The 71,894-nt window shown below is 45.7% G+C and overlaps 1 protein-coding gene and 1 long non-coding RNA gene across 3 annotated transcripts; one reads left to right on the top strand and one right to left on the bottom strand.

The window, feature by feature from the left end:
- Nucleotides 1-29,208: 29,208 nt before the first annotated feature.
- LOC106021863 lies at nucleotides 29,209-49,601 on the bottom strand. 2 transcript variants are annotated; one of them, XR_005873037.1, is made up of 6 exons: nucleotides 49,379-49,601; nucleotides 48,194-48,314; nucleotides 44,641-44,702; nucleotides 32,821-32,957; nucleotides 30,989-31,120; nucleotides 29,209-29,643 (listed from the first exon to the last, which is right to left on the bottom strand). It is a non-coding gene; the product is annotated as an uncharacterized LOC106021863 (long non-coding RNA). The 2 variants fall into 2 exon arrangements; XR_001197009.3 differs by lacking the exon at nucleotides 48,194-48,314.
- Nucleotides 49,602-51,401: 1,800 nt separating this feature from the next.
- Irx5 (iroquois homeobox 5) lies at nucleotides 51,402-55,088 on the top strand. Its single transcript, XM_005079151.4, has 3 exons — nucleotides 51,402-52,111; nucleotides 53,190-53,595; nucleotides 53,738-55,088. Exons 1-3 carry the CDS (start codon nucleotides 51,866-51,868, stop codon nucleotides 54,532-54,534), a joined length of 1,449 nt encoding a protein of 482 aa, XP_005079208.1. The 5' UTR covers nucleotides 51,402-51,865; the 3' UTR covers nucleotides 54,535-55,088.
- Nucleotides 55,089-71,894: the final 16,806 nt, after the last annotated feature.

Genomic DNA, 71,894 nt, shown 5'->3' on the forward strand with positions numbered 1-71,894 from the left:
GATTTTGTGTCTATAAATTCAACATCCTATCACGAGTGGATACATTTATTGAGAAACACATCTTAACAAAATTAGAAGAGAAAACAGAAAAAGTCAGAGGGCCTTTATCTAATCTCAGAATTGAATTCGTGATTTACAATCTTTCAACAAAGAAAAATCCAAGTTCAAATAGATATATTGGTTAGTCTTACCAAAGAGCTCTCTCTGTCTCTCTCATCTATCTGTGTGTGTGTGTGTGTGTGTGTGTGTGTGTGTGTGTGTGTTTTATGGACATGTATGAGGCTAACAGTATCCATGTGTGCATGGAGGCCAGAGGAGAAGATCTGGTAATCTGCTCTATCACTTCACACCGTATTATTTTAAGAAAGGATCTCTCAAGACATAGTGACCCTCCTGTCTAGGTGTTCATGATTATGCCCAGGTTTTTACAAGGGTTCTGAGGATTTGAACTCAGATCCCCGTGTTTAAGAAGCAAGCACTCTTACTCCCGGTAGTTCTACCACACGTTTAAGGAAAAACAAACTCAAGTCTTCTGAAAATAGAAGGTAGCACTTTGCAAGCTGAGAGTAGAACATCCCTGCTAGCAGAGCCTGACTGGGGATGGGGGGGGGGGGGGACTGGTGCAGCCACAGCACTGGCTGCTGAGACAAGAGGGTTGATTGCAGTTCCCGACTGGCTGAAGCAACACACACAAAGACAGTCTGAGAAAGGAGAGAGAGAGACAGAGACAGAGACAGAGACAGAGAGAGAGAGACAGAGATAGGCCAACATCCTCCATGAATGAAGATGCAAAGCCCTGAACACAATGATAGAAATTCAAGTTAGTAGTACGTGCCAAGGAAAAACATCACCAATAGGACTTAAGCTGGGATTGATTATTTGTGCATTAGAAATGAAATAGTGGCTGGGCAGTGGTGGTGCATGCCCTTAATGCTTTTAATCTCATTATGGCAGAGGCAGAGGCAGAGGCAGAGAGGCAGAGAGGCAGAGAGGCAGAGAGGCAGAGGCAGAGGCAGAGGCAGATCTCTGTGAGTTCAAGACTAGCCTGGTCTATAGAGTGAGTTTCAGGACAGCCAGGGCTACACAGAGAAACCCTGTCTCAAAAAAAAAAAAAAGAAAGAAAAAGAAAAGAAATGAAATAATGTGTGTAGTGAATCAAGTAACAAAATAAGTAAAAAACAACAACAACAAAAAAACCCACTTCTCGTTTGATTAACATTTCAGAAAAAAAACCTACCATGTTTGATGAAATCTTCCAAAAACCAAGAAAAAAAGAATTGTGTTCATCTAATAAAGGGCATATACAAAACCCCATACTTAGGGTCAAAATGGAATGCTTTCTTCTGAGACCAGAAATGAGATTTCCACTTCTTTCCTTTCTGGTAAACATTTTCCTGGAAGCCCTCGCTGATGAGGCAAGGGCATGGCAGTTAGGAGGATGTCATTCTGTAGAGGGCATGATGGTATTTACAAGACTGCCTAAGGTCAACAAACAAAAAGAATTCCCCTTTTCCCCCATCAAAACAACTTTAAAATGAAAATGTAAAGCAACTCTATGATAGTGAAAAAACATGAATTATGTAAGTTTTATAAAAATGTTATAATGTAGTAGTACTTTTTTGTTAGGATGACCAGTCTGAAAATAATGACACAAAGACTTGTTAATATGAAAGTTTGGCCTTTATCATGGGCTTGTCTCAACTAGCTCTTATAACTTAAATTAACCAACTTATGTTAATATATGTTCTGCCATATGACATTACCTCATCTCTGTACTGCCCATCCTGCTTTCTCCAAGTCTGCCTAGTTAGTCTGCTCTTCCTCTTCCCAGAGTTCTCTCAGGCTGCCTGGAGGTCCCATCTATTCCTCCTGCCTAGTGATTGGCTGTTCTGCTTTTCATTACGCCAATCATAGCAATACATCATCACACAGTATACAATACATCACACAACAGTACAAGAAATGAACAAGAGGCGGCGGTGGTGGTGTACACCTTTAATCCCAATACTTAGGAGGCAGAGGCAGGTGGATCTCTGAGTTCAAAACCAGCCTGGTACGCCGGGCGTTGGTGGCACACGCCTTTAATCCCAGCACTCGGGAGGCAGAGGCAGGAGGATCTCTGTGAGTTCGAGACCAGCCTGGACTACCAAGCGAGTTCCAGGACAGCCTCCAAAGCCACAGAGAAACCCTGTCTCGAAAAAACAAACAAACAAACAAACAAAAAACAAAACCAGCCTGGTCTACAGAATGAATTCTAAGACAGCCAGGGCTACACAGAGAAACCCTGTCTCAAACAAAACAAAATAACAACAAAAAACAAACAAACAAACAAAAGGAATTGAACAGGAAAGCCAGAATATATCACAGGAAGTTACTAAACAAGAAGTTAAAAACCATGCTAATAGATGGTGTTGCTAAGGTACCAATCAATCCTCTTTTAACTGATCTATGTGTAGTGACACCCAAAGTTCTAAGGAGGACTTGGGTTGGGTTGACTTTGTGACACTGGGTACCCAGGAAGATTTTTATTGTAACATGCTCATTGCCAAATGTATACATTATGATTAGAATATTAGAGCCTCCAGCCTTTCACTATGGGTTACATTTAGGAAACTTGGTCTTGGGTTTGTGGTTCTATTTTGAAGGCTGTGGAGCCTTTTGAGGTGGAGCCTAGCTGTTAGAAGCAGGCCACTAAGGCCCCATCTCGCAAGTCCAGGCTTTCAGTGTTATATCCGCCCCTGAATCTTCTCCACCCCATGTGACTAGCCACCACCATGAGTTCCCACCACCACAGGCAGAGCTGTTACTGTGGCTGTTCTTTCCTGACTCTGATAGACTGTGACCCTCTGAAATCTCTTCTCCCCTAAATTGCTAATCTTTGATGATTTGCTCCAGTGACTGGCAAAGTAATGTACTGGTAACTAATACTGTATATAAGAATGCAAAAAAACGAGAACTAGTCAATGTAACTTATAAAAGAACAAGTTTCAAAAGCCTATTTCCAGTTTTCAAGCTTATAATTATTTACATGAAGATTAAAGGCCAACAAAACAGGACAGAGTTCTGAAATAGATCACAGATGTATGTATGATCAATTTATTTTCGCATACGTGTGTGTGTGTGTGAGTGTATGTGTGTATCTATTAGAGAAAGTTGGCAAAATGATCCTACTCACTATACCCATTTTAAAAACAAAACCCCAAAGGAATCCCAACCTCTTTGTTGCAGCAGGAGCTCAAGTAAGAAGAAGGCTCAGTGCAGAGTCTGATTCCAAATAGCTTTGCAGAGGAAGACAAGTGAATGTTTGTGCTTGTGGGTAGACAGACCTTGACACTGCACAAAAATACTAGTTGTAAGAGAAAAAAATCATAACTTGGATATAACCAAAATTTAACTCTTCTAGTCAACAAACATCACAATTGAAAACTGAGGACCATCACAGAATGGGAAAATAATTCAAAGTTGATCTTTTGCATGTATACATGTGCATGGTATAGGTCTCTATATATTCACATGCTGACATGTGGATGGGTACACACGTGTGCACATGTATGTTCAGAGAAGAAGCTTATATTGAGTATCTTCCTTAATCATTCTTCACTTTATTTATTGAGGCAGTTCTTCTCACTGAAGCCAGAGATCACCATTCCTGCTAATTAACTAGTCAACTTGCTCCTGGCTGTGTTGATACAATTTTATGGAAATATCTCTTGACTCCAGAAAGACTTTTCTGGACCTCACATTTAAGGTAATGGCATGTCTCAAGTTACAGAAGACTACATACTTCATGTGCTGTCCTCCTGTATACTCAGCCTGTTTAAATGTAACCTCCCTCTAAGAGAACAATGGAACCAACCCTACTGTGCTTTGTACTTTTCCCATGCTACCAGCTTTAAGTTTGAATTATGTACTCTTCCACACTCCCGACCCATAGTTATGTATATGTGGCAATAATTTGCTGAAATCAGCCAATAGCTTGGAAGCCACCATATACAATAAATATGGTTGTATGTAGTCATGATTATTGGAAACATTTGTGGTTACAGCTTCCTAACTTCTGTAGTTGACAGTTTCTTTGGGCTGCCAACCAGATCCCAAATAAAGACATGGAGACTTATTAATTATGACTGTTCCATCCTAGCTTAGGCTTGTCCTGCTAGCTCTATTAACTTAATTTAAACTATTTCTAGCCATCTATGTTTTGCGTAGGGGCTTTTTACCTTTCTTTCATTCTGTATGTCCTATTTTCCTGCTTTCTCTGTGTCTGACTGCCTGGCAGGTCCCTGGCATTTCTTTTTCTTCCTTCCCCTGAGCCAAAATTCCTCCTACTACTTACTCTCCCAGCCCAGAAATCCTGACTATACCTCCTCCCTCACTATTGGCCACTCAGCTTTTTATTAGACTAATCAAGTGTCTTAGGCAGGCAAGGTAAAACAGCAACACATCTTTGCAAAGTTAAACAAATATTCTGCAACAAACTTCTGTTTGCAGCATTGGATGCTATTCTGGGTTTGTTGAGAAAAGGAAAGTAACTTCTTTTGTAAAACTCTGCTATAGAATTCTTTTAGAACTCCCTCTTTCCTTTATCATGCCATGTTTCTTGTGCTGTTCAGTTACTACAAAGGCACAGCAGGCAGACACATAACACAAACATCAGAGATAGATCACACATACACAACAGATAGATTGCAGATAGACTGGTAACTACAGACAGATAAAAACATAGGGAGAGAAGTAGAGAATTCAAATTTGGCTTCCCTTTTGGTCAAACTAATGCAAGAGGGAATTGCTTTATTGTTGTTTCATAATGAGTCATAGACATGTTTTGGTGCCCTGTGAGTTTGTCTTTAATGCATCAACTAATGCTCAGGTTCCTCTTCTCAGCTCCCTTGTGCAGGAATTATAGGGGGCTAACAGTTTGCTGGGCTTTTATGTGCATTCTGGAGACCCAAGCTCCAGTCCTCATACCTGCAGGACAAGTGTTTTATCCATGGAGTCATCTCCACAACACTTGAGACTTGCTATCTAAACTATACAGGGCCACTTAGAATCAGTAATAGACTGATTCAATAACCTTAAATGAGGACTCCAGGGTGACAGTCAACCAATGAGTTGACACATAGACAGTAATATTCTGCTATGATGGAGTGACTATAGCTTGGCAGAAACAAACTTGTTTGTGAATCTCAGAGACATTGTTGGTGATAAGGCGGGTCGGGGTGGGGCGGGGGAGGGGGAAGTGCTCCATGCTGCCACCCTTAGCAGCCTGAGAGCTTCCTCTAGACTCTTAGGGACATCAATTCAGGTCTCGTGGCTTCAACTCTGAAAAGAATATCAGGGCTAGCCAGTTTAGAAGTAGAGTTGTAAAGTTCATTGAAGATGTTTTTAATACAGATTTAAGCACAAAGAAAGACAGACATGCCAAGATGGGTATGGGCTCTTCAAGGGAGACTTGCAACTAATGGTCTTAACATTAACCATAGATACCTTTTGATAATGCTCAAATTACATATCAAAAGACTGCCAAAAAACCCTTCCTCTCCCCCTCTCCCCCTTCCCCCTTCTTCCCCTCTCCTCCTCTCCCCCTCTCCCTTTTTTCCCCTCTCCCCCTCTCCCCATCTCCCTCCCTCCCTCCCTGTGTGTAAGATTATACCGTGGCTCCAGAGATGCCTTGAGTGGAATTGTAATCCTACACAGTAAAACCAGAAGCCACTAGGGTTGCACAATGGTGTCTAGTATATGTCCTTTCCCCATAAATGGGGGCTCTGGTGAGATTCCTTAGAAAATTGTAGGTTTACAGTTGGGAAGGGAGAAAGGCCTTAAGCATGTTGGTAATGATGCTGGGATTCTTGGTTCCCTGATGGTGACAGGCTTAAGCTAGATTCAAGGATCTGATTCTTATTTCCCTTTTTGTGTTCTCAATTCTCTTTGCCTTTCTACCCCACCCCAATATCACTTTGGGTAAAAGAGGCCAGACACACGGGTGTACCTCTGCTAGGTCTCTCTGCACATGGACTTTTGGAAAAGAATAATGTGACGGAAATGATAGAGCTGGGAACAGTGTGCCTTGGACAGGCCTGAAAGCCTGCCCAAGAATACTTTCTGAACAATGTAAGTGTTCCATTTCTAGGTTAGTGTGCCTCAAGCACAGACCCCCCTTACCTGGGGAGTACAAGTGAAGTCCTCCAAAGGATGACTGAAATGGTAGAGAGGACTGTGCCATGTGTCCCCACTGCCTATTCCTGTACATATACATGTGGTGATATTTCGTTTATGATCTAACAAATAAAGTTTGTCAGAAGATCAGAATGCAAAGCTAGCCACGGGCCTTTAGAGGTCAGGCAATGGTGGTGCACACCTTTAATCCAAGCACTCAGGAGACAGAGTTAGTGAATCTCTGTTAGTTCATGACCACCCTGGGCTACACGAAATTGATCCAGTCTAAAAGAGAAACCGAGCTCACACAAAGGTGATCCCAGCACTTGGAATGGCATATGTCCAATTCCAGCACTAAGGAAGTGGAGACAGGAAAGGATCTGGCTGGGTGGAGAGAGGAATATAAAGTTGGAGGAGACAGGAGTTTATGGCAATCTGAGGCAGCAGTCTGAGGATGTCAGTCTGAGGATAGGTTCGCCCTTTTGTCTGAGCATCAGTAGAGGTGAGAACTCTCTAGTGGCTGGCCACTCTGTTTCTCTGATCTTTCAGCTTTCACCCCCTGATAGCCGACGCTGAGGTTTTTTTTAAAAGGATTTCTTTATTTTATGTGTGAAGCTCTATCTTCATGTGCACTTTTATGTCAGAAGAGGGCATCAAACCCCACTATAGATGTGGGTGCTGGGAACTGAACTCAGGACCTCTGGAAGAGCAGCTAGTGCTCTTAACCGCTGAGCCATCACTCCAGATCCCCGACTCTGAGTTTTTATTATTAGTACCAATTAGAATGGCAACCTGTATTAAGAATAACTAATGAACAATTATACATAATAACAAAATAGAAAAACTGTGATAGTATGCTGTGAATGATAGCCATTTCTAGAAAACCTAGCATTTCAGACCATAATTGACTGCTGGTACCACAACAATGAAAAGGGAAGTTCTACTGTATCAAGACTCACTTGTGCTGCATGTACATGGAACCTATACAATCCTGTTCTGTGTAAATTACACATTTGTTTTATAAAAAATAAGTTAAAACATCTCACTTATAACAGAACAGAGCAGATTGTAAAATACAATCCAATTCCATCACCTTCAAAACAATCAAAGTGAACTCCTTCCCCATGGTGGACGCGCGCGCGCGCGTGCACGCGCACACACACACACACACACACACACACACACACACACACACACACACACAGAGGGGAAGACTAAGGAATCAGGAGGGAAACTGGGAAGGTTTTATTTTTCTTCATAAACTCAGAATTATTTAATACTTTAAAATCTGTGCCGATGTAACTGCTAAGAATAAAGATTGAGGAAAGGGGCCAGGGGCCACCACCTATACTCTGATGAGCTTAGGCAGAGGATCAGTGGCTTCATTTCAAACAAGAAGTCATTTCTGGTGAGTGACCAGCAAAACTCAGTCCAGAGACTGTCCTATTGCTTCTTTCACGTAACAGCGGCACTATTACTCGTCAAGCACAAAAAGACAGTGTAAGAGAATCCTGGAAAAGCGGGCACTGAATAAGGCAGGAGTGGAATTGTGACAAAAATGATCTGTACACCCTGATTACAGAAGTCTCACTTCCGCCCACCTCCCCCGCCCCCTACAGATGCAAAGTCAAATTCACAGTTGCCTAATTAACCAGCATGCACAAAACTTCCCAGGAGGGGTAAGTATGACTCAGCTTGCCAGGCTCCCCGCCACCTGCCAGCCCAGTGCTCCCAGGAAGGCCATTTTGTTTTCACACATCTTTCCTTTCAGGGCTCTGCTTGTAATATTTACCGAAAAGGCAGTGCCGGTAAACAGTTTCACACAATGAGGTGTGAGAGTTGATAGGGTCCTATTCAGCCTCTGAACTCCCCTGATGAGCTGCCAAAAGTTGTTATGAATGGCCTGGCTGACAGGGTGATGGCTGATAAAGGAAAAACAAACAGCTTGGGTAATTCATGAAAACACACAGCGCCAAGACAAATCCGGTGGCGAGTGACAGTTGAGATAATGGAATTCTGGGAGCATCTCTGAAGGGGTCCCCTGTCCACTCAGTCACTCTGTTAATAGATTGCCCTTAATGTAGCAGGATCCTCAACTTATTTCTACAAAAATTATTTATGGTGATGACCGGTGGGGAGTTCCGACTGGACTTCTGCGCAGTGGCTGGTTCTCCGTGCTCTCGCTTTTCCCCAAGCACTAAGAATCTTAGGAGATGGAACCCAGTGCCTGCCATTTAAAGAAATAAAATATCCTATTTGCAGTTCAATTACCAGAAACATTTCTGAGGCATTCTTCTCTCGTTTATAAACCATTTGCCACAAACCTTTGATTAGAAAATAAATATTGGCTTACACACCCAACTGCTAATATTTTAAAGAGAACAGTTTTAAATGTGGTTGAAGTCAATTTCCAAATCACAACAGCCCATTTTGTGTTCATTTCCTTAAATCAGGCGTGATGAAGCAAGAAAGTATCAATTTGTTGATGTTTGGCTTTTGTGCCCAATGGTTTTTCATGAAATGAATGCATTGTGGTTTCTGTTAAAAACAAAACAACCAGTTTCTTGGTTTTTTTAGGAAGCAGAAAGATAAGGACATAGCGTGCATATACACACACATACATAAATCCTGTCAGGTGAGCCAGGAGAAGGGAAAGAAGGGAAGAGAAGGAACATGGGACAGCAGGCCTGGGGGCAAACGGTCAAGGTGTGTGTGTGTGTGTGTGTGTGTGTGTGTGTGTGTGAGAGAGAGAGAGAGAGAGAGAGAGTGTGTGTGTATGAGAGTGTGTGTGTGAATGTGTGTGTATGAGTGTGCACGTGTGTGAGTGTGTACATATGTGTGTGTGTCAAAGAGATGAGGCCCAGCAGTTGTTGAGACAGGCAGAACCTGGGTCCTATCAGCTACCACCCAAATCAAAATCTACATTTTAACAGGAGCTGGGGTGATTGGCACTCGCATCCAGGTTTTGAGAAGCTCCATAACTGACGAGGCCGCTTCTCTTCCAGTGTTCAAGGGTGACAGCTGTGAAAGGTTGCAGCCTATGATGGTCCCTGTTTCACAAAAAAATTTGAAACTGTCACAAGTTAGTTATTTCAAGCTTTCTCGAAGTAAGTTATAATAGGTCTTCATTCAAGTTGGGTTTTTTTTGTTGTTGTTGCTGTAGTTGTTTTTGTTGTTGTTGTGTTTAATTTTCTTCTTTTCCCCCTGAAGAAATCTTGAGGTGTCCTGAACTTTCCAGACCTTCTGGGAAGGCCCACCTTTTCCTCAGTCATCTCCCTTTTACCCTGATAATTGCACTCATTCAACCCCCTGCACTGAGTAACCCTGCCTTTTAAAACGCACACAAGGTAATAACGATATGGTTTCCATAACAACCACAAAGACATGTTAAAGTCCTATCTTGACTATAGAATCAACTATTTATTTGTTTGGATTTTTGTATGTTTTTGAGACAGGGACTATTTGTGGAGGCCTGGCTGGCTTTCAATTCACAATCCTCTTGTCTATGGGTCTCTTGAGGACTGCACCACCACACCAGCTCAGGATCGACTATTTAACTATTGCCATGTGCAACTGAGTGTCCTAAGGGAGAGTTCAAAGGATGGCAGGAAGGCCTACAGCCAGACAACCCTCAGGCATGCGTGGGATGCAGACAGAATCTGCCATTAGAGTTGCTTTAGCGTTTGTGTTTGCTAATATTTAGAGTCTTCTGCAAACTTGGGGGGACCTTGGGACCTAGTCCAACTATCAACCAATTTCTTAGGGATTGGTAATCACATATAAATTTCAAAATGTATGGCCTAAAGCCATAAGTTATCAGGGTTTGTTGCCTTAAATGAAAAGGTGTTGCTTGTGCCGGGCGGTGGTGGCACACGCCTTTAATCCCAGCACTCAGGAGGCAGAGGCAGGCGGATCTCTGTGAGTTTGAGACCAGCCTGGCCTACAGAGCGAGTTCCAAGGACAGCCAAGGCTACACAGAGAAACCCTGTCTTGAAAGAAAAAAAAAAAATCAAAGGAGAGGGGGCTGCTCGTTTGGGTGTGATTTTTTTAAATTGTGTATATTAAGTGTACAATATAGTAATGACGTCCTTACAGTATTTTCATGCGTGGATATGCAATGCCTCAATCACATTCACCCCCACCTTACCCTCACACCCCTACCCACTTACTCTTTCCCCAGGTAGAGTCCCTTCTACTTGAACAAGTCCCGCCCCCGCTCTTCCTTCCCCCTCCTCCTCTGTACTCTGCATGAGAGACAGCTCGCCAGATTTCCCTTCTCGGTCTCACTTCTCATGCTCATCTCCAGTTCCACAAATGGTGTGATTTTTTTCTTCTTTGTGACTGTCTGGAACTCAACTGCGTATACAGAACCCCATTTTCCTGTATTCACTTATCTCTTTCTGGTCTACTTATCTCTTTCTGGGTACCTCGCACCGATTTCACAATCGGCTGCAGTGGGTAGTGTTGCTTAGCAGGGGGCAGGAATCCCCCACCCTTTCTGGTGCACACCCTGGAGTGGAACAGCTGGGTGGGTCATATGATAACTCTAGTTTTAGTTTGTGACAAACCTTCACACTGATTTCCAGCATGGCCATACTAATTGACATTTTCACTAACACCTTACACAGCATCCCCATCCTTGCCAGCATTAATTGCTGTTTTAACAAAGGGTTTATATATGTAATTCATCAGGGAAAACAGACATTTTGCCTACAGAAACCAGGAAGACAATCGGGAATGAATACGTGAACTGGTGCTCAAAGTCATTCATAAAAATATACACACCAAAGCAACCACAGCAGAATATCCTTAGGTGAGCATGTGGGCACAAATGAGACTTGACAATATCCACTGTGGGCAGGAACGGGCTCCCTCCTCCCTCCTCACTGCTGGGACTGGGCTGCCCTCAGCATGTGGAAGGCCTGGTGGTCATTTCTATGGAAGGCCTGGTCTTATCTCAGCAGTCCCATGCTGGGGAGTTAATTTAGGAAAACACTTGCAAAAGTCCTTTCAAGGAGTTAACCAGAGAGGTGCAGGGCTGTAAGAGGCAACAAGTTGAGCACACCGCTGCAACCCAGCGGAGGGGAGCTGCCTCTGCCATGCAGAGCCAACCACTCTGTGCCTGGCCCAGATGCTGTTTATCCGACATGCAAAGTAGAAAAGCAGAGACAACTTGCTCCCTTTGGATTAAAAGTACTTACCTAATGGTAGGCAATTGCCATAATTTTCCAGCTGATATTGCTACCTTTGTGATGAGAGAACAGTTTGGCAGTAAAGGGGAGGAGAAGACAGTCTTATTTCTAAGGTTTGTTCTATCTCTTTCGTTTTCTAGAAGTGTTGTGCCTATGTAATGGAGGCCAGCACCACCTTGGCACTGAACATTTGAGCCACGTGGTCTTCAGTCTCAGCTGTACTAGAATTAGGAGAAACTGTCTAGAGAGAATTATTTCCCATGAGTGCATCTTCACCACTGAATCTTCCAGCAATCTCTTCCCACAGAGCAGCCAGACATCCCGGAGAACTATCTCCTGGGCATTCAGGCTGAGGCAAGAGGATCACAGACTCCAGGCCAGCCTGCGGTACAATAACAAGGTTTAAAAGAGAGTGAGACAGAGAGAGACAGAGACGAGACGGACACAGAGACACAGAGAGAGAGACACACACAGAGACAACATTTGGAGAGATGTGCAGGTAGGGTGCTTCCTTTAATCCAGGGTTCTCCACCTGGTGAATCCCTGATCAGAAAATGGCCCGACCTGTGTATGTGGACAGGGACACAAAACAGACCATCCGTTCCTTGAAAAAGAAGAGTGGGTTACAGGCTACCTGGTCACAATTCTCCCAGAAGTGAGCACTTTGTTTTCTATTGCACTGCAATAGGGTTTTTTGTTTGTTTGTTTGCTTGCTTATTTGTTTGATTTTTTTTTAGAAAGTAACTAGTGGAGGAAAGTCTTGAATGGAGAGTGAATATCATTTGGATATTCATTAATCTAGTGTATGACTGGTAAGGAAAGAGAAATCAAAGAAAATTCCAGTGTGATGTGACAGCCAGAACACTTTAGGGACTTGTAGCACTGGGGACTTCAGGACGCCTCCATGTCCTAGCAAAGAGGTAAGAGAAGAAAAGATAAAGGCAGCTTTTAGTCTTAGACTGAGGTGCAAGTCCAGACCAGTGTCCTTGAAAGCATGGCAGGTGACTTCTCTATGATCCTCCCAGGATATGCAAGGCTATGCTCCAATGGGAAGCAAACCTCCAATTGTCAGTGGGTATGTGCAACACAGGTTTAGTCAACTCACATGAAGTCCTCTGTGGGTGTCAGTGTACCAGGTGGCAGTCCTCCCTGTGATGTCTCAGCAGGGCATGGGGAGAGGGGTTTATTTCCTACTGACCAGAACTAATCATGTGATCCTCCGCTATCTATTCCCACTTAAGGGCGTCTGGGAATGAAAGCTTCTTGTGAACCTCTGAAAACAAAGCAAAAGGGACTTATACAACAAAAGTAGACTATCGCTGCCACACTTAACATTCTCATCTGTACGTGATTTAAAAACAGAACAGACCCCTAAGCTTAAAGGTATACAAAGAGGAATCCTATCTGTGCCTGCCTATCTTACAGTGCGCTGTGAGAATTACATAAGGATTTGTGAAAGAGAGGTATAAAACGCAATAGACACTCAATAAACAGTGTTATTATCACTGAAGGCACTGATGCCTCATTTGCTGGGCCCTTAGAGAGGTGTGTTAGTCAGCGCTCTCTAGAGGAACAGAAATGATAGAATAATGACATGTATGTATATAAGCATTTGTTAAATTAGTTTGTATTACAATAACAACAGCTGTCTCACACCCAAGAGACTGAGAACCCGTTAGCTGCCCCGAGGCTGGAGCCTCAGCAGTCTGGATCACCCACAGTGGCTGTCTCTCCCTGGAGAGAACCCTGAAGTTGCTCAGTCTGCAATCCACAGGGCTGGGTGTCTCATCAGTCCCAATCTGGCACCCGAAAAAACCTGGAGGCTTCTTGAAGATCTGCTGGTCCTCAGTCGGTGCTGGGCGCCTGGGAATGCTGGTTCGAAAAGCAGTAGAGGAATCAGTAGTGGCAAGGACAGACAGGATAAGGCAATGGAGAGAAGGCCAGGTTAGCAAAGGGCAGACTTGCCTTCTTCTGCCACGCCCCTTAAAACAAAACAAAAGAACAGGTTGCTACCAGAAGCTGCCACCCACATTTTCGGGTGGATCTTTTCCACACCACTTACGGTGATTAAAACAGTTCCTCAAGTGTGACCTGGAGGCTTCTTGAAGATCTGCTGGTCCTCAGTGCTGGAAGCTTAAGCAGGGGTTCCCAGCCCTAGGAGGGGGAGAAGACACAGGCTCCCATCAATAACCAAGCAAGTGATACTCTAGGGCAAAGGAAAAACCAGTTTCCTTCAGTGAAGTCTCACTGAGTACCTTAACCACACCTCAAGGCAGGCCTCATGCCCAGGAGTAGTTGGCCAATACGAAGTGAACTCAAAGGTATTTTTGTAAACTTTTTGTCTCATTTTACTTTGTGTTATTTTTTTGTCTTATCAGCCTCTTGCTTGTTTCAATTTTTGTTTGAGTGCATGCTTCTTATTGTTTTGTTGTTATCATTTTGGTTTTGTTTGTTTTAAAGAACTCGGGGCGAGTTGTGTAGGTAGGGGTATGAGGAGGATATGGGAGAAAGAAAAAACATAGTCAAAATATATTGTATGAATAGTTTTTAATTAAAAATGTTTAAAAACAAAATGGAACAGAAGACCAAGAGCACTGAAGGCTGCTTGCCACTGTGTGCTTGCACAGTTCTGTGAGCTCTAAGATGGTCTCCTCCAGCATTCCACTCACCTAATTTGGGGCTCAGACCAACAAATGACTGCATGGCTATTCCTCCATTCCATGGTGACCAAGAACATTTGGAAACTGGTTTTAAGGGCATAATTATCATTTTTTAAGATCTTTTAGGAGTTTGAGAAAAAAAAATTGGCAGCCACAACAGCTATCATGTCACCTAACTCCAGTCACTTGCATGCCCAACATATGATATATGCAGGCACTGTTGGTCTGATATACAGTACTGTGCCACATTTGTGACACCCGGCCAAGGACTTAAAGCCTTTTGACATACTGCATTGGCCTTTGACACATTGCCGATGTAAAATGACTCAGCACACTGAAATGATAACATTTAAAACTGTAATAATATATGGGTCCAGAAAACCAGCTGATGACACTTGCAGATGCTAATATGGAATGCTAACTATCATTTAGTTGCATCTAAAATTGCATCCTTCTCATGACAATGACAACACACACACTAATAGTGACCGATAAATAAATAATATAGGGTACCTACCACATATAACCATGGTTTTATGTGAGCTACCCCAGAGTCTCCACTGAACAGTCCTATAAGGCAGGTGCTATTACAACTCTTATAGGCAAGAAACCCAAGGGCCGAAGAGGTGAGCTTACCAGACGTGTTCAACACAGGTATCTCTCTTGAAAGCAATCTAGAGCCTGAATATGTCTCTTAAAAATTCACTCCATAAAACAAATGTTACTTATAGCACACTTTGTGACTATGAAGCTCTGAGCTGGATGTGTCATAAGCTGGTCTCCAGGCTCATCGTTTCCTTTGAACAATCTCTATTTCTGTTTTCTTTCTAAAGTGGCGATACACTCGTTATAAACTCACAAGGCATCAATGTCATTGTGGGCTGAAGCATGTCCCCCTCTAGGGTGTTGAAGTCACACATTACTTCAAGGGGTGACAGTCTGAAGTCCAGATCTTTCAGAAGGTGGTTAGGCTCAACTGAGACCCTCACCATGGATCCTGACCTAACGAACTGATGTCCTTAGAAGGAGACCTGGACGCGCTGCAGAACCCTGGGGACAAAACCATCTGTAAGTCAAGGAGTTGAACCTCCAGAGAGACCAAACCTTTTAACTCCCACAGCTGTGAGACATTACTACCTGTGGCTGAGGTCACTCAGCTCATGACTAATTTTTTTTCTTTCTTTTGCAACTCTCACAAGTGAATACATACAAGTCACATTGAAAATAATGACCATAGCAACCAGCAAACAGTAAGCACTCAATTAATGGTTTAACTGTTGGTTCAGTTGTGACTAAAAACATACTACAGAGCTTTGGGTTTCATGTCCTGAGGTATTAAAACACAACCTGAAAAAAAAATTTCATTTCTAGACAAGACTTTTTGTGACATGTCAACTAAAAGACTCAATGCACTCAATTCTCCAAACTAATAATATCTTCATGCAGTGGCTGAAAGTCGTGTGTCCGTAACAGTTTATCATGTCCAGAAGTTGAATTTGCATGTGACTTCAGACCCTTTCCACTCTTTGGCTCCTAAAGCATATGCTGTAAGTCCAGGTTATGAATAGCAACATCAGACATGTTGACAGTAACGCCCAAAGCTATGACACACACACACACACAGACACACACACACACACACAGACACACACACACACAGACACACACACACAGACACACACACACATACAAACAGACACACAGACACACACAGAGACACAGACACAGACACACAGACACACAGACACACAGAAGCTATCTGGGCACCAGTCCTTGTAACTGACAAAAGAGGAGGGCACTTTTGTTTTCTCAGATGAAGCTACCAGAGATGGAGCTGCAATATGAATTTCTCTTAAGTGGCCAGTCCCATGGGTTTCCTTTTGTGTTGAGGAAGGTTACAAGATCACATCTGGACTCATAAAAGTCCAATGCAATGGATTAGGGACAGCTTGAGGACAGGAGGCTAGTAGTGTATGAGCTGCATGGTCACCGTTCTGGAAGGGGGACATTGGCTAATGAGCCTCCGATCCTCACCCTCTAATTAAAGGCCAGCAAAGCTCAGACGACTCAAATATTGGATGTAATTCAATACCTTGTTAGCCATGCTGAATCCACGAATTTTCTGTATACGTATATTTCTTGTGACATTTAAGCTTGTTATTTGAGAACAGAAGAAAAACCACTAAGCCATCAAAGGCCATTTGCTGATTACTTTCCAGGTTACTGTAAAATTTGAACTCACTAACACATAGAACCCCAGATGTGCAGAGGAAGGCAAATCACCATGGTAGGTTTTGGGCTGCCATACAACAGTAGGTCTGAGGCTCATACGCTGGTAATCAGTGGCTCTGCAGTCTATAGATACTGCTTAGTGTTTGAGAAATGTGATTGTGGAAATCATGAGCACAGCCCTAGAAGACAAACCCTAGAATTGGAGGGAAATATTGGGGTCCCTTATACCCAAACTCAGTTTGCTTCTGTTAGGAACCATACCTCTGACAGTAAGAGTGGTCTGAATTGAAAGGGAAGCACCAGCCACTGGCCCCTCTGCAACCCACCACAAAAAGTTCCTCAGAATGAAGATTTGCCAGCATCACTTCCTAAGTGCAAACCAAAGCATCTACAGAAAGATGTAAGCCCTCAGAGTCGAATTGCTTTTATGGAGAAACCACTAGCCCAACTCTAGCCACGGTCCACCCCAGGGGTCAAAAGATCTGAGTAGGAGGACAGTGCCAGATAACTGAACTCAAGCCAAGCAAGGGGTAGAGGAAGAGCCCGGCCCTTTCCTCACCAAGATCACTGAACAGCCCCATGAAAGGCTCAACTCACCCCCCTGCATCAGGCAAACAGAAAAAGGACCTTGGGGTTCTGGCCTGCTGTGATGATCAATATGGATTGTCAACTTGATGGAGTTTAGAGTGATCACAGAGGCAAACCTCTGGACATATCTGTGAGTGTGTCTAGAGTAGATTAATTGAGGTGAGACACCCCATATTAAATGTGGGAGTCCCGGGCTGAATGAAGAGAGAGAGAGAGAGAGAGAGAGAGAGAGAGAGAGAGAGAGAGAGAGAGAGAGAAAGCCAAGCAGCATCAGTCACGTCACCATTCCCTGCTTCTTGATTTAGGACACCTTATAAAGGTCCTCTATGCCTGCTGCCATGCCTTCCCTGTCACCACAGGCTGTATCCCCTCCAACTGTGACTCAGAAAAGATCCTTCCTTTGGTTCCTTCTGTCAGGCTTTTCACATCATCTAGAAAAGCAATGGATACATTCGTGGTACCTATGGTAGGGAACGAAGTTCTCACAGAGATGGGGTGGAAAGCTCTGTCAGCAGACCACGCTTAGTAAGAAGTGAGCCTGCCACCGCTCACAGACCCCAGGGACCACAGCTCCATTAGGCTGGCTGGAGGAAGCTGATTCATGTAGCCACCTTTTATTTGTCACACCAAGGACTGGACCCAGAGAGTCACAGATCCCAGGCAAGTGCTGTGCCACTGAGCTAAGCCCCGGCACTCTTCTCACAGCTTTGTTTTGAAACAGCATTTTACTAAGTGGCCTACATTGGCCTGGAGCTCACACCATAGCCTGGTCAGGCCTTGAACTTGGGATCCCCCTGCCTTAGTCTCTTGAGTATCTGGGATACAACCTGCACCCCAGGCCTAACAGGTAACAACCTTTTGTAGTAAGTTAAAACATCAGAAATTTTACAAAAAGTCAACAGTGCCCTTTAAAATTGTCATCTAAAATGTAAAAGTAGAACTAAGTAAGGATTATGTTGAATTGTTTACAACATAGAAAACTACCTAGAAGACTTTAAAAGTTGGTTCCAGCTCTGGAAACTAGTAACAGCCAAACAAACAAGCAAAGAAGACAAGCTAGCCACAAGTAGGACTTGAGAAATCTTGGTGTCCACATAGCTTATACTGATAGCAGCCTGCTCCGTGCTTCCCAGTGGAGCATGCTGAAGGTTTACAGATGTGTGTTTCCTGGTGTTGTGTAAGTAGCACCTTCACAGGCCAACCTTGCCCACCACCAGAAGAACTGTCATGCTGTGTAAAAGGCTTGGGGCAGCTGCTTTCTTCCAAGTAGCAAAGCTATGTACTTATCTGAAGACCAAGAGCTCAGGCACTACTCAGCATCACTGTGTCTCATGTCTAGGCATCTCAGCTTGAAACAACAGTTAGTGATGATTCAACATACTGCTTCCAGGCCAATGCAATCTGTTGTTCAAATGTTGGGGTTTCTGGTGTCATCTGGAGAAGCCCCTCAAATTCCTCTGGAATTAGAAAGGGCAAGGATTGAAAATGAGCACAGACAACATAAGCGGTGACCCTATCCATTACCATTTCCTCCCCTCTGCAGCCCAGGAAGGCTTTCGAAGTCACATACTCCGTTAAAGGTGAACGATGACCTAGCTGTAAGGACATCAGGTCAGTCATTCAACACAGGGCCACAGGCAGCATCGATAAATGCCACCAGGATGCGGAATCTGCTTCCTTTGGTTTTATTCCCTCTGCCCTCGGACCATTTTTGTTGTTAGGAACTGTGGGACTAGTGGGAGAGCACGGGAGAAATGTCTTATGACTTTAGTTAAAATCGTGTATCATACTGAACATTCTGGAGTCACGTGCTGCTGCTGTTTATCTGTGTTGTTCTGTGAACAGGGTGGGTGGTGGGGAACACAGAGCAGTTGGGAAGCTGACCACTGGGCTATTAGATGTCTTTCATTCCTTTCGCATCAGAAAGAAATTAAGTCTGTTGCTCAAATTATTCCTTTGTCCTGGAGACAGCAGATGGGTGCCTATGTGGCAATGATGTGACCCAGCCTCAGGCTACTGTACACCTTGATAAGTAGACCTACTCCTAGGGCTGCTTGTGAAGGGCCCCACTCCAAAGTGACAGCACTCAATGCCACTCGCAACTGCCTGGCGGGTGGCTGCAAACACTGGGTTTCCACCTCTGCTCAGTGTTGACAGGAGGTGAAGCCAGATGGATGACCTTGTGAATTGCTCCTGCCTCTGAGGTACCAGGCACTTGACAGTGACCTTGTGCAGTTGGGTGGTAGGGATGCAGAACTCTTAGCTACCTCTCCAGCACCGTGTCTGCCTGCCTGCTGCCATGCTTCCTGCCGTGATAATGAACTAAACCTCTGAAACTGCAAGCCAGCCCCAATTAAATGTTTTCCTTTATAAGAGTTACTGTGGTCACTGTGGCTCTTCACAGCAATAGAACACTGACTAAGACACTTCCTTAGGGGAAGTTAATACAAAGTGCATGCTACCCAGGTAGCTGGTGTCCAGCATACAGTAAATGCTCTAACAATAAGAGATTTTATTGTTAACACTTTAAGTCAACCTTTGCTGTCCACAGGTACTCTCTATGCAACTCTTATGCTTGGAAGCCAAATTTGTTTGTTTTCTTTTATGGCAGCATTAAAGATTGAACCCAGGGCCTTGGACATACTAGGTAAGAGCTCTCTCACTGGTCTCCACCCTAGCCTTGGAGTTCAAGCTATTAACAGGCACAGGAATTGAAGTTGTACACTGATTACAGTAAGGCGATTAGATTAAGAATTAGTTCCATTGCATTAGGACAGACAACCTAATGGGAAGCAAAGCCCCCATTTCCAGGCTGCTGTTTGTTCCCTTTCCTAGGGTAGCACCAATTTGACTCCTCATTCTTGAGTCAGTCTTTAGGGCCTACCCTATCCTTCCTATAGGGAGTGTTTCTTGAGCATGGATCCTGTGCACATATAGCACCCTGAGAACAGCATTTTCCCAAGGGCTGGAACCTGCTCCTGGGGCACATACAAGTCAGGAGAAGGAATGGGAGACACAGAAGCCTTTGAAACAATGAGCTAGATGTACTGTGACTATGTGGAGAGAGAGAGAGAGTGTGTGTGTGTGTGTGTGTGTGTATGTGTGAGAGAGGGGGAAGGGGGGAGGGGGGAGGGGGAAGGAGAGAGGGAGGGGAGAGAGAGGGAGAGAGACAGGTGCAGCCAGTGTGGCTACAGAACTCATGTGTACAATTGTCACATACGTCTCCCATACATTGTCCCTCTTCTTCTTCGGACCACATATTCTTTACAAAGAAATCCTTTCTTTTTATGAAGTGGAGAAGATTGTAGACATCACCTAATCAAATAGGTGAAGCTAAGAAACATCTTGTGCCCTCTGAACAGAGAAGAACTCACATTAACTGTACAGACTGAAAAACCGGGAGGGGATTCTACAACAGGCCTGGACCCATCACAGACTTCAGAGTCACCATAACAAAACAAGACTGTTTTACGTTAAATGTGATCCAAGATACAGGATAACAAACGGGAGGGATGAGCTTTGATTGGGCCTTTACAAAAGAACTTGCAGTAATCGCCCCTGAGAGCTGAACAGGGTTGTTAGACAACTGTATCACAGCTAAATTCCCCCAACTGACTGCTGGGAGGGCTGAAAGCCACAGGATCCCTGAGAGTGAGCACAAGCAAGTGCAATGAAATGTGGGCAGTTCCTGAGTCATGAAGAATTGAGAAGAATTCATTCCAGAAGTTTAAAGTTTTCAAAACAAATTTTGTAAGAACTGTTTTGGTGGCTTGAATAAATATATTACCTGTGTAGGGATACGTAGGCATGGTACACTTTTGCCTCAGGATAGGGCACATCTAGTTTAAATGATGCATGATAAAGTGATCAAGTATTTTCCAGGACGGTGCTGTAAGCAAGAGCAGAGGGATTAGCATAACAGACACTAAATCATGAGGGGGTGGGGAGGGGGCGGGGCAGAAACAGAAGGGAAATAAACTGAGAACTGCATTTATTTAATCCTCTTTCCTAATCTGTGCAAAGTTATTACATAAAAATTAAAAAAGAAAGACAATGAAGATAGTACTGGGTAATGGATATCAAAAGTATTTCAAAGATTTATTTGTGTGTGTGTGTGTGGGTGTTTGCCTGCATATAAGTGTATGCACCACGTGCAGGCAGTGCTCCTGGAGGCCAGAAGAGGGCAGTGGGTTCCCTGAAAATGAAGTGACAGCCACCACATGGGTGCTGGGAATCGAACCTGGGTCCTCTAGAAGAGCAGTCAGTGCTCCTAACTGCTGAGCCGTCTTTCTAGCCCCTCCCACAAAAAACAATTCTAAAGGAAATCATCACATTAGGCAAAAAGCAGATGGAGAACTGATGGATGAACCGATTCGTGCAGATGGAATGATAAAAACTGAGCTCAGGGAAAATGAAGGCCCCAGAATCAGGAGCCAGGTGTGGGGTGGGTAAGGGACCAGGGCTAACACTAGAGCACACCGAGCATCTCTCCCCTATGTCCAGACAACTACCCCAACAGAGGAAATGAAAGGAGAGGTCCCAGTGGCAGGCGCTGAACAAACATGGACTGACGGGACGGGTCTAACGCACTTCAGGATGCCTCCTTGTTTGAGACAGAGTCTCAGCAGCCCAGGCTGGCTTCAAGTCCGTGATCTGCCTGCTTCAGCCTCTCCCTCAGTGCTGACTTTACAGGCTCATGCCATCACACCTAGCCCAGCATGATTTGTGGTTAGATAAGGATTTGGTGTTGCAATTATTATTGATCAAGTAAAATGTACTGTTGTGGAAAGTTTCACCACTTCCCCGATGATGCTTTGGCAAAATTAAAGTCAATAATGTCCTTGTTTCCGTATTTGATCACTTCCTTACTCTCTGTTTCCCCAAGAGCGCCATCTATCTGTGTAGAGAGGCACCCCCTTTATTTCTTGCAGGTTACTGATGGCTACAAGTCCCATTTTCCTGTTTGTTTAGCCTTTCTCTCTCACATTGGAAGATCTCCCGAAAGAGTCACGCATTCATTAGCTATAGTCTGTAAGAGGAATATGCTATTGAAGGACATTGTAAAGGGTTGCTTCTAAAGAACAGATTAAGAGGGGTGACGCAATGACACATTTCCTTTATAAATCTCTCAGTGGTACTTATCAACCGATTCATCATATTTTCTCTGATAAAAATAAAAATAGAGAACGAGGAAGGGCCAGCAAAATGCTCTACAGGCAGACGTGCCTACCTGACACCTGAGTTTCCTCTCTGGAATCTACAATGGAAGGCAAGAGTTGACTCTGGGAACTGTCCTCTAATTTCTATACAGGCCAGGAAATGCAAGCCCCTGCATTCACATACATATGATAACACCACTAGGAAATGCAGCTGCATTCACACACGTAATAACAACAGTAGGAAATGCTCCTGCATTCGCACACACATAATAACAATACCAGGAAATGCACCTGCATTCACACATGTAATAACAACATTAGGAAATGCTCCTGCATTCGCACATACATGACACATAACAGCACTCAGAGATGCACCTGCATTCACACACGCATGACACATACACATGAGAACAACATAATGAATTTTAAATATTTTTTAAAGCAATTGAAACACCAGAATATAGTACAACCCAAGCAGGTATAGGAGAAAAGAGACCCAGATCACTGGCAGGCCATCTGCACAGTGACTGTTAGCAGGGTGGGACCTGCAGTGAGTCAGACCAAGTGCCTGGAAGACAGAAATTAGGGAGCCACGCACTGTAAAGAGAGGGCAGATCATGCTCAACCCTGAGAATGAACTCCTCAGTTTGCACCCTGTGGGCCTGACAGATCTCAAGTCCACACTCTAGGCAGAGGGTCACAGCTAGGGTGTATGCAGCTCAGTGTGCCTCCCTCCCAGGGGAAATGAACTGTGGACAGATCATTGCCTTGGGCCTGGGGCACAGGGAGAACTGACTCCACTCTTCTAAGACAGGAAGGAAAGAAAATCACAAGGCAGTTCCCAGCCAGGAGTGCCACAGGCACAGCTTTCCTTCCCCAACCAAAGGGGACAAGGAGAGTTCCAGGTGGGCAAATGGAAGGAGGATCTACCAATGCGACACAGTAACGCCTGTCTGCCTGTGAGCAGACCTACAATAGTTTTCCTAAGCAATGCAACACAGGCTCTTTTTAAACTTTGATTATTGTGTATGTGACATGTGTGGGTGCAGGCATGCTTGTGCCACGAATGTGTGAAAAAGCCAGAGGACCACTTTTGGGAATTGGTTCTTACTGCATCCTGCACAGTGTGGTCTGGGAAGTCTGACTGAGGTGACAAAGGAATGAAGAAATGACTGACAGAAAACCTGGGATGGGGTGGGCCGGTCTGGCTCTGATGCACCTTCTGTGCAGCCTGGAAATTCAGTGAGTTTATGATGTGTAGCTCGGTGGAGGAAGGGTTAGCTCTTCTCAGTAGGAGGTCGCTGTAGGGGAGCAGTCTCAGGCTGTAAACGTTCAGGAGGATGCCCTGGTCAGTGCTTTCTGCATATAGTCATATTCCTGCCATTTCCCTGGGCCTGACAACACACATACTCACCTAGAACTTCATTGGAGACCCAGAGGTTTGCTCCTTTCACCACTGGTTCTGAGGACCAAACTCAGGTAGTCTGTTTCACACATCAAGGACTTTCACTATTGAGTCAGCCATAAGCCCTTCACAGGTTCCTTTTGAACATGTGTGTCTTCTATACCGAGAATGAGCACAGTCACCGTGCTTTTGGTTTGAAATAAATGAGTAAAAGTAAAAGAACGAAGTAGCAAGCAGCAGATAAATAGAAGAACATTAGGCACTCACTGAATCCAGCAGGAAGGACAGTCACCTCCAAGCCTTAGACACAGAGGTTACAGCAGGAGGACTGGTCTATGAAACCAAGATTGAACTTAGAGGAACATTCATAGCCTGAAAATCGTTACTACAAGTCAAGAGAGATCAAACAAGCAGACAAAAAAAACCAACACCAAAACAAACCAAAACCAAAAACTAGGCATTCAGTCAACGTACCCAGGAAAGTTTTAGTGTTTATTTTATGTATACCGGTGTTTGGGCTGCAAGTTTAGGTGCACTGCATTCATGCCTGGTGCCTGGCCAGCTCAGAAGAGGTTATTAGACAACCTGGAACTGAAGTTATGGTTGGTTGTAAGCAGCCATGTGGGTGCTAGAAACCAAATCTGGATCCTCTGCAAGAGCAGAAAATATTCTTAACCACTGATCCATCATTCAAGACCCTAAAATACTTTAAAAATTAAAATGCCAATTAAGTCTCTAGTGTGACAGAAAAAAGAAATACAAAAACTAAACTGCATTTGGATGAAGAAAGTAGACAAAGTGCTGGAGAGATGGTCAGTGGTTAAGAGCACTTCCAGAAGACCTGGTTCCATGTCTAGCACCCACATGGTGGCTCACAACTGTCTGACTCCAGTTCCTGAAGACCCACCGCCCTCTTCTGGCTTCCTAGGATACTGCACACACATGGTGCAGACACACAAGCAGGCCACTCATACACATAAATAAATAAAAAATAGACACAAGCACTGGTATTGAGGATATTTCTAAACCAAAGTTCTACATAGATTTTTATAAGGATAAGTTGAAAATCTTAAGTGGATTTAAAAAATTAAAGTATTTGTGAAATAACCAAATATTTATCCTCCTTTGCCCCAAAAATGAAATTTGTATTCATGCATTGATTCAAGGATTGTGCATTACTCAAGGATGGGGTGGTAGCCTACCAAGTCAGGATTAGGATGCTATTATTGGCTCCGCCACAGGAATCGATATGCGAATTACATCCCCCAACCAAACCCTCGGACAACTTTAATACATTGCTTGCAAATTCTAAGGCTCACCTGAAAAGTAAATGTTTGAAATTAAAATTCCTTTTGAACTAGGAAGGGGGATCCACTTGGGTAACAAGCCCCACAAGAATTGTGTAGTCAGACACTGGTGTTTAGCTATCCTGGTGAGAGTTGGCCTGGAGCAACCAGAGAGTCAAGAACCAAGAGTCTTGGCTTTATCTTCGTATCAACTTTTAAGCTTTGGTTATTTGAGATGTTTTAAGTTTTTTGAGACAGGTCTCTCTCACTTAGGCTCCTGGTAGTCCACTCTGCCATGGTAACAAATCACCACATGCCTTTCTTTCAGATCAGAATCAAAGGCACAGGCCAAGTTCTGCTTTCTTCAGGAGAGGCTGCAGTCTTGTCTTCTTCACTGGCAGTGGTTGCCTGCAGTCTTTGGCTTGGGGCCCCATCCTTTCAGGTGCAAAGCCAGAGGGCTCTGCTGAGTATCTCACCCTGCAACACTCTCAAACCGCCTCCCTTTCCCACATTTAACAGTCCTCGTGATTACTCTAGGATCTCCTGGGTAATCTGGAGTAATCGCCCTGGGCATCTGTAACCTTAGTTCCCCTTGCCACTGGTTGTTAACCATCCTCACGGGTTGTTTTATTTTTATTTTTATTTTTTTTGGTTTTTCGAGACAGGGTTTCTCTGTATTGTTTTGGAGGCTATCGGTCCAGCCCAGCCTCGAACTCACAGAGATCCGCCTGCCTCTGCCTCCCGAGTGCTGGGATTAAAGGTGTGCACCACCAACGCCCAGCGTGGGTTGTTTTATTATGTAGCTCAGGACAGCCTGAACTTAGTATCCTCCTGTCAGGCTTGGGATTCATTCACCATGCCTGAAAGAGTATGCACTACTTTTTACAGAATTAGATATATACAATGGACATAATTTTAATGAAGAGATTTAACACTTATAACAAAGGATGGAATGGTACATGGCCAGACAATTTACAAATGGAACATTCCAGAAGAACTGGCTATCAAGAGAGAATACAAATAGAGCTTTAGCATTAGATAAAGGGTGAATTTCAAGCTATGGAGGAAAAGGACAGCTCACAAGAGGAGGCTGCAGACATTACTGCAAATCAAAGACTTGATTTTCATCTATTCCACAGATACAGAACATAGAATATGGGTCTAGGATAAAAACCCAAAAGAAATTAATAATGAGGAAAACTATATAGGAAAATGTGTTTTTGCACATTTCCTTATGCCCTTGTCCACAAAGCAAGTCTTAGTAATGTTAACATAAAATTAAAATACAGGCACAGGGCCAAGGGAAGACATGAATACCTGTATCAGAGCTATCCAGGCCACAGTCTGTAATCCCAGCTAGTGGGAGGCTGAGGTAGGAGGGACTCCAGTTCAAGGCCTTCCTGACCTGTTGAGTGAGTTTTAGCCTGAGTGACTGTGTGAGATCCTGTCTCAAAAGAAAACCAAAGTGTTGGGAGATGTAGCTCAGTGGTAGAACACTTGCCCACAGGAGGTTCAAACCCCAGCTTTTAAAAACAAGAGATAGCTTTAATCAGTCAAGATCTTTGTGTGGCCCAATGGGGTCATACTACAATAAAATGAGAGGAGACACAACAGTTTAGTTCTCAGAAGAAATGTGATGGCAACAAGTATGGTAAACCACAACCGAACCCACGTGCAGGGAAGGCACTGCTGTGTGTGTGTGTGTGTGTGTAGAGAGAGAGAGAGAGAGAGAGAGAGAGAGAGAGAGAGAGAGAGAGAGAGAGAGAGAGAGAGAGAGAGAGAGAGAGAGGACACTCTGGTGATCTTGAGGAGTTTAACCCATTTGAGCCTCAGTTTCCCTACATAAAATAGGGCTAACAATACACCTTAACTCTTTTATTTATTTTTCTTTTTTTGAAACAGTGCTTCTTTGTGTATCCCTGGCTGTCCTAGAACTAGCTCTATAGAGCATATTAGCCTCAAATTTACAAGGATCTGCCTACCTTTGCCTTCTGGTGCTGGGATTAGAGGTATATGCTACCAACATCTGGCTATAACTTAACTCTTAATTAGGGTAGAGATGGAACGAGTTACTAAGGCATTTTGAACAATGCCCAGTTACAGTAATGATGTAATCCATGATGGTTCATAGTTCTGTGATACATGCACAGAGCTCAGTACCCATCCATGTTCACTCACATGCTTAGGAAGATGTTCAGTATGGTATCATTTGCTATGGCAAAACTGAACTATTTTGAATGGCATTGACAATCAACAGATATATTTTCATGCCTGCTCAATACGGACTAATGGTTAAAAAGCACTCCCATCAGGCCAGTGAGACGGCTAATGGGGCAAGGAGACTTGTTATCAAGCCTGACTACCTGAGTTCCAGCACTGAAATCTCCACAGTAGAAAGAGAACTGCAAGTTGCCCTCTGACCAACACCACACATACACTTTAGATGTGGCCACCCCCACCCCCACCTCCACCCCTCCTACCCCACCCCCCAATCCCCGAGAAAAAAAATGTAACAAATTTGTAAAAATATGAGTGATCTGAGGCACCATTATGACCTATAAGCATAGGCCAACATGTGCATGTATATAATATATACCCAGAGCAAGCTGGCTAGGTGGATGAGCTGACCATCAAGCTTCAGATTCAACTGAGAGACCTGCCTCAATAAAATGGTGGGAAGTGATATAAGAAGACATTTGATGTCAGCTGTCAATCTCTGGCCTTCACCTGCACAGACAGACACACACACACACACACACACACCACATGTACACACATGCACATGCAAACATGCAAAAAACACGACCAAAGAAACCTATTATATTGGAGACCACCAGGCAGGCAGGCAGGGTTGGGAAAGGGTCTGAGGAAGACTTTATTAAATATTGTTTGAAGTAAACATGCATTGTTTTTAAAAATGCTTAAAAATTGATAAAAAATAATGATCACTTAGAATAATCCAAAATAGACACAGGAACAATGGACAATCAAAAGGGAGTTGTGACATTACTTGTGACTTATTTTTCCAAGAATGTCAGCTTAACTGTGGGCTCTCAGATTCTTTAAATGTGGCCTAAGAATGTCAAAGTCAGGCATCTTCCAATGAGAAACAATCTATAATAAGTGTCTTAATTCCTTGTTTGCACTGTATATCATATTTTGGAAGTTTGCCTGCTTGGGAAGGTAATATTTGCAAATTTAAAACACGGCCCTTCAATATTACTTAGCTGACATAAACAAATTAAAATAAGGCCAGCCTAAGCCAGTTGTGTTTATCAACGTGATCCCCTCTGAAAATGAGAGGTGAAGTCAAATACCCTTTAATACTATTTATTAGTGGAGTAATATAATACATTTTGACAAGTTGAGCTGCTTTAACGGGCAGCTGTTAAAGTCTCTACAGGGCCTGTTTGGAATGAAAGAGCAGTGAGAGACAGAACCGTAACTGGTTCTCCGAACAGCTCAGCCATCAACTATATCCTAACCAAGTACTTTTTATCCAGCTAATTTACAGAGTGAATCCCTCAGGGTCTCCAGCGTCTACACTGCAGCTCATTAGAACCCAACAGCCAACTTTTCTCATTGTAGCACAGAAAGCATGTGTGCTTAAAATACAATTAAATGGAAAACAAACAAGCTCCTTATTTTCTGACAGTCTCAGTATTTTTAAATTGACAAAGGCACGAACTTATATGCGATTGTTTGGAAAGCAGGATAAATTTCAGCCACTTACGGCAAGACATTTGCCCAACCGTTCATCCTGCATGCAATTAGGGCGCTAAAGACTTGGGCTAGGAGTTCCTCGTGGGAATTAAACTTGCAGGTCTCTTACCAACGCATAATGTGGTAAGACTTGCTGTCCAATGAGGTGTCTTATTGAAATGTCCCAGGCCGTTTCGCTTGTCACAGCTGTCCTTTCAGCCGCTTGCACTCATAGTGTATAGCTTTCATTACGAAAATAGAAATTTGTGTCCTAAGTGCTGTTACATTACTAATGCTAAATATTTAATTCCCTGGGGTTCCAATTACGGTTGAGCGCTGGCAACACTGATTCTGCTCTCTAATAACAACTGTAAAGGCAATTGGAGCATTTTTCAATTAATTAAATACATAGTGAACGAGTAACCTCTTGTCATTTTGCCCTCCAGGACCTGAGCTAATTGCTGTAGAATAAAATGTTTTGAAAATTAACTGATATTCTGGGCTGCACACAGTTATACCATTAAATCACAGTTTGCACAGTGAAGTTTGTCTTCTGATAGTTACACTCCATGGTCTGCAGCTGCGAGAAAGTACCTGGAATTATGGGGCTTAGCAGGGCCTCCAATTAGGGCCAAGTTGAAAGTGAGCACGGCCTTTCAGAACCCATCAGTATCAATGATAGTTTGCCTTGCTCACATCACAGATAAGCGAGATGGATTTCCACAAGGAAAGTTCCCCAGGCTTCACGAAGAGCATTACTATCCAGCTCCAACACTCTAAAGTGTGTTCAGAAGAATCCCTATCATAATTATATCCACACACAAAAGCTAAAGTTTTCCATTTCTTTTTTATTTTCCCACATGACAAGGTTGCTAATTGAATGTCTGGGAAAGGCCGCCTTTTGAAATACTTTCTTGCAGTTTCTTGTTTCACCCTAGAACAACATCATAAATAAGCCCCAAAGTGATGTCTCAGCTGAGAAGGATGAATCATAAAAGCAGACGCCACATTTAAAATAAACCTTTTTCTGAAGTACAATGAAATTCGATTAAAGAGCTGGTCTCCTTGCAGCAAACATCGCTGACAGGTGTTCCTTAGCTCCGGCTCCTGATTGGTCATCATCTGAAATCCATGCTGGGAAGCGGATGTCCCTCGCAGCTGTCTGTCTAGCAGGGATGATCCCCTAAACAGGTTTCACTGAATTAGTCTCTACAGAAGCACTTCGGCTCGGGAAGGAAGGCACTGCAAGTGAAATTAATCACTCTGGGAGAGAGGGAAGAAATAATAGAGAAAATTTAATCATTTCCATACCAATCTTTAGGGTTTAAATCTTTAATATTTCTAAGATTATAGTAACATCTTTGAGAAATGAATCTTAATTACAGGATTAGCATGGAAGTACCAGTCAGTTAATATAAATAGACCAACCTAAATTGCTGATCTCTTTTAGACTAAAGTGGATAATGAGGACTTTTTAGAATTCTGAGGTTGAGCTGACTTCTCAAGAACTAATGCCAAGATCATTGGAAAATACACATGGCCACACAGAAAAGAAAAATATAAATTCTTTGAAGGTTTATTGAAATATTAATCCATATGGAGTGTAACATCTTAATTGACCACTGGCTTGATATATTCTGTCACTAAAAATCCCTTTTTGGTTACTGGGGATCATTAAACACTCTTAACACGATAAACCACTGAGCCTGTAAGTGAGGACCCTTTGAGATGGTGCAGTGGGTAAAGGTACTTGCTGCTATGCCTGATGATCTGCGCTCAGTCCTGGGACCCAAATGGGGGAAGGTTAGAACTGTCTCCTACAAGTTGCTCCACATTCCGGTCATGGCATGCATACACATGAACACAAATAAATAATATCAAATCCAGATACACAAATAATTATTTGCCAAAGGTATTGATTTTTTCAAGACCCTCAAAACTATATTTTTAAACTGAAAAGTAAAGAGAATTTGCACCCTCAATACAGTTCAGATACTGCTTGTATGAAGAAATGTATCAAGAGCTGGGATGTAGCTCAGTGAGTTCCTGACTAGTATATATGAGGCCCTAGGCCCAATGCCCAGCACTGAGGAAAAGAAAAGAAACTGACTGAACTATATTCGCAAATGCTCATGTTTCTAGTTTTGAAAAACAATAATTTTATTAAGTGACTAATAATATATGGCTCAGGCTGAGTGTGGTGGCATACACCTATGATCCCAGCATTTGATAGATGGAGGCAGGAGGTTCTCAAATTTAAGGCCAGCCTGGACTGCACAGGGAGATGCTCTCTCAAAATAACAAATAAGCAAATATATGGCCCAAACAAACTAAACAAATACCTAGTTTTTTAAAAACACCCTGACTATAGTACTCATTAAGCCCATTGTATAGTACCAATGTTCCAAGTTATGGGCCTGGCTCGTCAGTTGGAGTCAGTCATTAGATCCCACATGAACAGTTTTCATCACTGTCCAGCTGCATCTCCCCTTGGGATCATGTGCCCTTGGGATCAAGTTCCCTCTGCCTCCTCCCTCACTGTGACCTAGTATACCACATGTGCAGAGCATTTGGCAGCCCAATTTACACAGTCACAACTAGATCTTACCCGTTACTCAGCCACACTAGTATTTTGGAGTAGTAAGCAAAGCCCATGGGCCTTGAAAGCAGTCCACCTGAAGCTGATAACCATAGTTTGACCTGCGGCCAATCTCTTGATTCTTAGGCTCCCTCTGGTCTCCTGAGGAGAGAAGTCACTGAAGATGTTAGAGCATATGAAAAGGAGCAGGCCTATAAATTCCTGAGGCTTCCAGCCTAAGGGTCACCTGCTGGCACACCCACCTAAGCTTTTCATGGTGACCATGTCAATAACAGGATGGGGTGTATAATGCATCCATAAAGCATGCACAGCAGAGAGGAAAATCAGAGCCACTATGGGTCTTGCAAGACCTTTTTAAGAATTAAAGCTTTGCATTTAGTCCCAACAGAGTACAGGCTGAGAGAAGGTCTGTTTGGGATTTGTAAGTGAAGGCCGAGAGCTAATGATGTGCTCACTGGTAAAGCGCTTGCCTAGCATCCATAAGGTTCCCCATTCCATTGCCAGCTCCACAAAGAAAGATAACAGGGAACTGGCAAGACACACAAAGGCATTGCTTAGTACGCCGAACTTTTTGTACAGCCGGTGTCAAAGCTGACTTTCTTATTCTAGAGTGTGTTCAACTAGCCCCATATCTGAGGCTTAAATCCCAGAGATCCCCGCCCCTGGTTATAATGAGTCTTACAGGAGGCTATGGGGCCTCAACAGCGGGAAAGGAGGAGCCAGGGCAAGTTCCCATCCTGCTACTTGAGTGGTAAAAATAAAACAAAACTCACAGAACTGAATGGCAGTTTTAACTCAGTGCTTGCAAATGACCATTCCACATCAGAGTCCAGTTCTATTACCTGGTCTCCAAGCACACAAGGCCCAGGGCATAAGAGATCTCCAGGCAGGCCAGGAGAAAAACCCCTGGCAGCAATGGAGGGCACAGAAACAGTTTAAGAAATGTCCCTCTAAGGGATCGAGTTTCACAGCCCAGCTATACCCATGATCCTGAGTTAGCATCGACGTTTGTGAGACCCCACCCATTATTTCAGAGATAGACAGGCTCTCTTAGCAAGATCTCCAGCACCAACAGCCATTGCTAATTCTTAAGATGAGGCTATCCTGAAAAAAGCCTCTCCCTGAGGGCTGCAGATCATTGTGGTTTGGGTGTATTTAGATAGTTTTATGGTTAACACACTGCAGTATAAATAAATATAGGTTAGTGTGAGCATCTCTGCTGAAAATATGTATGCCATAAAATGACAAATAAAATAGGTCAATAACTAAGCCCATAGTAAATAGCTCAGGCATAACATTAGCATGAACTAAGATAAACCAGCCTTCTTCAAAACTGATGATAAATTATTCACAATGGAATTTGAAAATGAAAAGCTAACTGTGAACTTACACACACTCCACTTCAGGTGAGAAGAGGTCTTAGGAAAGCAAGCACAGTTTATGCATTTGTGTGCGCAACTAACCTTCTGCCTGTTCTGCTTCTGAGTTCTATCACAAAGACACAGTAGGTGCTAATAACCTGTCCCCAGCACAGCTGCCATTTGCAAGTTGCTTAAAGGCCAGGTAAGCACAAGGACAGACATCAGGGTATTGTCAACTTTCTTTGGGGGATGTTTAGGGTGAAAACAAGGGTCTGAAGTAGATACTATACACTGACTTTGATGGGAGCTGGGGCAAAGACTACAGGGTGACAGTGTCTTGTTTTGATTGCGTTTAATAGCAGAAGACAGCGGTTGATCTGAAGATACTGGAGTAGGTGGTGGGAACATAGGATACCTCTGTTCTCAACAACAGGTACATTCTGAAAACCCCTAACTCTCCTTCCCTGAGTGTAACCTTACCTTGTACTTTTAAGACAACTGCAAGATGAGCTGTTCGGGCTCAAATATTTGTTCCCATGCTCTGTCTTCGAGGTAGAAACACTGCTGGAGTCCACTGCTTTGTTTTGAAGTTTTAATGGGCTATTAGATTCCTCTCACTGCAATGAGATCCCAGAGAAAGAACATATAAGGAGAAAGTGCTGATTTTGGCTCATGGTTTTGGAGGTTAAGTCCTGATAAGTGCCCACACAGTCACAGCAGGAGGGCACAATGGAGCCAAACTGCTTACACTGCAAGCCAGGAACAAAGAAGAGGCCAGAGCACCAGAGTCCTTTAAGGTCATAACACTGATGACCTCCTGGCTGCATTCTCACAGGTCTGTGGCCTCCCAACGGTACCATCTTGAGGGCCAATGTTTTACAGGTCTTTGGACAACATTTCAAATCCAAACTGCAGAAACCGTGGAGATATTTTCATACATACAGAATCATAAACTGGGGTGATGAGTAATGTCAAATTACAAGTTTATAAATGTTTTGCTTTGTTCCTGCTTTTTTCTTTTGTTATAAGTTTATTTTTTAAAGCTGCTTTGTAATTTTCACCTGGTATATAAAGAACTTGGAATCACCTCTGAGAAGTAAATTCTGACCAATTTGAAAATAAATGACTTCTATTCAATCTGAGGTCCTAGAGAAAAATGCTAGCCCCCAATTTAGAGATAGTCAGGTAGATATAGACAATGACTGTTCATAGCAGAGACCTCTGGGAAACAGGCCCACAATGGGAAAACCCAGGCTAGGACTGGCCAGCTGCTTGAGTCTTGCATTCAAATTTGGCCAGGAAGAGCCAGGAGAGTGCAGGCAGCTGGAGCCCATGCTGCTGAGATGTCTCTCCTTGAGCTTCGCCAAGCTCCAGAGAGCCTATACTGAAGATAAATCTTCCTTGGGCTTCTGGCAGGGGGAAAAAAAGTAAGCACTGTGAAATACACCAGAACATTCTATTCCATTCTGTTCCTAGTGGGATCTGCCCAGCAGAAGAACTTAACCCAGTCTAACCCAACATCAGGCTCATCTGAGCTCCCACAACACCCCGCTCTGGCCATCCTGGCCCACTAAGCAGACAGCAGGGAAGGTGCATAGCTGAGGGTTCACTAAAGGCTGCTGCGTGCTTCCCTTCCTCTCCGCACATCCCTGAAGGCTACAGTCCCTGTTACCCTGCTCTTCACCCAAGCTGTCAGGAGGAAATCACAGAGCACTGCAAGGAGCAAAAGCACACTTTGAACAGCTGGAGCTGGGGCCAAATGCAGACAGCAAGGCAGACATTTCAAGCTAAGGGAACTACCGTGGCCTGAGTGATCCTGTCACCTCCAAAGCTCTTGTGTTGGAAACGCAGTCCTCAATGGCAACAGCATTTGGAGGTGGATCTGAATGGGAAGATGTCATGAATGGATTAATGCTGCTATAAAAAGAGTTTGAACCAGGGGGTTCTTCTCCCTCTCTGCCATGTGAGGACAGAGGGAGAAGGCCTTCACCAGCCTCCAGAACTGTGGAAGTAAATCCTCTTCCTTCCAATTACTCATCCTGTCACCCTGTTATAGCAACACAGGTCAACGAAGACACTGCCCGGACAAACAACTCCAATGGGTAAAGAAGAGGCTGTGTGAGGACAGAAGAGAAAAGCAAGCAGAGAGAAAAATAAAGGAACAAAATACAGATGCTAGAGACCCAAGAGAAATGGAGGGATTTAATGTATGTGTCAGACCAAGGAAAGCTTTGGAGCAAGGAGATGATGCAATATAAACTGCCAAGACTGCAGCACATGGAAAAATGGCTATAAAAACCTAACAGCTTGAGCATGAATCCCAACACTCAGGAGACAGAGGGAGTGGGGCTCTATGAGCTTTTCAGGCCAGCCAGCGCAACATAGTGAGACCATACCTACGGAAGAAAAAAAAAGCTAAAAGAAGTATTATAGAGACCATAGAGAACATGGAGAGATGTATAGGGGACAAAAAGACCCTTGGATCTATAGATTTTAGAAAAGGAAGAATACTGGGAAGGAGGAAGCGAGGAGGACAGAGGACAGATGACACTGTTACAACAGTGACTTGACACCTGGGTTCCCGGGGCAGGAGAGATGCCATGAGGGCTGAGGAAGAGGTGGCTCAGGGAGGAGACACAGGAAGGCAGTTAGGGTTACACACCTATGCCCAGGCAATGGAGAGCGCCATGGCACAGGGCAGTGTGCCAGGGGCAAGTATCTTTGAGGACCAAGATGGAGCTGAGCAGCAGGAGCCAGAGACACTGTGATATGCACACAGATGAGAGCTGTAGGCTACAAGTTGTCAAAAAGCCCCTTGGATGGCTAAACAACCAGATGGCATGGGATCTCGGATAAGACCATGCAGACAGCAGATAGGAAGACATGTCCACAGCTTCCCAGAGGCAGAAAGCTAAGAAGGTTTTAAACATTCCCCGTGCAGCAGAGGAGAGACAGGGCTAGCAGGGTTAAACCAGACCAGGAGGGATTGTTGAAAAGTGAATGGAGTATTTCACAACATGGAAGAGGAAACTGCGATAAAACTGGCTGGCCAGAAGGGGAGCCCATTCCTATGAAAATGTGGAGCTACCAGAGTCAATATTACTACCAAGTATAAAATCATGAGTATTTTAATTTTAGTGTGTATAATAACCACCTTGAGTGAGTCTATTGATAAGGAGGATTACCATACACAGGACAGGGATGTCGTATGTTATGTTATTAGGGAGAAATCACTTACATGAGAAGCAGAGAACTGAGGTCAGTGCTCTGCTGGGCTCCGAGCCCCAGGAGAGAGAGAGAGAGTGACCCCCTCCTTCCTTGACCTTTATCTCTGCTTTCCCCCAAATACCTGTGACCACGCCCAAACAGGCGTGGTCAGTACTGCGGGTACCTGAGATCTCTACCTAGTCTGTGACTCAGAAATTTAGGAACAACTCAGCCATTTTGAAGACACAGACTTGTAATACCAGATAGTAAAGACTGAGACAAGATGACTGCAACTGTAGAAAACCTGAGAATTCTTTGTCAAACTTGAAAAAGTAAAAAGATGACTAGGAATATATCCTATGGCAGGTGCTCGCCTTGTATATATTGGGGAGAAAGGTTCAAGTTCTTCTTAAAGGGGCCTATGTCACAAAGCTTTCCAAAATGATGACGTTTCCCAAAGGTTCTTAAGCACTGTCTTCTAACCTTGTACTTACAAATTAGTAGTATGTACACACTCACCCCAAACAATTTCTTCCTTTCTTCTTATTTTTTTCCAAGACAGGGTCTCACCATAGCTGTTCTGTAACTCACTCTATAGACCAAGTTAGCCTCAAATTCAGATCTGCCTGCTTCTGCCTCCTGTTGGGATTAAAGGTGTGTACCACCATGCCCAATTTCTTCCCTTCCTTCCTTCTTCCCTCCCTCCCTGCCTCCCTGCCTCCCTCCCTGCCTCCCTGCCTCCCTCCCTGCCTCCCTGCCTCCCTCCCTCCCTCCCTCTCTCTCTCTCTCTCTCTCTCTCTCTCTCTCTCTCGTTTTTTTTGAGACAGGGTTTCTCTGTGTAGCTTTGGAGCCTATTCTGGAACTCTCTCTGTAGACCAGTCTGACCTTGAACTTACAGAGATCCGCCTGCCTCTGCCTCCTGAGTGATGGCATTAAAGGCGTGTGACACCACCAACAACCGACTGCAAACCAATTTCTTAATAAGGACATTGGCTCAATATAGTCTTACCAAGTAGTCACTCTCTAACTTCTTCTGTGGGTAATTTTGGTTTTAATTTTGAAGCTCTTCCCAAAGACCTTGAAATTTCTTTGCTACTTAAGTCTACAATGAACTACAATTTGAAATGTACTATATATAGTTTTACAGATTAGATATTTAAGATATCAGCCAAGCACAAATATTCCTTAACAAATACAGAGGGAGAAAACGGATTGGGCCCCCTGCCCCGAAAGATTCTTGCAAGCCCGTTTTATGAGAAAAAGCACTTATCTGATTTGTACTCATCCCTACAGCTTTTCTTCCTCACTGTGGTCTGGGGAGGGAGCCCGGGGCCTCTTAGAGGCTAGGTGAATGCCTACTGCACTGCTCTACCTTAGGCTCACAAGCCCAAACCTATAAACTCTTATTAAAGGACTTCAGAAAAACACAAGGAACTCTTAAATAGAATGCTGTCCAGGCAGATGCTTCAATGCTTCAAGAAATTCTAGCTAGACCCGATCTCACTCTGGTAACCTGCAACTTTACTCCAGTTTGTGTCCCTCTTGCGGCTGTCCTGCTTCCTCGGGTCACATGCGTCTCCTTCAGAACACAAGCCTGACTGGCCCTTGGTCTCTTTACCCAAGGCTTCTTCATCGCCTTCGTCATCACGGTCTCTTGACGGCTGAGTTCTAATGTCTCACTGTGTTGACTCCCTGTTCTTTTGACTTTTTCCTTGTCTATACATCCCAGTCTAGGAGCATGAGTTAGGGGCAAGGGCACTGTGCTGTCTTCTTTACTGTGAGTCTGAATGACTCAAAGTACTATGACACTGGATAGATACTCCAATACATTTTTCACAAATCAGTCATTGCACTGGCTTTAAAGGGTTTATATGTGCACCTCATCTTTTAGCTTGTCACTTATTAAAGTAAGGAGCATTTAATCTTATTCTTCATACATAATGATGGCTATGACCACATTAGGCTAAAGAGAAAGCCGCTGAAAGACAGGTAGCCTAAGTCTGTTTCCTCACTCAATACAGTTAGAGATTTATAATCTGAACTATAGGAGGGGTCAATGGTGTAATTAATTATACCTAATGTTTCTTAGAAAGAAAAAGATTGGACCAGACATGGTGGTGCACAACTTTAATCCCAGCACTTGGCAGGCAGGCAGAGTTCTAGGCCAGGCTGATCTACATCTCTGAGTTCTAGGTCAGTCTGGTCTACAAAGTGAGTTCCAGGGCCAGACAGCCAGGTGTCACATTATTATATCTTATGTAAGAAAATTACATTTTATGAAAGGAAATCAAAATAACAATCATTCCTTAAAATTCTTTTCCATGGGTCTTCCTCAAAATATCACATATGGCTTTGCAAGACATTATCATGTCTCAGTAAGTAAAATTTAACTGAGTATAGCTCCTAGAAGGGCTGGGTGGGAATGAGAGCTATTTTTTTCATTAAGCATTGTATACATTAAAGTAACTACATTATTCAGGGACCAAATACCTGAAAAGGATTACTTTTCACTTTTTAGTTTTCTTTTTCTTCCTCCCTCCCTCCCTCCCTCTCTTCCTCCCTCCCTCCCTCTCTCTCTCTCTCTCTCTCTCTCTCTCTTTCTCTCTCTCTCTAAGTACACAGATGAATTAAAAGCATTTTCAGTATCCCCACCAATCTGACACCATGTGGGTAATTCTGCAAGTGAGATGGAGTGACCAAAATGGGAGTCTATAGATCCAGAAGTTACAGTGCATGTCTGGGTATCTAGTCTCTGTTAAACCTGGAAAACTGTCCCATATTTTCCAGAGTAAACTGTGAACTTTGCAGCAACAGTGTGTACACCTTTCCACACCCATGAAATTTTACCAAGAAGAGAGATGATCTAAAAAGTATGCCTTTTAGCATCAATGAACAAAACCTAGATTCAGAAACAATGTGTTCTTCTACTTAACTACAAATAACTTAAGATAGCCTATATGTTTTAAAATCATTAACTAATATAATTGCTACAAAAATTCCACAAAAATATAGATACCCTTCTTGCCTGGTTTGCTCTCCAAAAATCAATTACAGTTTGAAAAGTAATCACCTATAGATATAGGTGTACTACACAATTCCACTAGTGAATATACATCCCAGGAAAATATATTTATATTCATACACACACACACACACACACAGAGAAAGAGAGAGAGAGAGAGAGAGAGAGAGAGAGAACGAGCGAGCCACATGACTATGTATAGCAGCTTTACCTGTAGTTATAAGTCAAAGCCTAGAAAGAACTATGATGCCCCAACCGTGAGGGGTTAAACTGTGGCACGCATATGCTTTGAGTTGCTACAGAAAGGGAGGTGGTTAAAATAGACACACACACAACCGGAATCTTCATAAAACAAGTCAATCACAAAGATTACCTGATGTCCTTAGACAACATTCACAGGAATGGAGGGTAGACTAACTGTTGGAGTGGGGGGGGGCATGAATAGGCTTGACCACAAAGGAGAAAGATAAGGTTTTTGGTGATGGAAATGTTCTTCATTATTCAATATCAATAAGTAGGCTGTGACATTAAATATACTGCAAAATACTACTGGGAGAAACTGGGTAAAGGGTTCAAGGACATGTCTATTATTTTGCATAGCCACCTTTGAATCTATAATTATCTCAAAATATAAAGTTTAATTAAAGAAAACATTAAGGAGGACAGGAATGATAGTACTCAAGAGACAGAGGCAGGCAGATGCCTGTGAGTTTGGGGCCCACTTGTTCTACACAGAGAGTTCCAGAACAGCCAAGGGTATACAGAAACACTGTGTCAAAAAAATAAACAACTATAACAACAAAACACAAACACACACTACCCACGCCAGCCCCCCCCCAAAAAAAAACAAGGGAAACGTTCTAGTTACTGAATTTGTTTTGCTACAGTGAGCTCTAAGCATCTGTACCAACTAGAAGGTGAATGAAGTACAAACTGGACCACACATACAAAACCCACAGTGATTTCTGCCCCAGCTGGCATCTTTCAATCTCCTGGTTCCTTGCTTGGTGAATGCACACTTCCAAGTTCCTGCCACTAGGGTTGGAGGCATCCTCTGTAGGCTAATTCTTCCCTTTTCTACTGACACTACAACGGCTCCTCCATCGGATGCTCAGACAGCAAGGAAGTAGGTCACAGCTACCCAAAGGTCGAAGGGATGACAGCCTTCTTTACACAAATCTGATGTTCCCACACACAATGACGGCTCTGCCAGGTGAGGCAATTTTCTTCCAGAATCTGAGCTGCACTGATATATTTGTTCAGGAGGAAATGTCCTATTGGGGGTGGAGAGGGAGAATTACAGAGAATTAAAAGTATATGTGGATGCCTGTCATCTTTTTTCTCCCATAAGTCTACTAGAGGTGGGTTAGGAATTGATTTTGAATCTACCTAATGATATCTGGTTGCTAGAAAAATCACAACAGCAAAAGAATTTTTAAAACCTTTTCAATCATCAATAATCATTTAATCAAATAAAGACATTTTAGACCAAAAAGAATTAAAATAAAATTTATTTGATTTTTCCCTATTCTTTGATTAAAGCAGCAAATATACAACAATCCTCTGAAATATTAGCCTTTTCAATAAAACCAGTGACGTGGAAGCACTTTGACTTCTGCACGGCAACTGAGGACTGGAGCCAGAGAATACTGCAGTCTATAAACAGCTACCCCCAGCACGTCAGCACCACTAAACAGCGTGCTCCATGTCCTCTGCATCCAGACAGAAACAGATCTCAGGAAACCCAAGAACACTTGCTGGATCTAAAAATAATAATTATTTGTTATGATCATTGTCAGTCCTTAATATCTTGTACAAAACTGACTCCAACTTAACTTGACCATGCTGCCTGATATTTGGGAGAAGACAAACCACTAATCAACTGTGAATATTAACTGAAAATGCTACCTTGTGGAGGCATTTTAATATCTTAGTAATTGGGTGAAGTGTTCCCTCTAACTGCTGCTTTAAAATGGTTTCTATAACAAAAATGTCAGCCAGGGTACACGGAGTCTTTGCAAACACTCAAGGCTCTAGTATGAGTAAGTGACCAAAGCCCCCCTGCAAGGGGAGCTACAACTCTGCATAGTGGAGGTCATATGGAAAATAGAATTACATGCTACTTTGTTCCTATATTAAGTTATCACAGAAAGTCAGGTGAAACACAGTAAAGTGAATTCTGGAAAAAAAATTAAGTAGATTGGTATGAACCATGTCAAAGTAAACCGCCTTGATACAAACAAGAAAGAGTTTGAAAGCAGGTTTCTTTCTTCGTTTATTATTTCTAACTAGACCTCTATAATCACATGAGTAACTTAAAAACAAAAATGTTTTCTACAAATAGTTCTTCTCTAAAGAACTGGGACAGAATTTCTTTTATGAGAGAGAAGAAATAGAGAAATGTCTAATGTTCAAGGGAATAATCTTCTTCAAAAACAAAAAACAAAAATGAAACAAACTTCACTTTCACTATTTAAATTAAGTTTACAAAGATAATTTTCCATTCATTGTCAAATGAAGAAATGCACACTAAGTGATGGGGTTGTAAGTTACTTCTATAATGCTTTATTTTACACCAAATAAATCAAATAACAATAGCGGTGTTTTGCTTAATATAGAGTGGTCTGAAGAAAAGGTACCTTACATAAAAATCTACTGAGGGAAAGCTATCTTTATCTTAAAGATGCAAATCTACAAATTATAAATGCGGTACAAATGGCTGCAGACTTCAGGCTACGGCTCCCATGGCACATCCCTCACAGCTCTTTATCTGGAAAGTCCCTGTAGAGGGGGGAGAGAAAGGACCTGGGGTGGGGGGTGGTGATGTAGAAATAAACCCTTAGGCTCAGGAAGTCACAGGTACAGCTTTTCACAGTGCACCCTGTCTACTGCAGAGCACGACAAAAACAGTAACAGAGGCCACTATGCCACACCTCAGGCAATTCTTGGAGAAAATGTGAAACAATAATTCTGTGTTCTCAAGCTCACCCTTTCTCCACTTAGATATTGGCTGAATTGTCAATCTCCCCCCCCCCCCCCCACATTTCCAGGGCCAACTAATAAGGAAGCAAGTCAGTTGGCCGAACTTCCCTTAAATCAACTTGTTTTTAATTTCTAAAAACATTTTATATATTGATTTTATGACTTAGGTTACCATAAAATAAGCTAGGCTCCCATGAAATACCATTGGGTTATTGTCTTTCAATGGCTTTCCCTGGTAAACATCACCAGCCCAATTCACCACAATTTCTCCCACCATGGGAGACCTAAAATTTTTACACATTCTGATGTATAAATACATGATGTCTATTTCTTGTAAAAAGGATTTTATGTATTGACATCTTCGTCCTAGGATCACAGAAAAGACAGGAACAAAATCTGACAAAAATGGAGGGCTGCACTGGTGTCTAAAAACCAGCACTTGGGATTAATCTTCACTTGCAGAGGAAACAATCCAGTGTCAAGACAGAGGTGGCCTGCCATGAAACACTGCATTAAATACTACAACAACTCATGTGAACTGTCTTAATACAACCCCATGTCATCTATAGATGGCTGTGTGTACACCTTCAATTTAATGTGAAAATGTGTCAAAATATTCAGCTAGTCGAAGACAGCATCAAACAAATCAGCAGCTACTGTATGACTAAAATGAAGACAGAATCAGACTTGAGAAGAACCCTAAAAACTAAGGGCCCAGCCGGCATCAAGACTCCAGTTATCACAAACAACATCATGATTTTTGTGGGCTGCTTATGAAAACTGCATTTCCCTAGCTAGCTGGGAGGAATGAAAAGCTTCTTACAGCCAGCTAAAAAGAAAGTCTTTACCATGCCCCTTGAAAAAGCTCATTTTCACATTACTCAGGCTTCATTATGCTAAATCAATATTCGTTTAGTCACTGGGGTTATTGACATATTTTAAAATAAAAGTATACCCTTCAGCTACTGCACTCATTACAGGTAATTTGTCTTGTCAGAGAGCAGGGAATATTATCTTAGTCTTTCAGGGGCTGACAGCCCATGGAAATACCTCCCCATGGTTACAACTGTAAATAATTTTAAGGTAAAATATTGAAAAATCAATGACTGCTTCCTGCAATCTGTCACAAACAAATCAATCATAATCTGTACTGCCATCGAGTATGATTTGAAGGAGATGGGAGCAGATGTAATTCCTGGCTGGAGTCTCTCATTTCAAAATCACTTCACATAATGGTGTCATCATTTAAACACTTAACAGTCAGCGCAACGGCTGCTTGTAACATCGAGTTGGACAAAACCACAAGGAGGAGGAGGAGAAAATGCCATCACTATTATGTTAACAAACATTTAATTTAAATGGTTGGTGCATTAGTAAATTTCCGCTGTGAACAGTTTTACCTGCCCCTTTCACAGCTTGAAATTAATCAGGGCTGCTTTCTTTTGTCCTGACGGGTGGGAAGTTAGCCTATGACTTCAACTGTACTCTCTAAAACACTTGTACTTTTTATTTCAGAAAAACATTATAGAGAAAAAAATCTGGAATTAACAAATAAGACACATGGGTTCCAGAATACTCTACAACTCTTTCACTGTAACAATGACAAAAAATAGTGTCATACAAGTCAAGATCATACTTAATGGCCTAAAAAATCGGCAGAAAGGTCTTGGATGCCCAAATGTTGAATTTTACATTTCCTTCTATTAATAAACACATTTCAACTTTGTAATGTTGTAGTAGTCAGGTTGAAAACATGCTGTACTCTAAACACAAGCTGTACCGTCAACTGCTGTATTAAAAGCAAGAGAAATAACCCAACCATGCCAGGTGTGAAGTTGGTCATGGTCACAACACGGAATCGTGCCAATGTAAACTGCTTTCCAAATAAGTGCATTGCTATCGGCATTTTCTAACTCCATTGTAATGGTTCCCCAGCTGCTGACACCCTTTGAGAAGACACGGGGAAAGGAATTTGAAACTAATATTTCTCCTGCTCCTCGAGGGCTCCCCCACACATCACTTCACTTCCAGACTATCCGGAATCTTTTCTGAAGGTCTGTGATTGTAAATGTGCTCTAGTACCTTTAATGCAAGAAATCAATTTGAGCTTCCACATTTCTTAGCATTTTCCAATTATACAATTAGACACCATGAAGCCCTTTACTACATATAGGTCAGGGGCTAGAAATTTGTGATGACAGAGAAAACGCTGCCTTTCTTAAAAAGAAAAACAAACAGATATAAATACTATTAACAATTGAGGACTGTGTCAATACTCCTAGACAAAGTAATTGCTCTTCTGAACGGACTGATTTATAACTGAACCTTCTTGGTCAACATGGCAATACAGGGCCAGAAGACAGCTTCTCTGGAAGATATAATTGGAGCCCAATGCTGTTTTTCAGGAATCTTAGATTTCAATGCCAGCAGTAGTTTTGAAGACAAAAATATAATGGGTGAGTTATCAGAGATGCCGTCCATCGTGTAGCAGAGTCTTCTATTCTGTGTGAGCTGCAACAGCTGCAAAGCACACAGTAGCCAGCCTAGTGTGGTGGGAAGGGATAGCCTGGACAGGGTTTCTGAAAGTCAATAAAGCTTGGGCTGGAAGCAAGCAAAGAAACCATGGCCTTCTATCTCCAGCTGCTCTCTTGCTGGGGTCTCTGCATCCCAGGGCCAACCTGCAAGTCTTCCCCTGTACTGGACCGGGCTGGCGCTCAACCACCATAGAGAATACCCCTAGGTAATGCAACAAAGGAATAGGAGGTAAATGAGGACAGCTGGACAACAGGCTGAGTGCACGTCAATCCCAAACTGAAATGTCATCTGCTAGAGCTGTGCAGGACGCCATCGCAGATCTAATTCACAGAAAGAAGCTATTTTAAGGGTGCTGAGTAGGCCAAAATGTTATTTCTCAGCTCTCTAAACACAGCCTTTGGCTCTGGAAGAAGCAGACTCGGAAAGTTAGCAGAGGAAAAATAGGATGGTTCCCATAGCTCAAAATTAAACTGCCGTCTATTGGACAGACTTCTCATGTATGATAAAGATTCAGTATTGCAGGGAAAAGTGCTCTTGACGATAGATTGTATTACCTCCCTGTCTTCCGAATCACCTCCTTCCATGGGCAGTCAGGAGTCCAATACGAACTGGGAGTCTTAAAGAGAAAATGGTCACAGTTAGCTTCATCTCTCTTACCATTTCCTTCCTTCATGCAATTACAATTTAATTACTGATACCTCAATTGATTTTATTCATGGATGATGCAATTCTTAAAAAGCACAGTTTAGCTATTTCCACTAGAGAACATTTAGTATAACCTTCTTAATTAATCAGTCATAACCGATTCCTCCAAAAAGGATAGCTCTTGATATTTTCAAGAGTACCCCCCACTGTAAATATTTCATATAAGACGAAGAGTTCTAATGCATTTGAATACCTTTAATGAAACTTGAATCCAGCTCACAACAGATATGAAACTTGATAAATCTGGATATATATATATATATGTATAATTTCACTATTTATGCTTAGGAGAAAAAGAAAACAAACCTCAATCCTCTTATGTTTAAATTCAACAACTCTATCACGTTTAAAAACAGAACAGACCCCTAAGCTTAAAGGTAAACAAAGAGGAATCCTATCTGTGCCTGCCTAACATTTTCTTTACATTTGTGCCGTTTCGAGCTTGCTATAATGCTTTAGCCCTGAGTTTTTTTTTAGGTTCCAATCACTAAGGAGAACACAAGTCTATTACTCACAAACAATTAAATAGTATTTCATATTACAGCAAGACCACGCTAATACCTATAATAATCCCCAGAGAAGCATTTGTTCTCACAAATGCTAGACTACCTTCAGTAAAATTATCTTATGGGGGGGGTCAGCTACCAACTTTATTGATAATAAATGTTGTAATTCACTAAGCCCAGTTCCTTGTTCTTTTCCTTAGATAGTACAAATATTCTGCAAAGTAATTCTTTCTCAAAGCCTTTCTTCCCTACCTATACCTAGAGCCCCATTTTCAACAAGTTTTACATACAGCTGTATACTTTCTATAATTAAGAGCTTGATACCAATGGCTGAAAATGATGCTGGATTTATTCTTAAAAGAACCAGATCATAAAAATAATTCCAAAATGTGATTTGTTGCAACTCTATTGTTTCCTTTAAATAGTAATTTAATTTCTATTAAACATCACAACCTTGGGCTTGATTTTATTTGCAAAACCTTGTTTATAAGTCTTACTATTCAATCATAATTCAAATAAATTATGCAATGCAATTCCAAGACAAATGATAAATTATTCAGATATTCCACAAATTAACAATTTTTAAATTTACCAAATTCCTGTTTAGTGCACTAATAGAATTTTAATAATCAAAGGTCTCAGGTGGCATTTCCCGCCATCCACACTTAGCCCCTTTACTAACACGTATACTTTGGTGAAGCCACCTTGGTGCTATTTGAGAGCTTCACATACAGGCACACCCAAAGCATGCAGATAAGTCTTGGTATGTACAAGAACAAATTTCAGTCCATATGTGAAATAACCCCATATTTGGAAGAGAACTTATCTGAAATATACAAATATATTATAGAAACATTGTACTTATCACCTATACAGGAAATAGAAATGATTCTGTGTAAGAGAGCACAGAAATGTTAGCAATACTTTGGGGATATTAGATATGAATGTCTAATCCAATTTTCTCCAAGGTATCACTCCATATTATGGTAAATAAACAAATAAGAGCTGTATCGAGGTGTGGAATATCATTAGCCTGAGAAAAGGCTGGGAAAATGGATTACACAAATGACAACTGCAGGAGAAAATTATATTCTCTTTTCCTGAACAAATGTTAAGTGCAACCTCACTAATAAAGACTTACACTCAAACTATGTTACAATATACCGGGTTTCAATTTTGAAGCATCTAAGTTGATTTGCAAGCTAAATTGTTGCTGAGGTATACTAGAGCTATGAAAACACAGCCAATTTATACAGAAATAAGTCATCAGTATTGCACTTCAGAGAAGAGCTGTGAAAGCAAACTAGTCATTACGGAACAAGAAAAAAATCACCCCTAGGTTTTACATGTTCATAGAGATGTGTCAGCTGCTGTTCTGTTACAAAAAACTATCCTCTACCAAAATGATGTTGAAAACAGAAGCTAATGCAATGTAGAAACCGAAGAGAAATATATGAAGACAGACGTGCTGCCACTCAAAGCAGGTGGTGCTATTTCAGAATTAAAATGTTGTTCCAACTATGGCACTGTGCTCATAATCTATTTTAAACAACTCATTCAGTTCACAAAGGATTACACGATTTCATTCATTTCTACCTCATCAACTAAAGAACATTTTAATTTTTCCTAAGAGTTCTAGAACAAATAAACATTCACAATTGTATTATTAATTAAAATGGATAATTCATTTGTATTAGTATTCCATATCTTTTAATACAATATACCTAATGTAAAAATAACACATTCATAACAGCATAAAAGATAGGGACTGTAGCTGCCAGAGAAAACAATTTGATGGAGGGGTCTTGGGGATAAATAAAGCAATTATCTCAAAATTATCGCTCTTGTTTCAGTTTCAGCAAACAAATCTAAGTAAGTCTTCCTTTGATTTTAGTTCCCCGTGTAATTCTAACCAGCTAATTATCCTTGAAGTCAAGAATGAGGCATGACTCTACACCTGGCCTTTCCCATCATATGCCCATAGTCCCCTCCACTTTCCTTTTTCTACCCTGAGGTTTGATATTGAAGGAAAGCACGGACACCTCTTACACAAATGCTGATTGACAGTCAGCTCCCAGGAAATGTGGAGTACAAAGAGGAGAGAAAATTTTAATGTAGCACTTATGTTAAGGGGTATGAGGTGCAGGGTAAGCCAAGGGCAAGTGGCCACCAGCAACCCCCCTGTCATTGTTTGCACTCGGAGGGATTCCTATTATGGATGGTGATGCTATTTTAACGAGTACCCAGATTATAAACTGGGTCCTAAACTAATACTGTATCATCATTTGTCACCAGTTAAAATATATAATATAGTATTTTGGAAGGAGTAAAAGTTTCCCTCTATTTCTACAAATAAAACTAAATGAGCTATTTCCTAAACACTGTAGCTATGCACTTCATGGTATGAAAAGGGAATTGTTTTAGATCATCAAGGCACTAGGAGAGACGGTTTCATTCCCCAAATCTTAAAAGGTATACATTTCTCATCTATTTACCTTTTCATTATGCTCCTGTTTCTTGCACATTATACATGTCTTCCTCGACAGATTGGTTCTGACCACTAATGAATGTCTACCTAACAATACAGCCCTCTATTTTATGCTTTGCTTTCAAAATTAGAAGCCATTATTCCACAGAGTACAAAGAGCGCCGACGCAAGGTATTGCCAAAAAGCCACAGGTAGTATTAGAACATGCCAGAACACTTAACATTAGACTATCATTCCTCTCTAAAACTTCTGCTGCCAAACTGCTCACAAAATCTGGAAGCTCAAAGACAGGTTTCAAGAGCAATTAAATTCTCCAAAAGCAAAACTGTACAAAATTATGCACTCTTCTTAAGTCTCCATTTATAGACTACATTTTCTCTGGATCTTAATTAAGATAATGATGCACACCTGTGTCAACATTCTCCAGCAAGACAGCCTTATCAGTCATAATCCTTTAAGTACACTCGAAAACAGCAAAGTGATATGACAGAAGCAATCTGTTGCCTTTCCTGATGCTGGTGTTGTGTCTCTGCCACAAGAAAGACGAGAGCTTTAAAACCCAGCAGATTTACTTGTGTAAGTCTTTAAAGTTTTAACTGTAAACAGCTATTACACTAAATAAACAGGCGTCACCTCCTTGGCCCTTGATAGAAACAATGACAACTCTACTTGTCCAAAACTTGAAGAACAAGCTCCATGCCACAGCTTGGCAGTACAGTCGTAGCTCTTATTTTTTTAAAGCTCTATGTTATAAGATCTAGGCATAACTGGATCCGTGCAGATATGACAAACCAATAAACCCTTGGCAAGTTTTAAACTGAAGCTTAACGCGGCTACATTAAAAACGATCAGAATACCCTACCCCTACTGCAACATGTTTAGAAACATACAAATGCAGCAGCAAGGGAAATAAAACAGTCTTGGTGACTTGGCATGAGTTAAGATAGGTCCTACCTCTGCTGGTGAAAAAGGAGCTTCAGCGACAAGAGAGCCGGAACTACAGCTAACAAAGTGAGCAAGTCCCCAAATAGAAAAGCTGATGAATGGAAAGGAAAAGAGGGGTGTGTGTGTGTGTGTGTGTGTGTGTGTGTGTTGGGGGGTTGATCCTCCCCAGTATCAAGATAAAAAGGTAAAACCTTGTTTTCACCAAACGAGAATATAAAACCTTTCTTATAAACAGGGAGAAAGGCCGCCAGATGCTATGCGAATTCCGTCTGCCTGCTAATGATCAGGGTTAGCCTTCCCTCACTTATTAACACAATTCTGTATCTGACACAGGCGGCTGAGGTCAGCCAAGCAGCAGAGCCGTCAATGTGCAAATAAAGCAGAAAATAGAGACATCCTTAAGAAATGAGCCTTAAATTTGATGTAGAGCGGAGGTGACAACCACGGAAACAGAACCATAAATTCTAAAGGTTTCAATATCTTGCAAGATTCTTTCTAGTCTTTCACACCAAAAAGAAGACAGTAGTAGAAAAAACAGGGTGGGGAGCAAGATGGGGAGGGGGAACAGAAACAGCCGAGCTGCCCAAGTGGCAGGATTATATAATGAGGATGTCTGCGTGACAGACTCGGGCTCTCAGTGGCACAAACCTCCTTGGCTCGCTTTCAGAAGTCGTCGTCCTGGAACAGAGCCGAAACACTGATTCAGGGGGACACGCGTGGGCCCGGGGGATACGCCCACGCGCGCCTTCCTGCACGCGGGCTAAAGCACCCGCCTGGCGTGTCTCACGCTCTGGCAGCCCACGCGCGGGGCCCGGCCGCGTCCACGCCATCCGCTTGGTGCGCGGCTCTGCGCGGGCCGCGGACGCTCCCTCGTGGCAGGCCGCGCCGACCGTTAGCTGGGCTGAGCGGGCGGAGCCGGGGGCGGTGCGGTCGCGGGAGGCGGGGACCCTCGCGTCGGGGCGGGGACGCTCCCGGCAGACACCCGAGCCTACCCGGAACCCGGAACGGTCAGCCCGAGAGGCAGCCTCAGGCCGTCGCGCGCTCCCCGGGGCTCCGGCCCCGCGCGCCGCTCGGTCTGGCTCACAGCCGCCAGCCTCAGCGGCGGACAGCTTCTGGTCTCCATGACAATACGCAGTCGAAGCCACGCCCAGCCACGCCCCCTCGGCGCTGGGACTCCGAAGGAGGCGGCTGCGTCATCCAGAGGTGGGGCTAGTGGAGGCCAGCGCCCAATCAGAGACGAGGGCTGTGTAAGGGACGGGCCGGGTGGGCCGAGAGGTTCTCGGAGAATGTAGTCCGCAGGGGTCCAACCTCTTGGGGGCGGAACCTGTAACCGGAGTGCCAGGCAAGGGGCATCCTGCGCGCGTGCGTGAAGGCGCGCCGCGGAGCTGGTCCCAGTGTGGTCAGGGTGGGGTTAGTGTATGCGGTGGCCCCAGATCAGCAAATTGTGCGTCCCGGGGGTCAAAATCATTGAGCGAAACTTTGTGCGTAGTTATGCTCCAGCCTGCACGTTGCCGGGTTGTGAAAAGCCACAGAATGCTTGGGTTGTGCGCTCTGCGGGCCGCGGTCCTGGTTCACCAGCGCCCCTGCCTGTCCCTGAGCTCCAGTGCGTCTGTAATTTGCGGCGGTGGGAGGTGGAGACCAGGGGTGAGGGTTTGTTTTGCCTTCTCACTGTATTGCTGTGTGGTGGTGGGGCGTCTGCCTGTGACTCAGTGGTGTGTGTTTGCCCGGCCAGCACCTCGCTGAACAAACAGCGGCCGGGTTAGACACTGTTCTGCCCAGTGTTTGCAGTGGAACGGGGGCGGGTGCGAGCGAAGGGGAAGGAGACTTAGTGGAACAAAAGGGGAGAGATCCCACACGCACCCCGTCACCACAAACCTGGCGGGGCGAACTGCCCGTAGCCAGCCGTGAGAAGCAATCAACGCTGCGTGGCCGAGAGCCACCGGGGGACCTACTCGGGTGTAACTGCTTCTCCGCCACTCACGTCTTGCTCACTGCCTCCCTTTGGTCCAGAGAAAAGTCACACCCCCACCCAGAGTCGGCGAGTCTCCTCTCTCGCCTCCTTTAGCCATCTGGTGGAAGGGAGGCCCAGCAGGGTCCTTCAGCCTAGGCCTGGCTCTCGCCCACCTGCTGCTGCGGCTGGCACAGAGAGGCGGTCATCCCGGCCTCTGTGTGCCCTGGGCGCGGACATCCATTGACTCTCCCTAGGACCTAAATTCCAGGTCTCCAGCTCAACCTAGAGACCCCCGGCAGGAGAGAAAAGCCGCTGTGGAGCGAGTGACGAACCACCTCCGAGGCCAGTTTTCCGGGGAACAAGACGTCCGCCAACTTCGCTATTTGCACTGGCGAGGAGGGCGCTGAGCGTTCACCCAAGCGCAGCCCGCTGTCTCTTTCCCTTTGTGTTTCCGAGCGGCCCGACACACGACCAAGGCCGGTCGTGCGTCGAGATTGCCGCTCCGCCCAGAGTTAGCAGAGGAGAGGAAAGTTGGAAGCGATCGGCGCGCTTGGGATGTGATTGTCATCCTGGGGCCGGCGCTCGAGAGTCTGAGAAAGAGAGGAGAGGAAGAGTCGGGGAGGGAGGAGGGGGAGGCAGGGCAGAGGAGGAGAGGGGGGGCGGCGGAGGAGAGGCGGGCGCTAGGGAGGGGCGAGGGGAGCGCCAGTGAGCGGGAGAGGAGCCGGGGAGGAACAGGGAGAGGGCGAGGCGCGCCTGGCGGCCGGGTTGGCTGCGGCCGCCCAGAGGCTCCTGCCAGTCCCCCCACCGACTACACCCCGGGAAGGAGGAGCTTCGCGCGCGCACAAGGCGTCAGAATCCTCAATTTCCAACTTAGCATCTTGGCAGGACCTTTGCAAAGCCAAAAGCAGAGCCCCCCGGTGCAAAGAGCGAGGGGGGGTGGTGGGGGGGAAGAGAAAGCCTAGCCCGGGCAAGCGGGGCGCGCAGAGGTGCGGGCGCGGCGGTCGCAGCCGGAGGCGCGCGGGAAGCCAACCAGGAGGTGCCGCGGGCCGGAGCCCGGGAGCCGGGGCTCGAAGAGCTGCGGCCCGGGGCAACCAGAGGCCAGGTGCCCGCTCGCTCGCCCTCGCAGGGCGCCGCCCGGCTCGCTGGCCGCCGCGGCGCGGCGCGCCCCATGCCCGTGTGTGGCCATGTCCTACCCGCAGGGCTACTTGTACCAGCCGTCCGCCTCGCTGGCGCTCTACTCGTGCCCCGCATACAGCACCAGCGTCATTTCGGGGCCCCGCACGGATGAGCTCGGCCGCTCGTCTTCCGGCTCCGCATTCTCGCCCTACGCTGGCTCCACTGCCTTCACTGCTCCCTCGCCGGGCTACAACTCGCACCTCCAGTACGGCGCCGACCCCGCGGCTGCGGCCGCCGCCGCCTTCTCGTACGTGGTGAGTGAGCTAGATCGGCGGCGGGCGGGCGGGCAGGCAGCCGGGGCCAGGCCTGCAGACCGTGGCTGCGGGGGACACGGGCCTAGGCGCCACCTCGTCCGCCCAGCTTCGCGGCCCTTGCAAACTTGAGCGATTGTCTTGCTCGCCTTCGCCCGAGCCTCGGACTCCGGAGTAGCTCCGACAAGAGCCGCGTCTCCCTGCGATTGCCTAGCTAAAGAAGGGAAGGGTTTAGGGGTGCACTATTAAAGAACAACATTTGGCTCGAAGGTCTGGGCCAACCTGCAAAATTTTTTTTACGTTTTTTTTTTTGTTTTGCCATTTCAGAAAAGTAGTTCAAAAGAAGCAGAGCCGAATTCTGAACAGTAGTAGCGTGCAAAATCTATGTAAATGTGTTTGGCCTCGCCTTTAATTAATCCTCCAAAATGTTGCAAATCCGTAATCCTATCTTCCCAATCCGATTTGAAAGTATTAAATTCTGAAACGTCCAGTGAGCTGCGGTGTATCCGGGTTTTTTTCGGCCGGGTGTGCTTTCTGGAAAAGCGCAACGGCTTCGGTTAGGGCTAGCATTTTTGAACCGTCGGTGTGCAGACTAGAGCCCAGCTTGTCTTTGGAGTTTCTCTGAGGATTAAAGAAGGAGCCTTGACGTCCCTTATTGCACCCCCTTGCACCCAACGTGCGGCCGCCCTGGTGTAGAGCTCTGAGTCGCTGCCGAGGTTGCTCAGGCCTCTAAGTGAACCGTGGGCCCTGCCGCAGAGGCCAGATCTGGAGCCCTTGCCACCGACGTTTCTCGGTAGATGAGGGCCTCCAAGGTGGTGTACCAAGCCCTGAACAGCCTCAGGGGTCCAGAAGGACCACATTTAGAAATTGGGGGGCCCACTGCCTTCTGAGGAGGGGGAGGGGTCACTCGTGTTTGAATCAGCCAGCTCTGTCTGCCTCAGGGGAAGCTTGAGTGCCGGCCGCGCTGGCATGCAGACCCAGGGACAGAGGGAAAGTAGGTTTCACAGTCTTTTAGGTGACCGTGAAGTCCACACACCCCGCACCACTCACTTAATCTCTGCCTATCCCCCCCCCCTCACAGGGCTCTCCCTACGACCACACTCCCGGTATGGCGGGTTCCTTGGGGTATCACCCTTATGCGGCGCCTCTGGGCTCCTACCCTTACGGGGACCCCGCGTACAGGAAGAACGCCACTCGGGACGCCACAGCCACGCTCAAGGCCTGGCTCAACGAGCACCGCAAGAACCCGTACCCCACCAAGGGCGAGAAGATCATGCTGGCCATCATCACCAAGATGACCCTCACCCAGGTGTCCACCTGGTTCGCCAACGCGCGCCGGCGCCTCAAGAAAGAGAACAAGATGACATGGACGCCACGGAACCGCAGCGAGGACGAGGAGGAGGAGGAGAATATTGATCTGGAGAAGAATGACGAGGACGAGCCACAGAAGCCCGAGGACAAGGGCGACCTCGAGGGCTCCGAAGCAGGTTGGTGGATACGGGAAAGGGTGTGTTGAGCGGGGCAAAGGGGGCCTGGAGGGGGCGCGCACGGGTCCCTGCCTCTGCTGGCAGGAACCGGGGCCCCGCCGCGTGGCCTCCACGCCTCTGACAACCTGGGTTTCGCCCACAGGAGGAGCAGAGCAGAAGGCGGCTGCGGGCTGCGAACGGCTGCAGGGGCCGCCCAGTCCCGCCGGCAAAGAGACCGAAGGCAGCCTCAGCGACTCGGACTTTAAGGAGTCTGAGGTCCGCCACGATGAGCTGCCCAGGCCACCGCGCACGGGCGGGCCGTCCCCAAATGGGCCCGCAAACGCGCGTCTGGCGGAGGATGCGGGTCCTCACTACCCCGCGGGCGCGCCGGCTCCTGGCCCGCACCCATCGGCCGGAGAGCTGCCCCCCGGCTCGGGCGGGCCCTCAGTCATCCACTCTCCACCGCCACCTCCTCCGCCGCCTCCGGCCGTGCTCGCCAAGCCCAAACTGTGGTCTCTGGCAGAGATAGCCACTTCCTCGGACAAGGTCAAGGACGGGAGCGGAGGGAGCGAGGGCTCCCCGTGCCCACCGTGCCCAGGGCCCGTGGGCGGGCAAACCCTTGGTGGCAGCCGCGCGTCTCCGGCCCCAGCCCCCGCACGCTCGCCCTCGGCGCAGTGTCCCTTTCCTGGCGGGACGGTGCTGTCCCGGCCTCTCTACTACACCGCGCCCTTCTATCCTGGCTACACGAACTATGGCTCCTTCGGACACCTTCACGGCCACCCAGGGCCAGGGCCAGGACCCACAGGGGGTCCTGGCTCTCATTTCAATGGATTAAACCAGACGGTGTTGAATCGAGCAGACGTTTTGGCTAAAGACCCGAAAATGTTGCGAAGTCAGTCTCAGCTAGACCTGTGCAAAGACACTCCCTATGAATTGAAGAAAGGTATGTCCGACATTTAATTCGGGTGCGGTACTCCCGGACTTTCCTAATTTATTAAAACGATGGCCTTGGCAGTTATTTTTCCATCACCAAGAGAGAGAAAGAGAGAGAGAAAAAAACTACCCCTCTTATTCAGAAGTTTATAGTTTATGGAGGTGGATGACATAAAAATGTTTACATCTCCACACTCGAAAAAAATGGTTTTAGCCAACTGAAAAGAAAAAAAAACGTAAGAAGATTTGTATTAAATCTTATTCTGTATATTTAATGTAGCATTTTTGTATTTAAATTGATAATTCAGTATCTTTGAAGTAAATTATGAGATCAAGACACCTGTACAGGCATTTAATGTTTTTTGTAATATAAATATATACATTTGTGTTCCCCCAAACTGTTTCATAGTTTAAAAATACAAGTTTAATTTAATTTTTTACACCTATTGATTTTTCTGGGTATGAGCTAAAGTATTATTACAGAAAGGAAACAGGTTATACTCTTAGATTTAAAAAGTAAAAGAAACTGCAGTGGTCTTTGTAAAATGCAAAATATTTAATTAAAGGAGATTTTAACATAATCGGAGCCACTCATTACTTCTCAGAAGCCTCAATAAATTGTCAATTGCCTTGGTCAAAAGGTGCAGCTGTAACTTTTTTCCAAGTGGGGAGAGATGGCCGACCCTCAGTGTGCCTGGGGAAACCGTGATTAGGCCCCTAACCGGGGAAAGCTGCTCAGTCTCGGAACGCAGATTTGAATCTCCGTAGAGGGCTGCTAAGGGGGGAGATGGGACCCTGGAGGAGCAAGAAGAGAGACCCAAGTGTGTGCCAGAAGGGAAAAAAGATGGCAGACCAAGGCAGAGGCGCGCACCACCCGAGAGCCATCGCTTAACCTAATTACTTCCAATCAGTGTCGTGTTTTATGCAAAGCAATCAGCTGGTGAACTTTGCTAATGAGTTCGATTTTATGCCGGATTTAGCCCTTATTACTATTTCAAAGGTGCTGTTAGCTAATGCGGGCAAAGGAGCGTTAGGGGGATGCCAAATGGGAAGGCTTCCCCAAGTCACAGTCTCCTCTACCCCTTCACAAGTGGGCATTGAGCTCTTCTTTGGATTTGATTAAATCAGTGACTGTTCCATCCGCGACCGTGAGGGTGGCCTGCGGCCTTGTGGATGAAGGCGCAGCCTCCCAACAGGGACCACAAACCCGCAACTCGACGGTTCCTCCCTTTCACAGGTAGGTGTCACACTTGTCCTGAATTTCGAGCCTGCATTTTGCAGAGTCTGCGACGGGCGCTTAGGCCGAAGAGGGGCGGGTGGGAGGTGGAGGGAGCATCGTAGTCACCAGCGGCAGAGAACACAGCCCCCAAAGGGAGTCGGAGGCCCCTCCCCCCATGGGCTCCTTTTTGGATAAGTGGCTTCAAAAGCTCCAGGCCATTTGCGTAGATAAAGAGGCCATTGTGGGCTTGATGAGGCTTGTCATCGCTTTAGCACTTTTCCCAGCTCAGATTGCTACAAAAGTGTTTTGAGGGGTTATTTTTCTCCTTTTAGTCCGCTTTATTCCAGCTCAGTGAAAACTTGGGATCCATCTCGGTACCAAATGATCAAGGGACAGCACCCAGCGCCACCACCCACCAACCCCGGGGTTCGGGCTTGGTTATCCTGGAGTCTCCGTTTTGCACCTGAGATGTGGAGTCGTCAACCCTTTTAATTCGTGGGAAATTTTCTGTGGCGTTGGGGGTGGGGGGCGCGTTACAGCAAAGACACACCCCAGCGAGGGGAATTAATTTGACTGCGTGTAGGGACAGAACGTGTTTGCACACAACGGTGGATAATTAGGTTAAAGCAGAATGTACATATTTGCATTTCTCCTCCATTCCTTTTGCCCAACTCGGGTTTTAAAACACACCCCAAACTTTCACCCTGTTGTAGTTTTTTTTTTACTATTTTTTAAAAACCTGCAACAGGACTCATTTCGCTTATAGGAATTGAAGCAAGTTTGAAAGCTGCGTTAGCCAGAGGCTTTAAGGAGCCGTGATGAAACCAAAAAAAAAAAAAAATCGGAATTTACATTAGAAAATTCTCACAGGGAAAATGGTTATAAAGCTAGTAGAGTGAACGATTAAACAGACACGAAACGATCTTATTTTATTTTGTCCCTTTAATTATAAATGATTTTTTAGACAATTGCATTCCAGAGATGACTTGCCCTGCCCCCTCCCCTTCACGCCCCCTCTCCCAGCCCAGTTCACAATCGGCTCCCCTCAACCCCCATGCTTATGCAACCCCAGGAGTCATCTTCTTCTCTGAAAAGTCTGAAGAATAGGCAGTTCGCTTTTCTTAAGGGAAAGTTTAAAGACCACGTCAGCGCGGCGGGGTTTTGGAAGCCCTGGCCTAAACTCTGCCCAACGATTTTTAAAAGGAAAATTACAAGCCCCCTTGTGTTCTTGGGAATATGCAAATGACGTGGCGCGTCCTCCCTGTTCCGCCGCGCAAAGGCTGAGCCTCCAGCCGCATACCCGTCGGGCTGCCTGGGAACGGGAACCGCGCCCGCCGCGGAGCGCGCGCCCGTTCTCCGCAACCAGGGGCGTCAGGCTCAGGCTCAGGGCTGGGTAACGCAGGCACCCGGCCTGGCCAGCTGTTGCCCGAGTCGCTGTGCCTTGCGTGCGTCTCTCCAGAGCTTGACGTCTGCAGCATGTGGTTTTCTTTGCGTACTTCAACTACCGCACACACTTCCAAGGAAGCGCGGGGTTTTCTTTCTTGCAGAACTAAGTTTCGGTGGTCAGCGGTTTTTCTGGTTTGCTGGATAGGTCCGAGTTTGGGACATGTAGAAAATAACGCTTGCGTTTAATCCCAGTAGCTGCGTGTCCCATGACCCTGAACCTCCATTTTGACTCCTCTGGAGCGGTCATGGAGGCAATGCATCTTAGAGGTGTGGGCGCGAGGTGCTCCTTGTTAGCGCTGGGGTCAGAGTTTGTTTGCAGGCTTGGATCCGGACACGGAAAACACAAGGCAGTGCCTAAGACACCCCTAAAATGCCTCAGAGCTGAGCTGAGGTGGTGTCAACCACCTACCCTGGATAGGCCAGTTTTGGAACCCCCAACCCCCCCCCCCACAAAACTTAGTTTAGCACTTAGGGGCTAAAAGGAGACGAATCTCTAGCGGCTGGTGGTACTACTTCTGGGGTCTCTGCAGTGAGTCTCCTGAGGCAGGGTTCCCTCCCCTATCCCTTTGTGCAGGCCAAATCAGTTTAAGGGATTTAGTAGTCAAAGAAGAAATAGCCTGCTGAAATCTCGAGGGCGAATGCCAGGGTCTTGAGAGGTGGCAAGGAGGGTCCTGTTCCCAGAAGTGGTGTATCGGAACCTGGAAAAAGTGGTTCCCAGTCCGTGTGAAGAGCCTGTGTGAGCCCTTTGACGTTGTAAACACCTTCGAACCACTCAATGCCTTTTACTGCCCAAATCTTGGGGCCCACAGGAACTCAGGGAAGGAGGGTCATGCGTGTGGCTTGGGCCCAAGCCAGGCCTTCAGGGTCACCTGTCCCCTACTAGAAGCTTGCTACTCTGCTGGTCAAAGCTCCGGCAGGTCAGTTCAAAGCGCCCAAAGTGAAAGGAACAGAATTGAACTCTCAAGATGAGCCCCGAGCTTGCAGGTTAGGAAGGGCGCCGCCTACTGGTCCCCAGAGCCACGGGGTTCGCAGTGACAAGGAGCTGGGCCAAAGCTGGCCAGGCCCTGCCCAGCCCTGGCTCTGCACTTCAGCTGGGCGACCTCAAGCTGCTTCCAAGTTGCCTAGGCCCTGAACTCCATGACCTGGTTAGCACTGGAAAGTTGGGTAGCAGGCCCTGGTTAAATCAGCCTTAACTCTACGGATTCATGTCCTAGCTAACTCACTGTCTCAAAAGTCAGACTACAGGCAGTTGAGAGGTATGGGCACCCAAGTAGCCTGCAGGTCCAGGCTTAAGCAGCCTGCAGGTGAGGGATTTAGCGCGAGTACGATCGCGGTCCACTTCGTTTCACGTGTATCCCATCTCGGCTTCTGATGGTCCTTCCACGCTCGCGTGCCAGGAACCCCACAAAATCTTGTTTAATTTGCGGTTTGCCATTTCCGGAGGAGCCCACCAGGCCACTAACCCGGCAACATCGTCTTGGCCCTTGCCTGGACATTACAAAATAAGGGAAGGATTATTTTCCCTTCGCTTTGCTTCGAATCCCCTTGTTTCAACAGTACTTTTAATGGCATGGCGTCGGCGTGGCAAAGCTCACAGTGCTCACCGCGGTTAGCACATAAGGCACAGAAGTGCCACAGGGTGGATGAGGAGGAGGGTAGGGTGTGCTCTTGGACTGGCTCTGAGCGTTCCTTACCTCTCGGCCATCGAACTGGACAGAAATCAGACCCGAATGCGACTTTGCCATCCGCTTTCTTAGCTAGCCAAAGCTTTGGCACGGTCCCTAGGTCCACCCTGCATGTCTACCTCTGTGGCCAGGTTAGACCCGCTCTCTTTTTCGTTTTCGCTACAAATACAAACCTGAGCCACCGGCAGTGGGCAGATTGTGGCCTAACAAGAGAACGCCTCCGGGGCAGGTCTGAAACTCTGCTCGGCCTGCCCCACGGGGCTGCTCCGGGTCTTCCGCTTCTCTTCGGCTCCAGTCCCCAAACCTGGGTTCCCCAAGGCTGCCTGGCAGCGCTGGTTTCTGACGCCGGAACGAGTCCCGCGCGCCCAGACGTCACTTTCCCAGTGAAACCTGCTTTTATTTGCTCCGAGCAAACCCCAGGCTCTCAGCGCTCCCGCCTGATGGATGCAAATGTAAATGTGCACTTATTTAATTGGATCAGGCCCCAAGATAAAAGAGATAAACGGCTCCCCGTTTGCTAACTTATTTTCTGAGGCATGCAGCGCCGCGTGGAGGGGAAGCTAATGAAGGAGCTGCGCGTTGCTCGGCTCTGCAGCTCTTCGCAGCGGTGGTGCACAGACAAGCCCGCACCCGCGAGGCCTGCGCCACCTCGTCGCCCTCCTTTATGCAGGTCCTCAAAGCCTAGTGGTGTTCCCCCAGCGACCCTCTGTGCGGCCTGGCTGGGGGAGTCGTCTCTTTTGCAAATACCGGCTCCTAGTCGTTCCCCACCTCGACTTGTCCCCCTCTGCCTTCTTGCCCAACCCCGGTGCTTGGGTCACAGCAGCTAAGCGCTTTAGGTAGAAACTCCCTTATTCCGCAGGCAACCCCTTCCACCTTAGGTGGAGGGTGCAGGGAGAAAGATGCCAGGGTGTGAATGCGGGTGAGTGGAGAGCGGACCTCCTGCTCTCCTGCCTCCAGGGTCAGGTGGAGCGGTCCTCAACGTGGAAGGACTCCTTTTCAGTCCCTACAGGGCCTTTTTTTGGAGCCTAAATTGGTTTTCAGAATCGCCTGGAATCCATGGATTACTTCCCCCCCCCAACGCCCCAATACTCTATGTACTCAATACACGACCGGATAATTTCAAGGTGTCTCGGAGTCGGGACAACTATTCGGTAGGAAAGGACTGCGTCCTTGAGACAGCAGTTTAAACCTTCAGGGCCAGTGGATCCGCTTGTGCGTCTCAAATTGGGTTTCCGGTTTCTTGGGAAAGTTTCTCTTCTGTTCAGAAAGATGAGGGTTGATGAGAGGGAGTGTGAAAGAGAGGAGAGGGGCGCCCTGGGCAGAGACTCTCTCCCAGTAGACTCAGCTCCCAGAAACTGGTCTGGACTGGAAAGCTGGGGGCTTCGAGGGGCTGGACTGGGCTGGGCAGCACCGATGTCGCTAACACGCTGGGTCCCAACGAGCTGATGGATGGGCTTGTCAGGAGAGCTGTGTGCGCAGAGCATTTACCTCGCTAAACTGAAATTACTGTCTTTTCAGGGGCTAATTTGTGTAACTCCCATGGAGGGGCCTGGAGGGGGTTTGATGAGGCATAAAATGATGATTAATGAATTTATTGGCCGCTGTTCATCAAACAAGGGCTCAAGAGCTTCTTCCTTATACATCCGGAGCCTGGCGGCGGTGCTCAACCCAGCTGGGATTCAGCCTCCGGGTTCCAGCGCCTACAAGGTTTTTCCCACGTGTCCCGCTTTGGGTGCATTTCTTCGTTTTCGCCCAGGAAGCTTCCTGTGGGAGGTCCTGGACCCCAGATTCAGAAGTGAGAATGGAATCCGGAGGTTCTGGAAGAGGAGAGAGGGTTCTAGCTGCCCTCCATCGCCCCCTGCGGGCAGGATGCTCAAGCCTGGGACAGGGCTGGGCCTGATGTGGTAGGACACAGGTAGGCAGAAGCCTCGGGACTCCTGAGTGACCGTGGAGCCTGTGATAATGTTGAGCTGTGAGCATGGACTGTGTTCTGGATATAGCATAGCTCCTAGATGGCTGCTTGGGCAAGGATGGTTCAGAGATGTCTTCTTAAGTGCTCGTGGTCAGTTTCAATAACCAGTCTGCACCCAGTGTTTTCAGCTGTGAAAAAGGGACTGAAACACACCTCGGGGGAGGAGTAAATGCATAGCACATGGTGCCCTTCAGTATAGCTATTAAGGTGTGCTCTCTTAGACTCAGGCCCCCTGCAGAATCTAGTTGGGGCCTCGGTTATGAAGGCAGAGGAGGGAGAGAGGCAGGATCCTGCCAGCATGGCTGCTCCTCCTCGGCACTCCTCTCCACTTCCTCTGGTTGGTAGCTAGAAGGGAAAATTTGGAGGAGCCTCGAAAGGCAGTCAGACCCACCAGTGACCCGTTGCCGCTGGTCTGACTTGGGAAAACCAAGGGGAACCTTCTGTGTCTCCTTCCTCACTCCTCCCCCCCTCACCTCCCCACCCCGGAGGCTGTTTTGGGAACTCCCCAAATCCTGGACCAGGCAACACTTCAACTATAGGCACCTGCATTTTTGGAATAAGGCTACAAGAACCTTTGGGCTACTCCCTTTGGCCTGCAGCCTCTAAGGCTTCTAAGTTTATCTCGGATTCTTTTCTCAGCATTCAATGCCTTCACCGCCTTCCTTGTGCCCATTCACACTGTCTGTCCCAGACTTCCAAACAACTCCGCCCTTGCTTCCAAGACTCCCACCCTCTTGGAAGAGAAGACCTTGGCATTGAGCCCTCCAGGGTGTTCTTACAGTGCTTCAGCTCTTCTGACCTTCCTGTGTCTGCTGCTAACTGAGTATCTGTTGTGGACTAAAGATGCAACACGAGCAAAACAAAGCTCTACCCTCCTTGTGCTCTTCCTTCAGAGGGCCAGACGGGAACTCAACAAGTGAGTTCACACAGGATCTGTGCGATGAGAGTTACAGGGCGTGTGAAGAGGGTAGCTAGGTTCTTTCAGTGAGGGAGCCCAGTGAGCACCTTAGGAGGCGGTCATGTGACAGGAAACCTGAAGGATGCTGGGAGCCTGCCAAGCGGAAACTTGGGGAAAGGAGAGTTCTAAGCACACAGAATAGAAGATGTAAACCTTCTGAGTGGGGAGCAGGTTTGCCGGAGACCTTTGCAGGAGAAGGCCACCACCCAAGCCAGGACCCTTAGAGGCCCTAGGAGATCTTGGGTGTTGGTGATGAAAGACAGATGATGTGGTGGATTCTGAGTACCTCACTCATATTTATAAGCATCCTGGAGTGTGAGCTGAGCTTCTGGGAGGATGGTTAGAAATAGGATCAAGTGAGGAGGCCAATAGAGAACCCTGAGGGAAGAATACACCTAGGACCAGTGTGGTAGTTGGAGTCAGGAACAAAGCAAAGTCTCCTCCCCCAGGAAGCGAAGAAATTTCTGTTTTTCAGATAGAAGAAAGCCAGATATTCTTTGACATGACACCCAAGCTGTTGGAGAAAAGGGCTTTTGCAGATGTGTCAGGAAACCCGTGACAAAAATACTTAAACACACAGGGTAAAATTCCTCTGTCCATGGATGATTCCAAAGTGGACACTTCCTCTCCCAAAGCCACAGATGTTAGCATGCTGTGATCAGAGCTCTCCTTCTGTTCATGCTGGTCCTCCAGCCCCTAGAATCTGAGGTTTGGGATAAAGAGAATGACTTGTCCCAAGCTCATGAAGTGAGGTCATAGGCAGAGGCAAATCCTGAAACCAGGTCTCCTATCTCCTGGCTTGAATTCTGCCCTGCCTCACCCAAGCTAAGTTCTTCAGGATATCTGTATTTTAACAGAGAACTCTCAGAAACAAAATGCCTTAACAGAGAGGAATGAATTTATAATGGTGGAATCTCAGACACTGTGACAGGCTGTCAAGGGAGATATTTTTAGGCTGGGCCTGGAAACATCTTAGCCTTCCTCAAACGCTGCTGGCGGAGGGCTGCTTCCTCAACACTTCGTGTATGAAGTACAGATGAGGGGAAAGCCGCCATCTCTCCCAGAGACTCAACAACAAGGGGGGACCGCGGCTGTTTCCCTGCCAAGTCGTTGTCTGCCCTGGGTAATTGCTATCTGATAGGATGTGCTCATTTCTTCCGTCTAAAGTACCTTCCCTCTGCCTACAATTTTCTCACATAGCAGAAGCAAAAATTAGTATTCCTTTGCTCATCATCATATGGAGTGAATCCCACCAGACAAAGGTTTGGGCTGGGGCAGGCTGTGAGTCACCAGCCTTTTGGGCATTTGTTTTTGGATTTCTCATTTTGACATCTCAGCTTGACTGCCTTTTCTCACCGTCTTTCCTGACTTCTGTGCTGTATATGTAGATGGTCGCCAGCTTGGGGATTTGTTTTATTCTGAAATTATCAGGCCTTTGTCCCCAGGGGAACCCACAGGCCCTTAGGAACAATGTCTCAACCTCCTTCAGGTAGATTCAGGCGTCTATTGGCCCTAGATTCTTAATGCCTTCATGGTTCCAAAATGTTCCAAACACCTCCCCAGCTAACAGGGTTGGACATCAGACTCATCGCCCAGTCGTTCCTAAGGCTTTTGTTTTTAGATCCAAACCACAAGCATTCTTGCTGTTTGTTTTGTTTGCCCTGTATTTGCATTGGATATTTAAATCCAGAGCCTGTGGTGGTGGGAGGCTCTTTCCAAATACTCATGTGTATAGCAGACACTGGCAGCTGAGGACCAATTTGTGGATCCCTTGGGTTGACTCATGGCCGCTCTGTGGGGGGGAAAGGGCTTGTTTGAATAACTACTACCTCTTTGCTCTCATGAAGAGTGTGGCAGACAATTCATAGGCTTGCTTTACTTTGGTGGGTGAGGTTATTATTCCTCTCTGTATTATTTCTTCTTTTCTTTCAAAGGATTCATTTTGCTTGATGGTCTGCAGAGATATAATCCACCAGAGAGGGAAGGCCTGACCACCCGAGTGGCATTGGACTGTGGCAGTGGGGCCATGTGGGCTGCTTGCTCACATTGGCGAAGATCAGGAAGCAGAGAGAGATGGAGATGGATGCAGATGTTTAGTTCACTCTCTCCCTTCCCCCCTTATTTGATCCTTCTAATTTCTTTTTTTTTATATTAGTTTGTCAAAGGTATAGGTAGGAAGGAAGGCCATTGGAGAAAGTTCTGCAGGTTTCAACGACAGCCCTTTCCTGGCTCAAGGATCCTCAAATCTGATTCCAGCTCCGCCTTCACCTTCCAGATCTAAGTCATGGCCCACTCTCTGTTGGAACTGGTGTTTATGTAGTTTACATACTCAATTGCCTCAAGGCTTATACTGTGCAATAATTCTGGGAGAAATGTTTTTATGGGTACTGTGGTAAGTGCAGATGACAATGACAGAAAGGGAATCCAGATGAACTTGCTCCCTCCCTGGATTTTAAGGAAGCCAGTGTCTTTCAGGGTCTCTGACAGTTCCTATTTCTTCTGCTTTGAATGTTGTCCACAAAGTTATGTAGGTATCTTTTGGGAAAACGTAAAATCATCTTATGATATTTGGGTTTGTTGTTGTTACTGATGTTTGGCTTGTGTGTGTGTTTTTCTATCTCCCTCCCCCACCCTCTCTCTCTCTCTCTCTCTCTCTCTCTCTCTCTCTCTCTCTCTCTCTCTCTCTCTCTCTCTCTCTCTTTCTCTTTCTCTGTGTGTGTGTGTGTGTGTGTATGTGTGTGTGTGTGTTTTTCTATCTCCCTCCCCCACCCTCTCCTCTCTCTCTCTCTCTCTCTCTCTCTCTCTCTCTCTCTCTCTCTCTCTCTCTCTGTGTGTGTGTGTGTGTGTGTATGTGTGTGTGTGTGTTCTCTTTTCTTTCAGCTTGAGTCAGGGCTATCTCTCTTGTTCAAGCTGACCTAGAACTCCTGGGTTCAAGAGCCTCCTGCCACCGCCTCCTGAGGAGCTGGGACTTCAGGCCTGCTGCTGCACCAGCCAACCAGGCCTGCTGTCACCACGCTTTGGAAAACTGTGGGTGGCAGAGCCTCATGACCTGGTGCCTCTGTCCCATGCCAGCTTTCCTTCCTTCCTTCCTCCCTCCCTTTCTTCCTCCCTCCCTTCTTTCCTTCCTCCCCCTTTTTTTATTCCTTCCTCCCTCCTTCCCTTCCTTGCTTCTTCATTTTTCTCTCATTTCCTTTTCTTTCTTTTTTAAAAAAGTTTTTTTTCAGTTTCCTTTTAATGCATATGAACTTTTTTTTTGGCATCCCTATCTGTGCACCACTCACATTCCTGTTGCCCATGGAAGCCAGAAAAGGGCTTTGGATCCCCTTGGAATTGGAGTTATAGACTGTGAACCACCATTTGAGTACAGGGAATTGTGCCTGGGTTCTCTGCAAGAGCAGTCAGTGCTCTTAGCTGTGGTGCCATCTCTCCAGCCCCTGGGGGTGTTCCCAACCTCAACCCAGAATAAGCTTCTAGGGATCCAGGACCTGCTTATGGGGAGCCTGGGTCCCTCCTCCTCTTTTGGTCTGTGATGTCATTCTGTTCTGTTGTCTGGAATATTTAAAGGTGAAAGGCCTTGGCCTATTTTGCCTTTTACAGCAGAGGGTAGAGGGGAGGATAGGAGCTAGATCTGTGGAAATAGTGGGGTTGTGATTCAGGGGACCCCAGGATGGATCCAAATGGATGGCTGACATCTCCTTTCAACAGGGTCTGCCTGCAAGCATCCCCATGCTCCCTATATCTAACCACTCACAGGGGAGGCAATCACTGCAGTGTCAAAGGGACCTTGACTGGTGTGGTGGTTTGAATAAAAATGACCCGCAGAGGCCCATAGAGAGTGGCCCTGTTAGGAGGTGTGGCCTTGTTGGAGGAAGTGTGTCACTGAGGGTGGGCTTTAAGGTCTCAGATGCTCAAGCCACATACCCAACTCCTTAACATACATCTTCAACCCAAACAATCACATATAACCCCAAAATGTTCCCAACAGAAGCCACACTCCGCAACTTCAGATCAGCCCCTTCTCCCAGCCTCACTCAGCTTCCAGTAAAAGCACAGGAATCTTCCTTTCCCCATACCTCCCTCAAATTCACTCTCAAGTTCTTGGTATCCTTTTAAGTGACCTCTGTCAATGCTCGCCTTGCTGTCTCACAGGGACTACACCATGCCCTCCCCATGGTGTCCTTGGCCAGCGGCCTTGTAGCACCAGTGTGTGTCAGTACCTTGCTGCCCTGGGTACTCAGCACAGAATGATGGAAATGAAGACAAATCCGCAGATCTCAGGCCAGTGTGTTCTCTGTACTTTCCCAAAGAGTGTGCTCCTGAACTCAGAATGAACCCAGGCATCAGACTGATGTGCGTTCAAGTCCTGCCAGCTGCCCTCTGTCGTTTGAAACACAACAGTGATCCAGGCAAAATGGTCAGAAGTGAAGACAGACAGGTCCAAAACCAGGACCTGTGGGATGGGAAGGCCACAAAGCTGTTTTGCCTGTCTGGTCTTCTTCTCCATGTGGGCCAGTCACCAGCTATGAGACTTTGGGTGTCTTCATCAGTAAGATTGCAATGTGTGTGTGTGTGTGTGTGTGTGTGAACCTCTGGTGGTAAATGAGACAAGCCATATAAGCCTTGTAACAAATATTGACTGGGATCATGACCACCCAATGGGGATGACGTTTTAAGGTTAAAAAAAAAAAAGGCTGAGACTTTCTTAGACTGTGTAGCCTGTCTTTTGCCACCTCACATCTTTTTGCTGACCTACCATGTTTCAGATGTCTTGAGTTTAAGGCTAAATGAGAAATGTATTTTAAGAAATACTCCTTACAACATTGTTTCATTACTTGAACTGCTGCTGACTCATCTGTCCCTTGGTAACTGAGTCTCTCTTTACCAATAACTTTAATTACATCAATCACTCATGCCCCAAACAGCTGAATAATGAGAACTCCCAGAGGTGACACCATGAACTTCTGTCACACAAGCAGGGACTTGTGGCTGCAGAGCCGCTTTTTCTTTCCCTTTCGAAAATAGCACACAGAACTTCAAACAGGAGGCATATGTTTAGTTTTTTACAATTTACTACCTGTCTGTCTAGCTCTTTATCTGTCTGTCACTAGCAATCTTCAGAGTAGGAGGAAATGACTATCTATAACTTCTTGAGTTCAGTCAAATCTTTTCATCTTTTGACATTTCTAAGTCATGAGTCCCAAGTCTGCCCTGAGGGTTAAATACAGAATACACAGGAGTTCCAACACCCATTCTTTTATTGAAAGCTGCTAATTGCACCGTTCAAGAGTAAAGATGTTACCTAAACAATTATCTTGTTAGCAGTAATAATAGCTACCTTATTAAGCACTTCATACATGCCAATTATTACAGCAAAAGATGTCAGAGGGACTTCAGCAAACCCTGCTGCAGTTATTGTCCCCATTTTACAGATAAAGAAATGAAGGCTCAACTGGAGGATTTATATGAAGGGAGACCAAGGTAGCAAAGGGTCTGACACTGCCTCACTGTTGCTCTCTGCCTGGGGACAGGTCCAGGAAAGAGAGCCAGGCCACTTTAAGAGTGGGCTAGCTGTTTTCCTGGCTCTCAGACTGGAAGAGAGTAGAATAAGGAACTTACTAAGCTTGTACTTTATCTGACTTTCAGAGCAAGCAGTGAATCGTCATCGGTTTGGTGACAGGAGGGGGATGGGAAGGGGTTGGAATCTTACAGAGTCCCACCCTAAAGTGCACTCTTTCCCTGTCTCCTTCAAGCTCTGGTCCTCTCACCACAGACTGGCTCACTAGCCTCTTAATTCATTCTCTGTCTGCAGGCCAGCAGAGGAGCTCTAGAAGGGTGTAGAGCACCAGAGAAACAAAATGCAAGCTTGGAAAAGCCTCAGCATTTCTGCCATTGGAGCCCTTTATCGACCCCGGGCTCTAGCATAGGTCCAAGTCTCAGGGCTTCTCCTGGTACATTGTTTTGGAGTCCCACTGCTTGAACACTGATTTTTCCCCAGGCTGGTTTCCTCTGCCTCAGGATGTGGGCCCAAATAAACATGTCCTCGGTTGTGTTTGTCATGTGCTTTGTCACAGTCACAGGCGAAGTAACTAGTGCAACCTCGGGTGCCCTGACTCTCTCTTTTTCCACCCAAAGAATGAGACACAGGCATAGGGTTAAGAATATTTCCTTTGAGACAGGGTCTTAATGTTGAAGCCCAGGCCCACCTTGAATTCGTGAGCTTCCTGCTTCAGCCACCTGAGGGTTGGAAATATAGGTGTAGCCCTCCACACCTGGCTTCAGGAGAGCACCTTGAAGTCAATGTGCTGTTCGCTACCTCATAGGGTTCAAGGTGATTGTTGCAGGCGATTTCCTAGGTCTCTTAAGAAACAAACAGGGTTGAGGATCCAGACCTCCCCTGAGAGAACTTACAATGAGGCCTGACTTGGTCCACCAGGGCTGTTAGTCCCCGACCAGCTGTCTCCTTCCTCCCTCTTTGCTAAGGGACACTTCATTTTGTTTGGGGTGCAATATACCCAGCCCCAGAGAATAAATTACTTATATCTGAAGGAGTTATGATGATCCCATGCCCCTTTGCAAGAGGCTCGCTTTCCAAACTTCCCTGTAGCTCATGGGCTGGGGGACCCATTCTGGCCAGGTGTGTATGAAGGGAAGCCTTTTGCATTTCTGAACCTGGCCTAGTAAAATGAGGAGGGACCGGAGGGCAGCAGTGCTAAACCCAAAGGGAAGTTCCTCTTTTTCTGTTTCAAAGATGTTTTCAGTTCATACGTTAGTATAAGTTCCCTGCCTAAAACATCTAATGGCTCTCAATAGCCCCCAGAGATGATTTCCTGATAGGCATTTAATGAGTGAGGTGCCATTGATCCCACTGAAAGGAGAAGGAGAAAATGCAGACTGCCCCTCTGGCTTTTACAGGCAGCCCCTAAAACGTCTATAGAACAATACACAGAAAACCACCGGTGAAAGATAACAGGGGATTTTATTAGTTTGGTTTCCTTTTTAAACAAACACCCAGATTCCATCTTAGCCCCTGGTTTTATCCCTGGACACACCACTCTCCACCCCTGGATCCTCAACTTGGGAAGCTGTTAATTCAGTCCTGGGTCCCAGGTGACATAAGTGACTGAGGCATAGCCAGCACTCCATCCTTTGAATACAGAGACTGGCCCGGGGACATCCAGGCCTACAATACTGTTATTAAAATTGATGAGAAGTAGATGCTTCCACATCTTCAACCCTACTGCACCCCACTGAGCTGAATCCCAGGCCTGGGACAGTTGAGGATGAAGGTCCAGCGGAAGAGAACAGAGCTGAAGCATGGAAGGAGACCGGACTTTAGAGGGTCTGATCCCTTGCAGTAAGCTTTGCCTGAAGACTGGACTTTTGGTAGAGAGAGTGAGTGTTTCTGCTTATTTAAGTGGCCCAAGTTTCACTGTTTATTACTTCTAAGCCTGAAGAGTCCTAGCGATAACAGATCTCCTCCAGACCTAGGATCATCAGAGATATCTAGTCATTCTGGTTGTCCTCCCAGGTGGCTTCTCTTTCCAACACAAGGTACACAGAATTGAAAAGTGTCACTGTAACACAGCACCGTTTACCCTCCACTCTGTTCCTGATGATAGCAGTTCCAGACAGAGAATGTGGGATCTCGACCTTGCTAATCTTTAATGGATGCTTACCATGAGGAAGAAGCAAACACTTGTTTGAAACCATTGAGACACTGGGTCGTTTGTTACAGCATCAAACCTTATCCTGTCCGCTGAGTTATACTCAAAGCTTTTATTTTCGCCCTCCCCCTGCCCGCCCTTTCTCTTTTCTACCTTGTTTTTCCTTATCCTTCTTTCCCTCCTCCACCCCTCTTCTCCCCTCCCCTCCCCTCCCCTGCTTCCTTGCTCTGCCCATTATAACCATTTCCTAACTTCTTTCCGTCAACAGATCATTAAAAGGCTTCTCTGATTGCTCACCCCCTGCCTTCCCAGCAATATCCGAGCAGACATTGGCAGGAAATAGCCAGCCTGCCCCGGCAAAGTCGTACCCCTGGCATCTTCACCAGTGCCAATCAATTACAGCTGTCAATCATTCATTCTTGCCAGCACCAGTCCCAGCAGTCTAACTTCCCAATCATATGACTAGGCACACAGCATTCCAAGTTCTGGAATAAAACCCTCTTCAGAAATTCCTATTCATTATCTCCTAAAAATCCACGGGATTCTAAAGTTTGTAGTGCGGTATTAACAGCACACTGTTCTTCTAAGACAAAACACCAGCAACGGCAAGTACTTGAGTCTTAGCTGTTAATGAGCCAGTTCTGGAGTTGATGAGCTCCTGAGGCCATTGGCCCACAATGCTCCCGTACCCCTTGCTGTATCTAGCAAGGTGCTGGTCCACGGCTTTGGAAAAGTCTAAGTTCTTTTGAAAGCACGAAAGTAAAAATAAATCGTTGCTGAAGCTTGGATGTACTCTACAGGACATTTGCAAGGTGGGGGGGGTGGTCTCAAAGCATGTCCTCTGTGGGAGTAGTGGTGACCGCAGGGACTGTTACTGCCACATACCTTCTACATTCAGAACCCCGTAACAATGAGGACATAATGTCTCCAGTCCCCCCAACCCCTGTCCCCAAGGGAAACTTGGAATCTGTATACATTTCCAATTATATCGTATTTTCCCTAAATCACCATGAGGTTCCAGCTCAGTTCTTAGGTTTGGATGTGATGTGTCCTCCCCTCCCCCCAAAAGGCTCTCATATCCAGGGTCTGTCCCTGGCTAGTAGCGCAGTTTGGAGAGGTTATGGAAACTCTTGGAGAACCTGACTGAAAAGGGGTCACTGTAAGCAGTTCCTTGGGCCTTCCTTCCCCTTTCCTGATGTAGTCTCTGCTTCCTGGACAGGGAGGTGGAGAAGCTCACATGTTACTTCTCAGTAACACACTCCCACTGCCCTGATGCTCTGCCCAAGCACACGGAACCAAGTACTCACGGACCAAAACACTCTGAAATGTCGAGTCCAAATGGATATCTCCTCACTCGAGTTGCTTCTGGCAGGCATTTCTCCCTGGCGATAAGAGAGGTAATGGGTGGGTACAGTCACGGCTACAGGGAACCCTGAACAGCATATAACACACAGACGGGCTCATCTCCTCCCATCCTGCACCAACCATGTCCATTCCACAGACTGGGAAAAACAAGCTCGGAAAGATGAGGTAAGTGTCTTGCCCAAAGCCACGTTTTGAAACTTGAACTACCAGTCAGCAGCTGTCTCCTCACAGCTGCAATAGGTGACAGACAATAGGCTATGTGTGTGAAGGAATCACACATCCATTTCTTTGGTATAGGCCAGCAGTGGGGATGATCTCAAGCCAAGGGCCACCTTCCTTCCCCGTTACCTCTTCCTTAGGATTCCCATTCCCTGACTGGGTGGTGACAAGGGATGTGGCCTGCAGTTATAGCTCCCTTAGCTCCGTGGTAGAGTTCTTGCCTGAGTTCAATCTCTAGCACCAAAGGAGGAGAGAGAGAGTTTGAGGGGGAAGAGGGAGAGTTGGAGGGGGAGGAGGGAGTGGGAAGGGAGGGAAAGAGGGAGGAAGGAGGGAGGGAGGGAGGGAGAGAGAGAGAGAGAGAGAGAGAGATCATAGGAAGTGACGGTGTTCTACCATAGTATCAGCAATCTCCTCCCACACTTTGCTATCACCAAGTCCTGCCATGTTGGAAAAGGCACATGGAAAAACCAAACGACCACAAGAGGGAACACAGCTGACTCCCTCAATCTTCACTTGGAGCTCCATTTCCGGCTTGACATCAAAGACAGACAAATTTCCACTGTGGTTGAGCTGTTATATATATGTTCCTCTTTGGTCCTTACAGCATCTTAACCAATCCAAACAAGGGTGTGTTGCAGAAAACAACATTCCTGTCCATCAGCAGGAGGAGCTTGTAAGAGTGTCATTCACTGGGATCTGGTGGGTCTTGGATGAGAACATGACTCTGATCGGGGGTAGTTTTCAGTAATTGGGTGAGGTGACCCTGGATGTCCCCATGTTTGTACCCCACCCCACACTTGGCTTTCAAGGAGGCCCTGTCCACTCTTCACCTGAGGTGAGTACACCATCATTCAGCCCC

Source organism: Mesocricetus auratus, unplaced genomic scaffold, assembly GCF_017639785.1.
Source record: "Mesocricetus auratus isolate SY011 unplaced genomic scaffold, BCM_Maur_2.0 Super-Scaffold_100045, whole genome shotgun sequence".
Classification (NCBI taxonomy): Eukaryota; Metazoa; Chordata; class Mammalia; order Rodentia; family Cricetidae; genus Mesocricetus; species Mesocricetus auratus.

Excerpts from the sequence above, each read along its gene's own strand:
- Irx5 (XM_005079151.4), top strand. The coding sequence starts at position 51,866 with ATGTCCTACCCGCAGGGCTACTTGTACCAGCCGTCCGCCTCGCTGGCG. Across the intron at positions 52,112-53,189 it reads CCGCCGCCTTCTCGTACGTG|GGCTCTCCCTACGACCACAC; the intron begins GTGAGTGAGCTA and ends CCCCCCTCACAG. Across the intron at positions 53,596-53,737 it reads CCTCGAGGGCTCCGAAGCAG|GAGGAGCAGAGCAGAAGGCG; the intron begins GTTGGTGGATAC and ends TTTCGCCCACAG.